Genomic DNA, 60,948 nt, shown 5'->3' on the forward strand with positions numbered 1-60,948 from the left:
GGTAGTGACACAACACTTCCACAATGTTTGGTCCCGAGGGCTCTCCTGGCCCTGGGAAGTTTCCGGGAGTTCCAGGAAGGTGCTGGGACATTTTGTCTTTCCTTCTTTTTCTTTTTGTATTTGCGTTGGTGATGGGTTCTCGGTACACAAGCTCGTCCTTTGTGTCTGAACATTTCTCTTCCTTTCCCAGAAGGAAAGAGATTTGGTTTCTGTTGAAAACTGATGGCAGACAACACAGTATTAGTGGGAATACTGGTCAGTATGCTCTTGATGGCGCAGCTGTAGATCCTCAAAAGGTTCTACAGCTCCACTATCGAGAGCATCCTGACCGGTTGCATCACCGACTGGTATGGCAACTACTCGTTATCTGACCGTAAGGCACTTCAGAGGGTAGGGCGAACGGCCCAGTACATCACTGGGGCCAAACTTCCTGCCATCCAGGACCTATATAATAGGCGGTGTCAGAGGAAAGCCCATAAAATTGTCAGAGACTCCAGTCATCCAAGTTATAGACTTTTCTTTCTACTCCTGCACGGCAAGCAGTACCGGAGCGCGAAGTCTAGGACCAAAATGCTCCTCAACAGCTTCTACCACCAAGCCATTAGACTGCTGAACAATTCATAAAAATCACCACCGTTCAATTTACATTGACCCCCCCTCCCCTTGTACACTGTTGCTACTCACTGTTAGTTTGTTACCTATACATAGTCACTTCTCCCCCACCTACATGTAGAGATTACCTCAACTAGCCTGTACATGCACACTGACTCGGTACCAGTGCCCCCTGTATATAGCCTCATTATTGTTATTCTTATTGTGTTACTTTTTATGACTACTTTTTATTTTAGTCTACTTGGTAAATATGTTCTTCTTCTTGAACTGCACTGTTGGTTAAGGGCTTGTAAGTAAAGCATTTCACTGTAAAGTCTACACTTGTTGTATTCGGCGAATGTGGCAAATAAAGTTTGATTTGATTTGAATACTGGTTTGAACTATTTCTGTGTTCATATCCTATAAACAAAGAGCATGCAGGAAGTGCCTGTCAGCTCTGTTATGCAACAGTGCATATCATGGAAAGTCAGCGTGTCGTGTGTGTGTGTGTGTGTGTGTGTGAGAATGAGAGGAAGTGTGGTCAGGGGAAAGATAAGGTGTCCAGAAAACATCCCCAGTGCCCAGTCCTGCCTCTGCTAAAACACTTACAGCAGCCTTTACAGTGGAAAGACCTCTTTCCTCACGTAATCACTGCAATTGTGCGTAGCCTACTTCTTGCTAACCTCTTTCCATTGTCTCTGTTTTGTATTCCTCTTAGGTTATGGAGACTAAAGATATGCTGTATATTGTGACAGAATATGCCAAAAATGGAGAGATGTTCGGTGAGGATTAAATTCATTATCCCCTTTGTTGTAAACTGTGTTGGGCTGTTTCATTTGACATAATAAAGGGCTCAAATAGATATCAAGGTCCTCTCTTACCCAGTATTTACAGTCCTTATTTAGTTCTCTGAATCTAAACTCTCTTCTTCTCTCCCTCTTTTCCTCTAGACTACTTGACCTCAAACGGGCGCATGAGCGAGGATGAGGCACGGAAGAAGTTCTGGCAGATCCTGATGGCGGTGGACTACTGCCACAGGCACCACATCGTTCACCGTGACCTCAAGACTGAGAACCTGCTGCTGGACACCAATATGAACGTCAAACTGGCCGGTGAGTCTGTGTGGGAGATAACAGATAGCAGACTACCCTCTGTCCTTGATGGTTCCCTACTGATATTCAGACTGCTAAATGTCTCTACTAAAGAGAAGCCATGCATCACTGGGTTGGTGCTAATGAAGTGTCAACTGCCAATAATTAGATGGTTCTTCATGGTAAAATAGTAGAATAAGAGCAGGGCTGATCTGATGCCACAAAGAACCAGTGTGACAGTCTGTCGTCAAAAAACACACACACACACACACACGCACACACACAGCAACACAAATAATCATTAGTCGATCTCTCTCTCCTTCCCATTCAGACTTTGGATTTGGAAACTTCTACAACTCAGGCGAGCCCCTGTCTACGTGGTGCGGCAGCCCCCCCTATGCAGCACCCGAGGTGTTTGAGGGGAAGGAGTACGAAGGGCCACAGTTGGATATCTGGGTAAAGGCTCACAGGGAAACCGCACACAACATGGCTACCCATGTTTTGAACGCAGGTTGGCATTTATTGTCATGAATCTTGCCTTGGAGACAGCTCTGCAGAGTGGTCACTAGCTGGCACAGCCACAGAGTCATAAGATCTGATTTTAAACCTCACTTCAGAGTACGTTTTCATATTTCAACCTGCGTGTCCTGATTGCATCTGGTGTGGATGGACAAAATCAACATGCGTGTGATGGTGGACTCACCCGCGTGCCCGGTCTAGTCAGCATGTAACCCTACCCTTAACCTTAACCACACTGCTAATCCTAATGCCTAACCCTAATCATAAATAAAGACCAAAAAGCTCTTTTTAGTTTTCATACATGTTTTATGGTTTTGCCAATTTTGACTTTGCAGCTGGCCTATCTAGCTGAAATCACTCAGTTCTGCCACCAGGGCAAAATTCATGACAATAAACAAAGCGTTTTGAAACCAAGTTCTACTCTTTTCATGTAAAATGAATGAAAACAGAAGTAATGGGAGAGACCATTTGTTGACGTTCTCCTGGTCTATCTCTCTACAGAGTTTGGGTGTGGTTCTGTACGTTCTCGTGTGCGGATCCCTTCCGTTCGACGGGCCCAGCCTTCCCGCCCTCAGACAGAGAGTCACAGAGGGGCGCTTCAGAATCCCCTTCTACATGTCTCAAGGTATGCATCACCATGGCAACAACACAGTGACATATGTCATAGTGTAATTGGGATTGATACATTTACTGATGAAATGGCTGGTTTATATTACATTAAATCACATGCTCTAGCATCGGAGAATGACCTTGCTTTCCCTTCTACCTCCCTCCTTCCATCCTCCCTCTCTCTCCCTCCCTACCACTCTTTTCCCCCCAGACTGTGAGAACCTGATCCGTAGGATGCTGGTGGTAGACCCAGCCAAGAGGATCAGCGTGGCCCAGATCAAGCAGCACCGCTGGTTGCTGGCTGACCCCACAGCTCTTCACCAGACCCTCAGTATGGCACTGCCCCTCACAGACTACAACTCCAACCTGGGGGACTACAGCGAGCCCGTCCTGGGCATCATGCAAAGCCTGGGCATCGACCGCCAGAGGACCATCGAGGTGAGTGGTAGATTGGTTGATGTGTTAATTGGCTGATTGGTTGATTGGTGTTATCGTCATGGAAGGAGGATTAGAGGAGGGTAAGGAGTGAGGGGAGCTGTGTTGTTATATAGATTACAGGTTATAGGTTATATCGTCGTTTATACAGAGTATCACTAGTGTCCTAGAAATACAGTATTTGAAGTACACTGTAGAGAAAGCTAATGGGGTTCGGTACTGGGTTGAAAGTGGTGGGGCTGTGAGACAGTTAGTAATGTCTGGCAGTAGAGTAGGTGGTATGTTATGCTGCCTCCCAGGCAGGCACCACAGTCAAACCCACCCTGGATCTCTGTACGCCTGGTGGGCTTACTACTCGTTTTGTAGGGAGAATTAGGGGGATAACTGACATCGGCTTTTAGAGGCTGACACTGAGCTGAGGAGACGAGCTCCAAAAGCAGTCTCTCAGTAGATCAGACTGAGTGAGTGCAGAGTGATGGGCGCAGAGCGTGTGTGTCCGTGTGCGTTTCCTGTCTGACAGAAATAGAGAGCGAGAGAAACAGTCCTTTATTATGACACCCTTTGAACCAAAATGGCTGACTAACATGTCCTTAGCTGTGTTGGAATACTCATACTAGCCACACTACTACTAGCCACACGTAGTATTTGTGATGTAAATTAAGTATATATTATGCATATTGGTCATAGTATGGATATAGTTAGTATTCCAAAAGTTCTCGGATGTCGTACTACATTCGCCAAAATACGAAGTATACGAGCAGTGGACACTATTTCCGTGCTTTTAGGGCCCATAATGCAATTCTTCAGAAATTGGTTTTCAGATTTGAAGAAAATGTCGGATAATATGCAGCCGGAGTCCAACGAGAGCGGATACAAATTCATTGCTTTAACTAATTATGACAAATGTTAAGATACCTTACATGTTATGTTGGCTGACAATTTCTTAGCTACGCTATCCTTATGAACTGCATAGCATATCATTACAGCAGTATGTACCGGTATGTTAGCTAGCTAGCTAACGTTTTTTTGGCTACTAATACATTGAACTTGCCAGTATATTAACTATATGCTATTTAACTAACTACCCAACGTTTATTAACTTGATTATTTCCGTTGTTCTTAGTGGTATAGTCGCTGTGCGTTCTTAATAGACATTCAGGTGCATTCGTAAATTCTCTCTGGCTATCTACTCTGATTTCAGAGCACTCTCCTCTGAGTGTACCTGTGCCAGAGCGCAGAATAACTGATGAATTTATGAACACTCAACACCTGTTGAATATGGCCGGTGTCAGTAAACATCGGTAAATAATCATAATTATATTGTTGCCAGCAGCACAGTTACAGTCACCAACACTCTGGATAACATGAAAACAGCCCAACCAGCTCTGCTAGGGAGAGTAAAATGGTCAGAGTGAGGAGTTCTCTCATTTGTGTCTGGAAGTAGCTAGCAAGTTAGTATCAACCCTACTCCTCGGCCAGAGCGTTCAGTGAAACTGCCTGGCATTTACAAATGAACAATCAGACAACGCTCTGAGTGCACTCTGGTACTCCAAATTGAATTTAATAACACACCCGAAGTCGTAAAATGTCTAGCTAGTAATTTGTTATGCTCACAAGCTAGCAAGAGGTTGCATAGCAACAGCATCAACTTCTGATAGACAGACAAAGCGCTAGTAAGCTCAGAAAGAATAGCGTTAGTTTACAGTATACTAAAATGAACTAATAGTACATAGTATGTAGTATATACTCATTAAGTATGTAGTATACAGTATGTTAGTATGAGTATTCAAACACAGCTCTTGTCTTTTCCCCCAGTCTCTGCTGAGCAGCAGCTACAACCACTTCTCAGCCATCTACTATCTGTTGTTGGAGAGGGACAGGGAGCACCGGGCCTTGCAGCTCAGTCGCCAGTGTGGACCCTGGACCCAGAAACCCAGGGACACCTCTGACTCCGGTACCCCAGAGGTCATCATGGAGGACAGCTTCAGAACTTCGGCCTACCCCATTCAGTGCAAGACCACCCCTCCCATGCAACCGGAGATGGAATATGACCACGGTGCATTGTTCCAACGTGTGGCGTTCCCGGTGGAAGCCAGTCTGAACCGACTGCTGTGTAACCGCTCCATCTCCCCCAACAGCCTGCTGGAGACCAGCATCAGTGAGGAGGTCACACACACCTGCTCACCCCTCGTCCTGCCCACCACCACCTCCCGGCGACACACCCTGGCCGAGGTCTCCCCTCACTTCTACCAGTGCAACCCCCCCTGCATCGTGGTCAGCCTCTCCGATGGTGCATCGTCTGACAGCTGTTTGAAGTCCTTGTCCACTCCCATCCCTGCCCTGCACCCTCCTGTGGGGGGGCTGTCAGCCATGCCAGCCTCTGGGACTGGCCCCAGGGCACTGGTCTCTGCCGGTACCCAGCTGGCCCTCTCCTCTCATCTCCTCCCCCAGGCCCAAGCTTCCAGCTTCCAGGAGGGCCGCAGAGCCTCTGACACCTCCCTAACACAAGGTATGGGGGATGTTAGTTTATAACCATTACATACAGTATGTATCATTCACATCATCATCACTACAAGGAAATGTATCAGGCCCAACAGAATTTAACCCATCCCCTCTCTGTGCGCCTCCCCAGGTCTGAAAGCCTTCCGTCAACAGCTGAGGAAGAACACTCGCACTAAGGGTCTTCTGGGTCTGAATAAGATCAATGGTCTGGCAAGGCAGATCTGCCCTCTGACCTCCGACCACAGTAGCCGTGGCAGCCGGGGATCAATAGGTCCCACCATCAATGAGCACCGCAGCATGCTAGAGGAAGTTCTGCAACAGCAAAGGTAAGATGGAGACACACACAGAGACACACACACCTGCACATAAATATAATCACAACCACATAGTCACAGTAAGTGAAATTCTAACCCCTCCTCTCCGTCTCTATTTACAGAATGCTCCAGATCCAGCACCAGCCCCAGGCTCCTCAGTCAGCATCTACCCAGAACCCTCTGCTCTTCCTGTCCCAGCAGCAGCCCCCCTCCCCCACATCCGTTTATGCCACCTCAACCCTGTTTGACACCTCCGCCTCCTCCCTCCCCCAGGGGGAACATCAACACCCCCTTTCCCCACACCAGAGTCTCCTGGCTCTCCAGCACGCCTTCTGGCAGCAGCCTTTGGAGTCATCTTCCTCCTCCTATGGCTCCTCTTCCTCCTGCTCCTCATCATCATCCTCCTACTGCGCCTCCTCTACCTTCCTCTCCCCTGTGGCCTCCGCTGCTTACCTCCTCGAGGCTCGCCTTCACATCAGCCAGCAACCCAGCCTCCATCCCCAGACCAACCTACACTACCAACCCCAGGCCCAGGCCCAGAACCAGGCCTTCACCCAGGGCCCCTTACCCCTTGTGGCCAGGCAGGGGATGTGGAGCCTGGATTCAGCCTCCGGAAAAGAGTCAGAGATGCAGGAGCTGAGCCTGGGTGGGCAGCTGAGCAGCTGTGTGATGGTGAAGTAATGGAAAGAAAGAAAGGAGAAACAGGAAACAACAAATTCCTACTAGACCAGAGTACTTGTTCCGTATGGCAACCAGAGTAAAAATGTCATGGTGATGTCATCAATGATGGACAGGAAGGGTGAGCACTTTTTGACAGTGGGAACAGAACTTTGAGCTGTGGAGTTGCTCACAGATCATCAGATGATGAGAAGATGATAGGACGACAGAACAAAATGTCCTAAGTGTGAAAAGAGAACTATTGGGGAGAGCTAAATGAAAAACTGAGCATAGAATGGACAGATAAAAAAAGAAATGATGAAAGTGACAAATCTAGATTCTGTTGAACAACATACAAACACTCACATCTAGGTGTGTGTATCTGTGTGTGATCACATAAGCTGACAATTAAGCAATAACAAAACTCTGGAGAGGTGAGTCTTGAGTTCTTGTCGGATCCCCAGAGAAGCAATAAAGGTCTGGGACCACCTCAACGCAACACTGTACCTGTCCTTTCTCCCCAACTCACCCATCTCCTTTTCTGGAGGGGTGTGTGAAGGACTCATCTTGAAAAGACAATGAGGAGTGGTATCAATGAACCAGACGAGGTAATGTAAGAACTATTTCAACAGTTTTTTCCGTTTTTTTGTTTGTTTGAAAACAGGAGGATCTAGTCTTCCTGGTTTTGTTTTTTGATGCTTTTTCAGTTTTGCTCAGAGACTTTTATTACATGTCATTGTTTTTTACTTTATTTTAGTTTTTACTTCATTTGCCTTTTGGATAAGTTATTACTTTGTGGCAATCCTACAAGCATGCAGCATCAGAACAATTTTCATCTTCAAACTTTCTTTGAACACAATGCTACAGTGATTTGACAAACTGTGATTTGTTTGTGCAAGATTCTAGCTGAGCTAATGCTGCTTTTACCTCAGAAGAAGATAAAACCTGGTAATTCTTGATCAGCCAAAACTGAATAAAAAATATACTTGCTGAGTGTCTAAAGCACAATAGGTATTGCTATTAGCAAGCAGTGTGTGTGTGTGTGTGTGTGTGTGTTTGTGTGTGTGTGTGTGTGTGTGTGTGTGTGTGTGTGTGTGTGTGTGTGTGTGTGTGTGTGTGTGTGTGTGCCTTACAAAAAGGTTGATTTCAATTTATAATTTATATTTATATATGGTTACTTTCTAATCATATTGTCTCTGTTGTTACGTCCTTTTGGTGAGGAATCCTCAATCATGCTATTCTGCTGTTTTATCACTACCTTCTCAGGTAACCAAGTCCCAAAAATGTGGAAACGTTGTCTAAGCTTAAGATCCTGAAGACCTACAGTTTAAGCATGATGTCATTCCCTATCAGAGGAAGTGGCTTTAACCACTTTACTTTCCACTTGATGTATAGGCTGTGTGTAGGCTATATGCTGTACTGCTTTCACATAGCCAGAACAAAGACTTTGGGACTATAATGCAATATTTCACATTGAAATGCAGAGGAAATGAGAAATGAAGATCAGACAGGATTGTACATTACCTGCCTGCTGGCATTTATTCGATTTCCTTGTTTTTATTAGTACATTTTTTCATTTGTGTATGATTGTAAGAGGTTTTAAAACCTTTGGAGGGCGCTAGCTGAGTAGATCAGGAACCTGAACGCTTCTGTTTTTTTGAACATGAACATTGATATGAATAGATGTAAAAGAAAGGACCCAAACCATTTCATAGTGCTTTTCCTCTTGACGTCACAGTTGCCTCTGCCATTGTACAATGGCAGAACTAGAGATAAGCCAAAGAGAGAGCAGAGTAAGAGAAAGAAGCCCTACTTACTTTCCAGCAACTCAAAATGCTAGCTAGCTAGTGCTTTCATGGTGTACTCTGTGTGGCTCCTGCTATGAGCAAGCTGCTTCTGCCACAAGATGCGAATGTGTTGAAAATTCCCCGAGCAGTTGGGTTCCAGGACCATGACTGTATTTGTTTTTGTATTTTCTAAGAAAATAAGAAAATAAATGGAAAACAATTTGTAGCACTACAATTATTTTTGCTGCAATGTGCGTTTTTCAATGGATTGGCCGTAGGTGGTAGAGGTCGCTAGCTAGAGGTTAATACAACGCACTTGGGTGTATGTGTTAGGCCTATTTATTTTTAGAGAATGTGTTTGAAACAACACCATTTACTTCAGCTGTTTACACCATGATAGCAATGCACCTTTGTTATTTTGGTTAGTTTGACCATATCTGTGAAGGGATCTTCTTTTGAACATGTTGAAGGGGAAAAGTGTTGGAAGCCTGAAGCTTAAAAGTGGTTTGATTGATTTCTCTCTGAAATAAGCAGTGTTAATATTTCTAAATTACATTATATTTTGCTTGATTACACTCACCAACAGTGCTTGTGCCTTCTTCAGAACAAACCCCCTATGATCAGAGTAACCCTTTTTTTTGTCCAATCAGCACAAAGAGAAAACAGGTGGGCCCATAAGACCCAGATTTGCTACTTTTTCTGTATTGAAGAAAAAAATACTGCATTTCACTTTACAATGAATATATCTCATTTCTGAAATATGTTTAGTTTCTCCTGTTGGTTCAGAAAACTCTTCACAAACTTAGTTTGACCAAACTATTGAAAAACAAAATAACCTTTTCGACACATCTATCTGTAAGATGTCCTTTTTGGTAAAATGTTGGATATGAAGAAATATGTTTTATGATTTTCCTGATTTTGTACTTGACTGTGTGTGTGTGTTTGTATGAATGTTATATGAAAACAAAGATTGTTTATTTGTGTGGCTAATTTATTTGATTAAAACATGAATAAACATGAATTCCAGTTGTTGGTCGTAATTCTGTGTAAATGTCTTAAGCCCTGTGTATACCTGTTTCTAACGTGCATGCTTTGCCCTAATCTTGTCCAACAATCTGATTTTGCCCACATTTTTAGACAGTGTAGAAGATTAAAGGAAGCATTGTGATTTGACTGTGATCAGATCTTCCTGACAACCTCCTGAGGTAGTCAGACACTTAGACGGACTCTTCACAGTGAAACCATTTAAATCATTATTATCCCGCCGTCTAAAACCATTGACGTGTGATATATAACCTTAACCCAATTCGCCATTGACTAATGGCATCAATATATGTCTTAAAATAAAATATTATTATTTTGAAAACATATCTGTCAAATAATTTGCATACAGGAAGGGACCAGGACATCTGGTCACAATGCGGATAAAGTGGACAGATAAGAAAGGCATTTTACTACCATGTGTGGATGCAACAGCTACAATGTGGGCACAATCAGAATGTGGATAAGATCAGGATGTATGTAAACAAGGCTTTAGTCACACGATAATACATGCTAATATGTATTAATCAAAAGTAGGTTGACTAACAACCACTATAGTTGATGTTAAATCAAAATGGATGACATGGAAAGCTGAAGCTGAAATTATTCCCTTGAAAACTACTTCAACGTTGTTAACGCCATATTTAGAAGGCCAGACAAGGAATCACATTGTCCCCTTCCCCCTGGTGATGAAGCACATTGATGATGCTCTAGTTCGCTGTGATGACGCGATGACTGGGAAAAATCGACTGGGAAAAATTGATTTGAACGGTCATCCAACTTGGAATTCCAACTCGGGAACTCAGGCCTCTTTCTAGAGCTCCGACTTTCCATCCTGAAGATCACTGACGTCATTTCTTTTTCAGAGTTCCCGGTTGTTTTGAACGTGACATATTACTCATAAGGCAGCAGGCAGTGACAGACGGCTGATGGCTGACATGGACCCATGTGTGAGAGGGATGGAGGCAACACGACAGTGGGCTAACCAACCATGATTCCATCTTATTAGATCAAACTTTTAAAATTGTTTAGCTTCAATAAAGCTTACAGAACTATATGAGTTCCCTAAGCCTATGTAAATTCCATTGTTGGGATACATTATCTTTTTTATTTAACTAGCCAAGTCAGTTAAGAACAAATTCTAATTTTCAATGACAGCCTAGGAACAGTGGGTTAACTACCTTGTTCAGGGGCAGAACGACAGATTTGTACCTTGTCAGTTCAGGGATTTGTTCTTGCAACCTTCCAGTTACTAGTCCAACATTCTAACCACTAGGCTACCTGCCACCCCACATTAAGGTGGCATACCTTATTATGCCTTATTATATATATATAGCGTGTAATAAATACCCTAATATTATAGAAGAATGTGTCAAATGCAAAAATCATTAAGGAACATTTTAATTTGAAGTATGTAAACTTAACTCTCACAGGTGGCCAATAAGATTTAGCTGAAAGCCTTGCTCCTAATAAGCCAAGCCTCCTGAAAATAGCCTAAGGATTACATTCATAAAGACCCAGCTGCAAGGTCAACCCAACCAATTAACCCATGTTTGGGTAATCCCAACAACCTAACTTGTTGGGTTAGTCACGCAACCCAGACAGACAACCAGAAGATTCTGCGGGAGGCCAGTGTAGGATGAAAGCATCCCGCCAAATCACACTGGTTAGAGAGTTGGGAGGAGAGCTATCAATGCTATGTTCCTCACTGAGCTCCCCTACAACCCAATGGGACATATTGAGCATGTTCCCAATGTGTCTGGGTGTGTGCGTGCGTGTCTGTGTGTGTGTGATAGTAATGCTGTTTAATAGCGATCAGGCCACCCTACAAACACATCCATCACCATCCAGCCGCCTGCTGTGGACATGACCTTGTACTGACTAATGAGCTCGCAGTTGCACAGTGTCACAACACTGCACATTGATGTGCTGATTTATTGTGGCGGTCTGTGTGTGTGTGCGTGTGTGCGTGTGTGCGTGCGTGCACAGTATGTGTTTTTAGTGCTCACTGCAGGGAGGGACACTGCAGGGAGGGACACTGCAGGGAGGGACACTGCAAGGAGGGACATGACTACTACAGAAACAGCTCTTCTGGTCCATCAACCACAGGACACAGTACTGACAGGCAGATAGACAGGGTGCCAGTTGCCATTTCCCTAATCCCCCCCCCCCCCCCCCCCCTCAAGTAGAAAGAGGATAAAACAATATTTTGAGAAGAGATGGCTGAGAATATGTGTGTCTGAGCCGCCTTGCCTCAGAGCCATATACGAAACATGCTATATCTATTTCGGCGCACCTCCAAGACGTACAGTATGTGCTAACAGTCTAGTAGACAGAAACAAAAGCAGGGAAGTTGGTTAAGGAGGATGGGTGAATACCGCCACCATCTAGCAATCCCTAGGTTGTGTGTCAAGTCTTGTCTGTGACAAATGTAGCATTTTAGCTAACCCTTATTCTAACCTTAACCCAATTCACTTAACCTGCTATGGGATGGAGAGAGACAGAAAGAGAGAGAGAGAGAGAAATGGCCCAGTGGTTGCCTCAGAGGAAATTCCCAGCATGATAGTTTGGACTCAGATGAACCTTGCAAAGCATTCTGGGATCTGGGACCTCAGGTCTACACTCTTAAGTGTAAAGAGCTCTTAGACAGACTTGTCTCTCCTTACCACCTTATCTCCTTACACACCACACAACACACACCACACACACACAGAATAAGTGAGATTTCTTGAGGTTCCAGACACAACGTGCCATAGAAGTTTCCCAGTACTCTCAATAAGTAACTATGTTATCACCATGAAAGCACACAGAGGAATGTTATTTTCCAGTTTCCTTGTGTGAAAGCAGAAGAGAGGGGAGGAGGTGAAGACAGAGGAGGAGATTAAGAGGTTAGCCGCTTCTCTGGTCAAATGACTCAAATGTTACAAAACACAATCTAAAGAGAGATACATGAATGATTCATACCAAGAACAAGAGACAAGAGACAAGAGCCTGCATGCAGGCCAATATCTGTACATAGCCTCAGCCTGGTGCCGAGCTTGCCGCAGGACACACAATGGGAGTTCAACAAGGATAGTTTACACGTACCCCGCAGTCAGATAAGCAGCCTTTAATGATTGAGTGTGTATGAGTTCACGCGCACATTCGCGTCATTGCTCAGAATCAAATTATCCGGCTGGGGTAGTGTGAATACCAGAGGATTTGTGGACGTTTTGGGTTAAGTGGAGGAAACAGGCTGAAAGAACATTCTGTTCAATTCACAAAACTGCAAACTACCAAAGGGACAAACACATAGAACAAACACCACACAATACAATGCAGCAATACAATACAGTACAACACAACAACATAATACAATACACCATCCCCGAGCCTAAGAGAGAGCTATTGAAACATTGTATATTCTCCAGAAGTGTGCATTATGCTAGGGCTTCACCAACGCAAATATGTGCAAACTGAAACTCAGCACAAGAGTTATGAGTTCAGTTTTGGAGACGTTTACATAACACCTTGGCCTGTTCTTTGTTCAGCATGGGGGAGTGACAAAGATAAGTAACTGCACTATGCAACCCTTTTTCACACATTCTCGTGGTACACACCTACTGTAGGACAAGTGCATGCTGCATAGTTATCTACGTTACATTTGCACCAAAATAACCAGGCGACTCTTTACACTTTCAGACGCATTGTTGTGTCCATCGTTATATATATAGAACTGATACTCTGAGGTGATATGGTGCTGTATCCATGGTCATGCCAACCAGATCTTTGGCTTTGAACTGAGCTTTGAACTGAACTGTCAGAGTACACTTGAGCGAAAGAGAGACTGAGCGGTAGAGAAAAGGGGACTCTGAGAGAGCGAGTGCCACACACACACCCCCCTGGGTCAGCTGTGAGATGGATGACGCACATTGGGCTCTGTTAATATTGTAAAGGAGGCTCTGGCGTCTGTATGAGCATTCCATTACAGACCTCTCACACTGAGTTCACTAAGCAGCTGTGTGCTGAATTAGCACTCTCTCTATATACCATTATTTCCCTCTACCACTCTCTCTCTCTCATCTCTCTCATCTCTACCATCTCTTTTTTCCTCTCCCTGTTTTTTCTCTCTGTTCTCTCCCTCCCCCTTTCTTTCTGTATCGCTCCACTTCTCTCTTTAATACATTTTTGCCCCCCCCTTTTATTATCCCTTTTTTCAACCCTTATCGCAGAAGTTCAGCGTTACATTGTGAGTGAAATATAAAGGCAATGTTTCTGTGTTGGCGGAGTCTGCATTCACAGTAAATGCTGCATGTCAGCTCAATCAGCCTTTAAATTTCTATCACACAATCTGTAACGCTTCAGCGATACAGATTGAATAGAACCCTAATAATTACATTTCCTCTCTCTCGTTTTTTAATGTTCTGTCATTTTCCTTTTCCATCTGTGAGTCAAACACAATAACACCTGCAGAAGAACATTATTTATTTCAAATTGGATTATTTTAATCAAACAAGTTTAACAACTTTAATCTAATAGTGTAATTGTAGGATGTGCCTGACTGTTTTGAAAATGAATCACACATGCAGCATGCCTCTGAGCAACATGGACTCAGAGCATTTCGTATTATTCTTTATAAAAAAAAAATGTTTTACCCCTTTTTCATGGTATCCAATTGTTTTAGTTGCTACTATCTTGTCTCATCGCTACAACTCCCGTACGGGCTCGGGAGAGACGAAGGTTGAAAGTCATTTTGGCATTAATGTCTCAGCAGTGCCACAAGATGTTTTTTTGTTACCAAAAATATACAGTGCATTCAGAAAATATTCATACCCCTCGACATTTTCCACTTTGTTACGTTACAGCCTTATTCTGAAGTTGATTAAATAGTCCCCCCCCCCCTTATCAATCTACACACAATACCCCATAATGACAAAGCAGAAACAGGTTTTTAGAAATGTAGTAAAAAAAACGGAAATATCACATTTACATAAGTATTCAGACCCTTTACTCAGTACTTTGTTAAAGCACCTTTGGCAGCGATTACAGGCTAAAATCTTATTGGATATGATGCTACAAGCTTGGCACAGCTGTATTTGGGGAGTTTCTCCTATTCTTTTCTGCAGATCCTCTCAAACTCTGTCAGGCTGGATGGGGAGCGTCGTTGCACAGCTATTTTCAGGTCTCTCCAGAGATGTTCGATCGGGTTCAAGTCCGGGCTCTGGCTGGCCCACTCAAGGACATTCAGAGACGTGTCCCAAAGCCACTCCTGTGTTGTCTTGGATGTGTGCTTAGGGTCGTTGTCCTGTTGGAAGGTTAACCTTCGCCCCCAGTCTGAGGTCCTGAGCACTCTAGAGCAGGTTTTCATCAAGAATCTCTTTGTACTTTGCTCCATTCATCTTTCCCTCGATCCTAACTAGTCTCCCAGTCCCTGCCGCTGAAAACAATCCCCACAGCATAATGCTGTCACCACCATGCTTCATCATAGGGATGGTGCCACGTTTCCTCATGACGTGACACTTGGCATTCAGGCCAGAGTTCAATCTTGGTTTCATCAGACCAGAGAATCTTGTTTCTCATGGTCTGAGAGTCGCTTAATGTGCCTTTTGGCAAACTCCAAGAGGCTGTCATGTGCCTTTTACTGAGGAATGGCTTCAGGTATGGTATGTGCCTTTCCAAATCATGCCCAATCAATTGAATTTACCACAGGTGGGCTCCAATCATGTTGTAGTGTCACATGTGCTCCCTCTCATTAGACTCACCTGGACTCCATCCCTTCCCTGATTTCCTTATCATCATTGTTTCTGTTTCTTGTATGTGAGTTGTTCGTGGTTCTTGTTTTGTATTATGTTTTCATTTATTTATTAAATGATTCACTCCCTGAACTTGCTTCCCGACTCCCAGCGCACACGTTACATGTAGAAACGTCTCAAGGATGATCAATGGAAACAGGATGCTCCTGAGCTCAATTTCAAGTCTCATAGCAAAGGGTCTGAAGGGTCTATGTAGGGGGTCTATGTAAATAAAGTGTTTACATTTGGTTTATTTTTTTTATACATGTTTTCACTTTGTCAGTTTGGAGTATTGTGCGTAGATTTATGAGGGGGAAAACTATTTAATCCATTTAGAATAAGGCTGTAACGTAACAAAATGTGGAAAAAATCGAGGGGTCTGAATAGTTTACGAATGCACTGTTTACCCACACACTCTCAAATATATGTATGGTTATGGTACAGTGTTGTTCCCTGGTGTATGTAAAGGTCAAAAGGTACACATAAGGTACCTTCAGAGAAACCCATAGGAACTCACATGGTACTGGCCAGTACCTTTTAGGGTACATGTGCGGATCATCTATATAGTATAATGGTAAATTGTTCTACCCAATATATTCAATATAATGCTGTGTTTGTAACCATGTGAGAGAATTGACCCGTTCTAACGTTGTAAATACCAGTAAGATGCTTTGAACTCGTTGAGAAACGCCAATTGGCTAATAGCAACAAGCTGCGTCAACCATAAACTAAATGTACAGCTATCAAGTTCAAAATTATTAACCATATTAATATATTTATTTTTATGAATAATATTTTGTTGTGACATTAAATATGTTCTATTTGTGCTAACTGTCAGTTGAAATGTTGGACCAGTTTAAGTGGTTTTATTGTTATGTTGATGAAGGTTGAGTATCTCTTTGGACACTGTCAGTTCTGCAATCTTTGCATGAACGTGTGACAATCAACAGCTGTACTGTAAGAGGTTACTGTGCTTCTCCCCAAAGCTTGATGGCAGATAGTTCACAGGAAGTTCATGTTTCATTTTCAATAACTTACTATCAACTTATTGCAAGTAGGTTATTGTAAAATTCACAGTATCTTACCACAGCTGGCTTATAACTGACTATTACAATGACATGGTGACTATCAACACATTTAATGATGTATAACTCTTCAGCATCACATGCACTTATGTCAACATATAACAAGGCCGCAGAACTGACCAAATACAAGCTCAATGTTAGAATACAACAGAACAGATTAACTGGGATGACATTCCCTTTCATGGGAGACCAAAAACACCTCGCTGAAAGCCACGTCTCGAATAAGTCACTCCTGCAGTCTTCTGATAGGCTGCTGCTGCTACAGTATGCTGCCAATCAGTAAGTGATGTGCATGCTGTCAACAGAAACGTCCGGGAGGCACAGTAGGTTATTGGCAAGGAATGCTAGCGGCAGAAAATGTCCTGTAGATTAGAAGCCACATTTTGCCTGTAAATAATTGTGACTTTTACACGGAAAGACAAGAGTCAACCGGCAGCCGCGCCAGACCATGCGGGGAACGTGGGCGCCTCTCGCCGAAGCGAGAAGGGAAAGGAAGAGCGCACGGGGGACAGGAGCTATCCTTTCCGTGTCCGGGCCGGGTGAGGAGGCCCTGGCGCAATCCACCGTGCGCCCAGCGGGAGTTAAGAAATTACAAATTCATAGCAACTTCTGGCAATAATGAACATGCACAATAAACTCTTTACAGTGTAGCTTTTCCTGACATTATTTTCGCAAATGAGCAAAACAGTGTGAAAGGCATAACCATTAAACACTTAAACCACTCCAACATTTCGACTGACAGTTGGCACAAATGCACATCAATATTTAGCCACTCCCCCACATATGTTAATGAGCACCGACCAGTACACTGCACTCACTTATGTTAAAGCTCAGTAATGATAGTACCTTATATACAAAATTATTACAAAATATACTTTTTTTTGTACACCAGGGAACAACACTCTACCATAACCATACCCTTCTTTTTTAAGTGTGTTAATCATTGGAGGCTCCCTAGAGGAGAAAGGAGAGGACCATCCTGTTCTGTGAATTTAATAAAAATAAAAACTGTGAAACATTAAAAAACGTGTCCTTTTTAGGTAAAACTATACAAAATATGTTCACGTCACCAAATAATTGATCAAAAGGCTGGGTTTCTGTATAGCACTTTGTGACATCTGCTGATGTAAAAAGGGTTTATAAATACATTTGATTGATTGATTGATTAAAACACACTGTTTTGAAATTAAGGTCTACTGTAGCTTCCACAGCACTCTGTAGGGTAGTGCCATGGTGTAATCGGAAGACAGCTAGTTTCTGTCCTCCTCTGGGTACATTGACTTCAATACAAAACCTAGGAGGATCATGGTTTTCACCCCCTTCCATAGACTTACACAGTAATCTAGTTCGGAAAGCATACACTATACAGCTGTAGTGCATAAAACGTGGTGAGTAGTTGACTCGAAGAGAGAGAAAACATTTTTTTGAACTGTTTTCAACAAATGTATTTCTTTAACAAATGAAGGAGAAGCAAGAGAGAGCGAGCTAGCTATGTTTTGTTGTATTTTTTGTCACTATCACTTTCACTTAGCTAGCGAATGCAGCTAGCTAGTTTAGCCTACTCAAACACCTCAAATACCCGTCTCAAACAGAGAGGGATGCTATGTTAGCTAGCTGGCTATGCCTATCTAACACTGGAACTCTTCCAAGTCAAGGTAAGCTTTTTATAAATGTATTGCCATCGGGGCCCGCCGGTGTAACTGCTACACTGCTTGATGACTGTACACTACTGCATGATTGTAGTGGATTTACTAACATGTTTGCTCTAGTAGCTATGTTGACTTTAACATTAGCTAATATGGTGACAATGATGTAGGCTGTGAAGCGGTTAGGGGTTATGATATAAAGGTTTGGCTTGGAAAGTTTTTTTCGCCTGGTCTCAGACAGCTGATGTGTTGTGCACTGAAGTCCACAAGCAAGGGAAAGGTGAGAGGTGGAGAGTGTGTAGATGCGAGAAGGAATTATAGCTACAACGAATCAAAGTGAGGATGCTGTTTGTATGTGGCTGGTATGAAAGTGAACTGTGTTTGCATGTGATCAAGGGTGTATTGATTCCACCGATTCTGTTCTAAAACTTCTTAAACAGAAGCAAACAGAACGAAACGGGATAAACATAGAAACTCTCGTTTGCAACTGTTGGGCAAATGATTACACTTTAGATCAGCTAGATTCAGGCAAGAGTGTGCAAGGCAGTATTTAATGTTTCAGTTTGTCACCCTGATTACTCAAATTTCTCTCAACCTACGTTGTAAAATTTAATTCATAGGCTAGGTTGCAGCAACCTCATGGTGGATATAGGGAAGATTTGAGTATCATGTAGTAGTCTAAACCTATCAATGTTACATTGAACTAGGTGAATGGAATATGAATGACAGTCATCCAATATGCTGTAATAGAAATAAGGACAGGCTCATTAAAAAAAATTGTCCTCCCTCATCTTAAACAGCACCAACCGCCACTGGTGTTAATATACAATATATGTTCCAAGCAATAAGTATGAACCTGGTGGAACTGTGAAAACATTGATGCACTTCCAACCAAGAAGTTGCAAGTGCTGCTCTCCAAAGAATTTGTCTAGACTGAGTGCACAAAACATTAAGAACACCTGCTCTTTCCATGTTATAGACTGACCAGGTGAATCCAGGTGAAAGCTATGATCCCTTATTGGTGTCACCTGTTAAATCCACCTCAATCAGTGTAGATGAACGGGAGGAGACAGCTTAATGAAGGATTGACAATTGAAACGTGTATGTGTGCCGTTCAGAGGGGGAATGGGCAAGACAAAAGATTTAAATGCCTTTGAACAGGGTAATATAGTAGGTGCCAGGCGTACCGGCTTGCTTGTGTGTCAAAAACTGCAATGCTGCTAAGTTTCTCAGGCTCAACAGTTTCCCGAGTGTATCAAAACTGTTCCACCATCCAAAGGACATCCAGCCAGCTTGACACAGTTAACATGGGCCAGCATCCCTGTGGAACGCTTTCGGCGCCTTGTAGAGTCCATGCCCAACCATTTGCGGCAGTTCCGAGGGCAAAAGGGGTTGCAACTCAAAATGAGGAGGGTGTTCTTAATGTTTTGTACACTTAATGTATATAGTGTTGGACCACCCCAAAAAATATAGTTGTCTAAAAAAATATCCCAATTCCCCAGGGCAGTGATTGGGGACATTGTCCTGTGTAAGGTGTTGTCTTTCGGATGGGATGTTAAACGGGTGACCTGACTTTATGGTCACTAAAGTCACCTGGTAAAATAAGAGTAAATAATAATAATAATTAAATTGTTACGCAATATCATCTCATATTGTACTTTTAACCATTACACAAAGAGGTCTCTATCTCTTGATAAGGTCACTCAGTGTTGGATTAAGGGCATTTCATTAATATTTACCAGACTTTATTGCCACATGCTCTTATGTAAGCGTTATAAAGACTTCAGAACTGGCAGCAGGCATGCTTAAACTTGAATCTTCTTCTTCTTCTTTGAGATTGGGTTGGCGGAGCGCATCCAACTTTTAGGTGCATACACCGCCACCTACTGTCCTGGAGTGTGAGGCCAGTCATGGCCTAACTACATTAAATTCCGGTAATACAAAATTGGGGAACAGGTAAATTACTCTGCCAACTATTATCCTTCAAAAAGAAAACACCACCCCATTCCACTATTTAACCCTATCTAATCCTACTCCAGGCCCACAGTCTGGGAGGACAGAACACTACCACTCAACACCTCCTGCTATTCTTCTGCAGTAAAACCTTGCAATCCCAAGTACTTCTCTGCAGCTGCCAGCACATCCTCTATTTTCTGTGACTAACGTCCCATTTCTGCAGTACAGTTGACAACCATAGCTATGAAAGCTAAGGCTAAGAAACCCACTTTCCTCAGGGACATATTATTCTCAACCTCTTCATTCGTCTCTGCCTACTCACACGAATACTCTCAATATCCCTCACCCTGTACCCATCCTCCTCTACCACTCTTTTCCCTGCTTCAGCATAAAACACTTTCTGTACTACTCTGACTATGGAAACCTCAACATGCTTTTCATTTACCAGACACCTCTGTGCTCCAGCCCCATGGTCACCCCCACAGCTTACACACACATTACTTTCTACACATTCTTTCTAATACCCAGGTTTTGCACCTTAGTATTAGAGTACTCTAAATATACTTAACATAACCATAGACCACTTAAACTGGTACAACACTTCCATATATGGGTGGCCAAAAAATAACTGATTTACAAGCCCCTGCAAAGCCACACCTCCAATATAATTTCCCAGTGTGACTTGCCTTTTTTAGTCAATTGTATATTTACCACCAATGACTGTATTTGTTAGTGACAGACACATTGTTGTTAAATTAATTCATTTTCAGTCCTGTGGTCTTCACCAATTGAGTGTAACAGTATAGCGTCTGTCCCTCTCCTCACCCCTACCTGGGCTCGAACCAAGGACCCTCTACACACATCTACAACTGCCTCCCACGAAGCATCGTTACCCATCGCTCCACAAAAGCCGCTGCCCTTGCAGAGTAAGGGGAACAACTACTTCAAGGTCTCAGAGCGAGTGACGTCACCAATTGAACCGCTATTAGCGCTAACTAGCTAGCCATTTCACATGGGTTACACTCACCCCCCTTTTGACCTCCTCCTTTTCCGCAGCAACCAGTGATCCAGGTCAACGTAACAGTATACCTTCCATCCCTCTCCTCACCCCTACCTGGGATCGAACCAAGGGCCCTCTGCACACATCAACAACTGCCTCCCACAAAGCATCATTACCCATCGCTCCATAAAAGCGGGGAACAACTACTTCAATGTCTCAGAGCGAGTGACATCACCGATTGAAACACTACTAGCGCGCACCCCGCTAACTAGTTGGCCATTTCACATCAGTTACATGAGGTCCTTCTGTAGGTAAATGATATCAAAATTAAACTTTTTATAACAATACATTACATATCATGCCTTACTTTAATGGCCATGTATTACCCCAATGCAGTGGTGTTAGGAACCTGCTGGTTTACAGGCCACATCAGGCCTGCAAATCACATTATATTGGCTTGCAAAGCAATATGTAATTCCTATTGGAATCTAGACAGAGTTAGGACATCCAATAGTTTGACTTTTTATTCACCACAACTTACATTCAGAGTAATTGTCAAACGGGACTACCTAAACCATTTAAAATGGAACAACCATTTTAGTAACAGGTGCAATATATCTAAGTAACTGATTGGATTAGTTTAGAAAAATGTAGGATATTAATATTTGTGTAGCATGAGATTAATCAATCAATCCATGTACATGCAAAAACACAGATATTAAAAATGATCCCAAAAAATTGAACTGCAGTAAAACATACTGGGAAATAAAATAATGATGGGCGTGGTTTTGATGGGAACGTTTTTGTCACCACAGAGTAAAACTGACACAATCAGGGTCTCACACAATACTGGTGACTTTAGGATCAACGTTGTGAATGTACCAGCCAGGGCCGGCTCCAGGCATAACCGGCATAAGCGGTCGCATAGAACCCTCGGCCAATAGAGTACCCACGAGCCCAAAAGAATGAGCTCAGTCAGGGTCTCAACTTAGGATAGTAGAAAACACCAAGTGCAATTTCAAAATATGATTGTGCATCAGAAGTTTTTATCTTGTTATGTCAGTCACTCAATTAGCTGACAATTAGCCATTTACATTTTTAGATTGGTAGTCAAGACAGCTATCAAAACTTGTAATAATCATGGCTGAATACTGACTTGCAGGGCAAGTTTAAGGCCACCAAAAGGCTATAAATACATTTACTATAAATGTATTTCTGAAATGTTTTAGGTTAAGATAAAACAAATAATGTGTGTGTATCTATGTTTTCACAACTGGACAGAGAGGAAGGGGGCATTGGATGATCTGATTGGAGAAGAGAAAGATGTGGCTCTGTTGAAAGATGTGGCTCTCTCTCTCTCTCTCTCTCTCTCTCTCTCTCTCTCTCTCTCTCTCTCTCTCTCTCTCTCTCTCTCTCTCTCTCTCTCTCTCTCTCATCTCAGTTTGCTTTTTTCTATTACAAACTTTTGCACTCTTAATATAGAAGATCAACATATTTGAAAATAGCTTGTTTCTATGTTTTATAGTAAAAAAATAGAAGATAAGTGTTTCCAATAACATCATCAACCAATTAGTAGACAATTAGTAGGCAATGCCAATTCATAATTGGTTAAAATCACATTATGCACACAGATGACATCATTGGCAACACTTATCTGCATGTTGAACTTTAATGTGCCTTACTAACAAACTTGAATGCCATCTGTAAATACGAATAAAATTGTTAAATTATGAGCCTAGTTGGTTTAGCCACAGAAAAGGTCAGCAACCTTCCCGCTAGCCATGATTGGCTGAGATAATGACTAGACTGGATATGCCGAGAGATGTGCTTGGATTGTTCTGCCATATAGCATGCCTCTCTCTAATTTAGCTGGTCAGTATGTGTAGGTAATCCTGTGTATCGCGTAGTAAAACTGCATAGGTGTTGCTCTCTACTTTCTGGAGGACCGACTTTTGAAATCAGTGGAATTCAAGTATGAGAGCTAAGGAGATGGAGAAAACACCTGTCTCCAGATTACATCTCCAAACTAAGGGCAACCATGGCATCCGTGACAGGACACACGTTCATCTATGATAGTCTAGTCTAGCGAGCTACATTTTCAGATATTACACGTTTCTAATTTTGACAGAAAGGGGTTTCATTTCATGTTAAAGTGTACTGTTAGCTAGCTAACATTAGCTGGCTGGCTTGCTAGCTAAAGTTACGTGTATGAGCTTATTATTCGTATCTCAGAGTGATTTGCTTGACTAGTTACGGCCTAATCTTAGCTAGCTGACATTGAACCTGGTTGGTTAGCTACCTGCAGATTCATGCAGGGTAGTAATGTCATGAGTTGGGATTATGGTTTATTGTTTAGCTAGCTAGTTAGCTACATGTCGTAACAAAAGACTCCACTATGTAAGTAACCATTTCAGGTATGTTCGTAAATTCAGTCTGGTCATCTACTCCGATTTCAGAGCACTCTCGTCTGAGTGTGCCAGAGTGCAGAATAACTGATGATTTACATACGTTCAACACACATTGTCAGTAAAGGTTGGCAAAAACACATAATTAAAATGTTGCCAGTGTAACAGTATAACTTTAGACCGTCCCCTCGCCCATACCCGGGACCCTCTGCACACATCAACAACAGTCACCCACGAAGCATCGTTACCCATCGCTCCACAAAAGCCGCGGCCCTTGCAGAGCAAGGGGAACCACTACTTCAAGGTCTCAGAGCAAGTGACGTCACCGATTGAAACGCTATTTAGCGAGCACCACCGCTAACTAGCTAGCAGTTTCACATCCGTTACACCAGCAGCACAGTTACAGTCATCAATATTCTGGATGACATGTAAACAGCCCAACCAACGTTACCACGTTCATCTGTACATACAATAGGACGCAAGTATAGACACCATGGGACCACGCAGCCATCATACCGCTCAGGAAGGAGACGTGTTCTGTCTCTTAGACATGAACGTACTTTGGTTCGAAAAGTGCAAATCAATCCCAGAACAACAGCAAAGGACCTTGTGAACATGCTGGAGGAAACAGGTACAAAAGTATCTATATCCACAGTAAAATGAGTCCTATATCGACATAACCTGAAAGGCCGCTCAGCAAGGAAGAAGCCACTGCTCCAAAACCTCCATAAAAAAGCCAGACTACGGTTTGCCACTGGACATGGGGACAAAGATCGTACTTTTTGGAGACATGTCCTCTGGTCTGATGAAACAAAATATAACTGTTTGGCCATAAAGACCATCGTTATGTTTGGAGGAAAAAGGGGGAGGCTTGCAAGCCGAAGAACACCATCCCAACCGTGAAGCATGGGGGTGGCAGCATCATGTTGTGGGGGTGCTGTGCTGCAGGAGGGACTGGTGCACTTCACAAAATAGATGGCATCATGAGAAAGGATTTTGTGGATATATTGAAGCAACATCTCTAGACATCAGTTAAAGCTTGGTCACAAATGGGTCTTCCAAATGGACAAATTTTTTAATTTCATTTTACTAGGCAAGTCAGTTAAGAACAAATTCTTATTTTCAATGACGGCCTAGGAACAGTGGGAGAACGACAGATTTTGTACCTTGTCAGCTCGGGGATTTGAACTTGCAACCTTTCGGTTACTAGTCCAATGCTCTAACCACTTGGCTACCCTGCCGCCCCAAGCATATTTCCAAAGTTGTGGCAAAATGGCTTAAGGACAACAAAGTCAAGGTATTGGAGTGGCCATCACAAAGCTCTGACCTCATCCTATAAAAAATGTATGGGCAGAACTGAAAAAGCGTGTGCGAGCAAGGAGGCCTACAAACCTGACTCAGTTAGACCAGCTCTGTCAGGAGGAATGGGCCAAAACCCAACTTATTGTGGGAAGCTTGTGGAAGGCTACCCAAAATGTTTGACCCAAGTTAAACAATTTAAAGGCAATGCTACCAAATACTAATTGAATGTATGTAAACATCTGACCCACTGAGAATGTGATGAAAGAAATAAAAGCTGAAATAAATCATTCTCTCTACTATTATTCTGACATTTCACATTCTTAAAATAAAGTGGTGACCCTAACTGACCTAAAACAGGGAATTTTTACTAGGATTAAATGTCAGGAAATGTGATACACACTGAGTTTAAATGTATTTGGCTAAGGTGTATGTTAACTTCTGACTTCAACTGTACATCAGTTACATTATGTCCATGTGTTTGTGACAGACATTGAGTGACAGTGACAGCCACAATAACAGACGTTGGGTCATTGACGTAACGTAACTGTATCTTTCTAGGCATGGGTCCTGGTTTGTGACCCTGCTGGTACGATCATGTGACTATTCTGGCATTAGCTAATGGCAGAGCTGAGGCGGTGATCCGGTGTATCGGAGGGGTTGTCACTGACACCGGCGCTCAGGGACAAGTGGCCCATGTCTAACCGGGTGACATAAGCAGGGCCATGGGCCCAGTGACAAGCATTCTCCGTCATCGCTTATGGCCGTTTGCCCGTGCTGAAACTGATAGGGCTCAAGTGCCACCAAGAGACACACACCACAGGGACATGTTATCCACACCATGTGTGTGTGTTTCTGGTGTACATTTTCTGTTATGAATACAGTGGCTTGACTCTCTTCCTGTGACAGGTGTCACAATCTCTCTCTCACCCTGTTTTGTCTTAATACTGAGGGTGTGAATGAGCTACAGGCCTATAGTGTGTGTCAATGAGACAGTCTGTATGTACACTACATGATCGTCAAACATCTCATTCCAAAATCATGCCCATTAATATGGAGTTGGTCCCACCACTTTGGTAATATAACAGCCTCCACTCTTCTGGGAAGGTTTTCCACTAGATGTTGGAACATTGCTGCGGAGACTTGCTTCCATTCAGCCACAAGAGCATTAGTGAGGTCGGGCACTGATGTTGGGCGATTAGGCCTGGCTCACAGTCGGCGTTTCAATTCATCCCAAAGGTGTTTGATAGGATTGAGGTTAGGGCTATGTGCAGGCAAGTCAAGTTCTTCCACACCAATCTCAACAACCCGTTTCTGTATGGACCTCGCTTTGTGCATGGGGGCATTGTCATGCTGAAACAGGAAAGGGCCTTCTCCAAACTGTTACCACAAAGTTGGAAGCACAGAATTGCCATTGTATGCTGTAGAGTTAAGATTTCCCTTCAATGGAACTGAGGGACCTAGCCCGAACCATTAAAAACAGCCTCAGACCATTATTCCTCCTCCACCTAAATTTACCGTTGGCACTATGCGTTCAGGCAGGTAGCATTTTCCTGGCATCCAACAAACCCAGATTCATCCATCGGACTGCCAGATGGTGAAGTGTGATTCATCACTCCAGAGAACGCGTTTCCACTGCTCCAGAGTCCAATGGCAGCGAGCTTTACACCCCTCCAGCCGACGCTTGGCATTGCGCTTGGTGATCTTAGGATTGTGTGTGGCTACGCGGAAATGGAAACCCATTTCATGAAGCTCCCAACTAGCAGTTGTTGCTTCTATATTCAGTTTGGAACTCGGTAGTGAGTGCGTTTTTACGCCCAATGTGCTTCAGTACTCACTAGTTCCGTTCTATGAGCTTGTGTGGCCTACCACTTCCCGGCTGAGCCGTTGTTGCATCTAGACGTTTCCACTTCACAATAACAGCACCTACAGTTGACTGGGGCTGCTCTAGCAGGGCAGAAATTTGACAAACTGATATGTTGGAAAGGTGGTATCCTATAACGGTGCCACATTGAAAGTCACTGAGCTCTTCAGTACAGGCCATTCTACTGACAATGTTTGTCCATGGAGATTGCATGGCGGTGTGCTCAATTTTATATACTTGTCAGCAACAGGCTGAAATAGCCAAATCCACAAATTTGAAGGCATGTCCACATACTTTTGGCCATGTAGTGTATACTGTCACTACATGTCATAGTGGCAACTTAACTACATGTCATAGGGGAAACCTAACTACATGTCATAGGGGAAACCTAACTACATGTCATAGTGGCAACTTAACTACATGTCATAGGGGAAGCCTAACTACATGTCATAGTGGCAACTTAACTACATGTCATAGTGGCAACTTAACTACATGTCATAGTGGCAACTTAACTACATGTCATAGGGGAAACCTAACTACATGTCATAGTGGCAACCTAACTACATGTCATAGTGGCAACCTAACTACATGTCATAGTGGAAACCTAACTACATGTCATAGTGGAAACCTAACTACATGTCATAGTGGCAACCTAACTACATGTCATAGGGGAAACCTAACTACATGTCATAGTGGAAACCTAACTACATGTCATAGGGGAAACCTAACTACATGTCATAGTGGCAACCTAACTACATGTCATAGGGGAAATTTAACTACATGTCATAGTGGCAACTTACAGTGCCTTGCGAAAGTATTCGGCCCCCTTGAACTTTGCGACCTTTTGCCACATTTCAGGCTTCAAACATAAAGATATAAAACCGTATTTCTTTGTGAAGAATCAACAACAAGTGGGACACAATCATGAAGTGGAACGACATTTATTGGATATTTCAAACTTCTTTAACAAATCAAAAACTGAAAAATTGGGTGTGCAAAATTATTCAGCCCCCTTAAGTTAATACTTTGTAGCGCCACCTATTGCTGTGATTACAGCTGTAAGTCGCTTGGGGTATGTCTCTATCAGTTTTGCACATCGAGAGACTGACATTTTTTCCCATTCCTCCTTGCAAAACAGCTCGAGCTCAGTGAGGTTGGATGGAGAGCATTTGTGAACAGCAGTTTTCAGTTCTTTCCACAGATTCTCGATTGGATTCAGGTCTGGACTTTGACTTGGCCATTCTAACACCTGGATATGTTTATTTTTGAACCATTCCATTGTAGATTTTGCTTTATGTTTTGGATCATTGTCTTGTTGGAAGACAGTCTCAGGTCTTTTGCAGACTCCATCAGGTTTTCTTCCAGAATGGTCCTGTATTTGGCTCCATCCATCTTCCCATCAATTTTAACCATCTTCCCTGTCCCTGCTGAAGAAAAGCAGGCCCAAACCATGATGCTGCCACCACCATGTTTGACAGTGGGGATGGTGTGTTCAGCTGTGTTGCTTTTACGCCAAACATAACGTTTTGCATTGTTGCCAAAAAGTTCAATTTTGGTTTCATCTGACCAGAGCACCTTCTTCCACATGTTTGGTGTGTCTCCCAGGTGGCTTGTGGCAAACTTTAAACTACACTTTTTATGGATATCTTTAAGAAATGGCTTTCTTCTTGCCACTCTTCCATAAAGGCCAGATTTGTGCAATATACGACTGATTGTTGTCCTATGGACAGAGTCTCCCACCTCAGCTGTAGATCTCTGCAGTTCATCCAGAGTGATCATGGGCCTCTTGGCTGCATCTCTGATCAGTCTTCTCCTTGTATGAGCTGAAAGTTTAGAGGGACGGCCAGGTCTTGGTAGATTTGCAGTGGTCTGATACTCCTTCCATTTCAATATTATCGCTTGCACAGTGCTCCTTGGGATGTTTAAAGCTTGGGAAATCTTGTTGTATCCAAATCCGGCTTTAAACTTCTTCACAACAGTATCTCGGACCTGCCTGGTGTGTTCCTTGTTCTTTATGATGCTCTCTGCGCTTTTAACGGACCTCTGAGACTATCACAGTGCAGGTGCATTTATACAGAGACTTGATTACACACAGGTGGATTGTATTTTATAGGTGTGCCAAGCTTGTAGTGTCATACCCAAGAATACTCAAGGCTGTAATCGCTGCCAAAGGTGCTTCAACAAAGTACTGAGTAAAGGGTCTGAATATTTTCTAAAATCACTGTATAAAACTGCAATTTTTCTTCTCTGCCCCTTGGTAAATTGTGTCATAATTTGCAGGAAATTAGCTTTAAAATAGCAACATTTTCTCTCAGCCTCATGGCAAATTGTGTAAAATAGCAGTACGTTTGATTAAATGCTAATATCGGTCCCATGACTTGAATGGGATTTGTGAAACAAATGTTAAAACATTAGCATTTGGAAACAGTGCCAGGGAAACTAAACCAAAGAATGTGTTGCTGTCATACCTTGTCCATAAGCATGGGTAAGCAACCCTGTTTCTGGAGTGCTGCAGGTACTGCAGGATTTTGTTCTAACTAGGCACCATAGGCTAGCACTGCCCCCTTATGGGGAAAATGTGTACTGAATGTGCACAATCTTGCACTGTAATTGTCTTTAATTGAAGCATTGAGCATTAAGACCATAACATATGCATCCACACCTCTTAACCACATGTAAAAATGTGATAAACAGGAAAACATGTACACCCACGTGCACACATACACCACCCCCTGGTTGATGCTTATTTATAAAACCCTCTTAGGCCTCACTCCCCCCTATCTGAGATATCTACTGTAGCACTCATCCTCCACATACAACACCCGTTCTGCCAGTCACATTCTGTTAAAAGTCCCCAAAGCACACGTCCCTGGGTCGCTCCTCTTTTCAGTTCGCTGCAGCTAGCGACTGGAACCTGGAACGAGCTGCAACAAACACTCAAACTGGACAGTTTTATCTCAATCTATTCATTCAACGACTCAATCATGGACACTCTTAGTGACAGTTGTGGCTGCTTTGTGTGATGTATTGTTGTCTCTACCTTCTTGCCCTTTATGCTGTTGTCTGCCCAATAATGTTTGTACCATGTTTTGTGCTGCTACCATGTTGTGTTGCTACCATGGTGTCTTATCATGTGTTGCTGCCTTGCTATGTTGTTGTGTTGTTGTCTCTTGTTGTGATGTGTGTTTTGTCCTATATTTATAATGTATTTTTGTTTTGTTTTTTTCAGGCCCTCGTCCACGCAGGAGGCCTTTTGGTTGGTCGTCATTGTAAACAAGAATTTGTTTTTAACTGACTTGCCTAGTTAAATGATACTTAAATGGTTCTTAACTGACTAGTTAAATGATACTTAAATGGTTCTTAACTGACTAGTTAAATGATACTTAAATGGTTCTTAACTGACTAGTTAAATGATACTTAAATGGTTCTTAACTGACTAGTTAAATTTAACTTAACTAGTTAAATGAAGGTTAAATAAAAATAAAAATGTTCAAGAGAAAAAGAACAAGCCTTTATTGGAAGCAAGTAATAATATACAGTGGGGAGAACAAGTATTTGATACACTGCTGATTTTGCAGGTTTTCCTACTTACAAAGCATGTAATTTTTTGTAATTTTATCATAGGTACACTTCAACTGTGAGAGACGGAATCTAAAACAAAAATCCAGAAAATCACATTGTATGATTTTTAAGTAATTTGCATTTTTTTTTTTTGCATGGGGCTGTCGCTGGGCAATACGGACATTCAGCTCCCTCCAAAGATTTTCTATTGGGTTCAGGTCTGGAGACTGGCTAGGCCACTCCAGGACCTTGAGATGCTTCTTACGGAGCCACTCCTTAGTTGCCCTGGCTGTGTTTCGGGTCGTTGTCATGCTGGAAGACCCAGCCACGACCCATCTTCAATGCTCTTACTGAGGGAAGGAGGTTGTTAGCCAAGATCTTGCGATACATGGCCCCATCCATCCCTCCCCTCAATACGGTGCAGTCGTCCTGTCCCTTTGCAGAAAAGCATCCCCAAAGAATGATGTTTCCACCTCCATGCTTCACGGTTGGGATGGTGTTCTTGGGGTTGTACTCATCCTTCTTCTTCCTCCAAACACGGCGAGTGGAGTGTAGACCAAAAAGCTCTATTTTTGTCTCATCAGACCACATGACCTTCTCCCATTCCTCCTCTGGATCATCCAGATGGTCATTGGTAAACTTCAGACGGGCCTGGACATGTGCTGGCTTGAGCAGGGGGACCTTGCGTGCGCTGCAGGATTTTAATCCATGACGGCGTAGTGTGTTACTAATGGTTTTCTTTGAGACTGTGGTCCCAGCTCTCTTCAGGTCATTGACCAGGTCCTGCCGTGTAGTTCTGGGCTGATCCCTCACCCTCCTCATGATCATTGATGCCCCACGAGGTGAGATCTTGCATGAAGCCCCAGACCGAGGGTGATTGGCCGTCATCTTGAACTTCTTCCATTTTCTAATAATTGTGCCAACAGTTGTTTCCTTCTCACCAAGCTGCTTGCCTATTGTCCTGTAGCCCATCCCAATCTTGTGCAGGTCTACCATTTTATCCCTTATGTCCTTACACAGCTCTCTGGTCTTGGCCATTGTGGAGAGGTTGGAGTCTGTTTGATTGAGTGTGTGGACAGGTGTCTTTTATACAGGAAACGAGTTCAAACAGGTGCAGTTAATACAGGTAATGAATGGAGAACAGGAGGGCTTCTTAAAGAAAAACTAACAGGTCTGTGAGAGCCGGAATTCTTACTGATTGGTAGGTGATCAAATACTTATGTCATGCAATAAAATGCAAATCAATTACTTAAAAAATCATACAATGTGATTTTCTGGATTTTTGTTTTAGATTCCGTCTCTCACAGTTGAAGTGTACCTATGATAAAAATTACAGACCTCTACATGCTTTGTAAGTAGGAAAACCTGCAAAATCGGCAGTGTATCAAATACTTGTTCTCCCCACTGTACTTACACCACAAAAACAACTGAATAAAAAAAAGAGAAATAAAGAGAAATATGAAATGAACAACTGAAACCAGAGCCAGGGTGGAAATAATGAGACAGGAATGTAGTTCAAATATCACCTCCATAACTGCATCACCACACGCAAATACTGCAGCATCTGTCTTAAGAACACGAAAGACATATATACATACAAATACATCCCTGCTAAAGTAAATAGATCATAACAGCTCTGGGTCCATGGTCATACATAACATTACACATGAATGATTGTACATGAAGTCAACAAGTACAGAAAAATGGTACAGAGTTCAAACAACCCAAGCCTTGGCGTAAACAACCTACCCCAGACAGACAGGCCTGTATAAAAGAGCTGCACTGTGCACGCTCAGCCAACAAACTATTCAATACAGACTTATTCAATACATCTTGTTTCAATACAAGAACAAAATGACCCAACACAAGTCATACTGTTTGGGTTGCAGTTTGGTTGTGTGCCAAACTCTCCTATCCTTAACCTGACGTACCCTGCGACCTTGGTTACTTTACCAAAGCCTTCAAACAAAAAGACAGGTACTCTTCACCGACATCCTCTCTCTTTGAATGTTGTCAACGTAACGCTTCTTCTTGGTAACCATTTCACACTGAGCAACCTAAATAGCCATTTTTTGGCCCATGCCCTGTCTTTAGCTGCCACTAGATGGCGATGTAACTTCATTGGTATCAAAGAAGCAACACAAATCTATAATGTGCTTTTAAGTCTTAAGATGAAGCTCACATTCGCATATCAGTTATATACAAATCTCAATGCAATACAAATGGTGATGACTATTTAACCGAAAGATTGAAATGTACTGAGTTGTTAGTCTAGCAAGGATATTGTAATGTTTCAGTATCCTCTGCAATAAAATGACAAGTCAGAGGAACACTATTATTTTTAAGTAGTTTTAAAAAAGTAAAAGACTTTCGATAATGAAGAGGCAAGGCAGTCTAGTTGCACACTGTTTGTTACATGCAATTTCCATACCTTAAAGTTAGAGGAAAACCATGTATCTGAAACCAGCTAAGCTGCTTCAATAATCTACAGTGAATAATTATTATCATCACAGACAAATAACAAAATCAATGTAGTCAAAAGGGGAGGAAATTAATATTGACTTATTTTAAGACTAAACCACAACCCCCACCACTTCTAAATTTCTACATCATCTTCATCATCTTCTTCATTGTCATTGTCGTTCCTTAGAGGGTGTCAGGTGGGCGGTCACTTCCTCCTCTCCACAGGAAACAGGAAGTGGTCACAGCTAGTCGGTCAGCGAGCACTCTGATGTTATTGAGCACTCTGACAGCGTGCGCTCGCGTGTGCTTCCCTGCCGCTCGCGCGTGGTGATGTAATTAAGCATGTCAATGGCGGTCACCACCCCGAATACCATCTGTCTAAGACAGGGCGAGCCATCCTCCATGTCTTAACAGAGAGAGAAAGAGAGAGGGAAGAGAGATTGTTATTACTACTGAGATAACAGACTGTGACGAAGGTTTGTGACGAAAGGTGAATTAAGAGCAGTAGAACCACATCAATTATGTTAAATTACTTCTCCAAGTTCAAGATTTGGTAGATGGGAATGTTTTCCACAAAGGAAGTTAGAAACTAACTTCCCAAGCTCTTTATCCAAGGATGCAATAGTTGACAATTACGCCAAATCAAACCAATCGGTTTACAAGAAGTTATGTAACTAGCTTCCTGTTTTCGAGAGACAGGGTTCGAGTTAGGCCCCAACGAGAGTTTCCAGTATAACATTTCTAGTGTTGATTCAGGAGTTAAATGAATAACCAGTGTTGAGTGTGTCCGTTTTACTCTGTTGAGAGTAAAACATTGCCATCAAACCATACCCAACATTTCCCAGCATGCTCTACTGCAGCTAGATTTTTTTAAGGATGTTTTTTAAATCTGTGCTTTTGCTATGTACAGTACATTGACTGAATGATTGATTAATCTTATGCTACACAAAGATAAATAAAATACATTTTTCTAAACTAATCCAATCAGTTAGATTTATTGCACCCGTTAGTTACTTAAATGGTTGTTCCAGTTTCAAATGGTTGAGGTAGTTTCCTTTATCAATGTTCCTAACTCTGACAGTCATTATAAATACAAGGCTGCAGGTGAATACAAATTCTAACTGTTAGATGTCTGAACTCTGGCTGGATTCCAATGAGAATTACATATCATTTTTGCAAGCCAGCATAATGTGACTAAATCAAGGCCATCAAAGTAAGGCCTTATGATATATGTAACATATTGTCATAAAGAGTTTCATTTTAATGATAACATTAGCCTACAGTAGGAGCTCACTTGGTGAAGTCCACAGGACTGAAAAATAAATAAATTCGACAACCATGTATCTGTAATTAACAAATTCAGTCATGGGTGGTAACTCTACGATTCACTCGAAAAGGCAAAGCACACTGGGAAATTATGTTGGGTGTGTGGCTTAGTGGGGCCGTGGCTTTCAATTACAGTTTTTCTCAATTGCTAAAACACTAAAACCCATTGGCTGAACAAAGTTCTCAGTTGCCTGGACTCATTTAGCTAATTATGCAGTCTGTTGTCAATACCTTAAACCATTTCACATGGTAAAACACAATTTGCAGATCTCACTTAGACATTTCAGCAAAACTCTAAACACATTCTCATTCTCAAAACACATTATGCACTATAATGCACATGTCATCCATAATGGTGAACACAAGTGGCAACAATGAAATACAAATAGATGTCATTGATTGAACACAACCACTCAAAATTGATTTAACCTGTTTCAAATGATGCAACACAACCAATATAAGCCAGTTCAGAGAGCAAACAGGTTGTTGAAGGTGGGAAGGATAAAGTTTGAGAATGGATAGAAGAAACAATGTGAGGACGAGTGCGTATGCGAGGAGGAGGGAAAGAAAGAGGAAGACAAAGAGTGGAAATATCTGATGAAATTCGAGCAACAGACCATGTTCTTGTCCATGGACTGACAATGAGGGAAGCAGGACTCAGAGTGCAACCCAATTTGAGCCGATGTTCTGTGTCCACCATAGTAAGGACATTCAGAGAAGAGAACAGGTACAGTATACTACTGTATTTTTGTAATTGCAAATTTACTGTACTACACTATATGCAGCTGTTTCAATAGACATTTGTAAAGTGAATCACTGTATGTATTGTACTGCATGAATATGTTTTGTAACTGCACAACTACTTTTTGTAGAATTAAAAGGCTGCCACATGCAGGTGGAAGGACAGCTATATTCACTCGGGAGCAAGAGGCCGTTATAGTTGGCATGGTCCTTCAAGATAATGCAATACGACTCGAAATCCATATACGAAATCCAGGGACGAGTGATACAAGACAACACACACTTCCAGGGAATCGACAGTGTGAGCATTTCCACAATTGACTGTGTCCTCCATCGTAACAGGATGCAAATGAAACAAGTATACAGAGTACCTTTTGAGCGCAACTCACCAAGGGTGAAAGAACTGCGAGCTCAGTATGTGCAAGTAAGTGTACATTCAGAAATATTTACTGTAATCCAGATTGTCTACAGTACTAACACATACTATGTGAATGACATTACTCTTCAGTACATACAATGTATGTGAATCAGAAGCCTAATTGTACTCTACAGTATAGCACTGTCTCTGTACGACTTACAAAATCCTGCATACAGTATATTGTATTTCTACACAGACAATATTTGACTTGGAATCCTTGGACAGACCCCATGAGTTCATCTTTGTCGATGAAGCAGGCTTCAATCTAACAAAGAGGAGAACGAGAGGCCGAAACATGATTGGACAGCGGGCCATTGTTGAAGTCGCTGGTCAACGAGGTGGCAAAGTCACAATCTATGCTGCTATCAGCAACCATGGTGTTCTATGGTGATCACCATGTTACACTCTGGCCATATAACACCAAGCACCTTCTAAGATTTATTGCCAATCTAAGAGATTTGAGCAGCAGGTTCAAGAGCAGCAGGGTCAAGAGCTAAATGAGAATCACATTCCCACCTATGTGATAGTGTGGCACAATGTCAGTTTCCACCGAGTTGCTCAGGTAAGGGAATGGTTTAACATCAATGGTCAGTTTATGAACTTGTACCTCCCTCCATACTTGCCTTTCCTGAGGAGTTTTTCTCCTCTTGGAGATGGAAAGTGTATTATAGACAACCCTACACCAGAGTAAATCTGCTGCAAGCCATGGATTTAGCCTGTGGTGATATAGGTGAGGAATCATGGCAGGTCTGGATACGGCACACAAGAGGCTTATTCCACCATTGCCTCAGGAGGGACAATATAGCTTGTGATGTCGACAAAGTGCTCTGGCATGACCCAGCCCAAAGACAAGAAGAAGCACATTGATCACATGTTTACTTTGATTTTTGTCTCTTTTAGTATTGTATACTGTAGTACAGTGCATTGTAGGCTGTATACTGTACAAATTGTGTGGCCCTGAACATTGTGCTTTCCATTTATTAACAGTACTGACTGCTCAATAGATTTTGACTGGTTGCAGGTTCATATCAACAAAGAACAAGAATTACAGTATCACAGAGACAAATGACAAGTTTGTGAGATGCAGGGTACAGTACTGTAAAAATAGGGGTACAAGGAGGAGGAAGAACAAAAAACAAAATTACAAAGAGCAAAGCAGAGTAGTAATTTCTGATCAGTTTTGAGCTACTATGATAGAACATGTTTTCATTCATCAAAAGATAATGACGGAAAAATATGAATATTTTTTTAGATTAAAAATGTACTTCTTCCTGAGAATTGTATGCTTTGAACAATGTGTTTTCTATTTTTCGGGGTATTGTTTACTGACTGATTGAGAGTGTATATCATTTTGATCACTTTGTTTATGATTTGAGAGCAGTGTTTGATTTTGAACACAGGTAAAACTGTTTTGAGGCGAATGTTTCATTTTGCAAGAGGGGTCAGAGGTTATGTAAATAGTGCTTGAAGATGAGGTTTTGTGTTAAATGTTTTCGGGAAATGGAGCAAGGTTTCAGAAATTGTGTTTTAGCAATTGAGAAAAACGAATCATTTTTGGCCACCCAAGAGTGGAAGAGGTCTACGGTTATGTTGATTCAAGTTTGAGCACATCTGCTGCCAGTTCTGATGTATGTACTGTAAATGCTTACATAAGAGCATGTCGCAATAATGACTTGTAAATATTTAGACACACAGGCCTCTTGGTGTAATGGTAAAAAATACAATATGAGGTGTTATTGCATAACACTGAAAGTGTTAATTCCCTAACACTGAATAAGTGTAACAGTGTCAGCACTAAGCACAGTGTTCATTTAACGCTCAAAAGTGTGGACCCATATAGACACTGGCCAGGTGATATATTGAATACTGCTGATTTAACACTGGAGAAGTGGCGGTCTACCAATGAGTATAAACTAAATCAATGTTGAAAGTTCTTTGTCTTCTGATGAAGGTGTGGTGGTGGGTTGACAAAATTAGTATGACCTATTAAGCAAAGTCCCCTCGTCTGTCCTTACACAACAGTCTGAGTATTGCATCACCATCTACTGGTGGCCAGGCACCTCCAGGCACACAGTCACCAAAACCCCACCGGTGGACTTTGACAACCAACACACACCTTGTTGACCTAGTAGACCACAACACTGCCAGGAAACAAAGCTGATGCAACAGGGCCTTAGAGCAAGCTAATCAGATTCATAGAGAAACATGGGAAAAACACCAGCGAGGGAAAACAACCGCCATGTTGCCTCTGGCTGGGAGAGGGGCTGGTCACCTTCAACAGAAGAGAGCAGGGCTGCATTCAGTGCGTTTTTACGTTCTGGAACGTTCAATTGAACAGACAACGGTGCTGTACTTAACAACCAATTGAAAAACGGGGAGGGTTGTGGGTTGGAGAACGCTGGCCACTGCCCTTTAAATACGTCACTCATTGCTTCAAGCCTCACCTCGCCAAACCCACCAAACGGGCGCAAACGTTCCTCAATGTCTGTTCAGGAACGTAAAAGAACGTTTTAGGGAAATGTGTCGTTCAGTACAAACCGTTCCGCAACGTAGCAAATGTTCAGGCGAATTTAACGCACCTCAGGTGTTTCTAAGACGGTTCGTCTCTACTGTCTGACAGAGGTAACTAGCGGTGGTAGAAAAGGACAGAAGGAGCAAAGTGGGGGCTATAAAAGGAGGGAAGAAAAAGATGGCATTGGTGAGAAAGATTTATTTTAAAGGAGCGAGAGGAAAAATAGGATGAAGCAATACAAGAAGAGTAGGAGTGTGATAAGAGGAAGTGAGAGTGAGAAACAGGAAGACAGAAAGATGGGAAGATGAAGGTTGATAAAAGAGAGGAAGGAGGGGTAAACTTACATTGGATCTGCTCATGCACCACCAGGGCAAAGTGATCTGTCTCCAGGATACGGGACAGCTTACCCAGGTTATCTGTCAGTCGCACCTGAGGACGACACATGACAATTAGGAAACCCTACTCAATGATGACCTTTTTGTTTGAAAGCTATTTGTTTAGGAGGTTACGGTTGAGTCGAAGTATAAGAGCATATAGGTGAGGTGACCAACCTGTTTGAATTGTTTGTAAAGCACCTTGGCGACAGGGTCAGAGGCCTTGACCTTCCCAGCCAGTACTGAAGACAACATATTGCCCAGGGTAACCATCCCTAGGATCACGCTACACAGACAAAGATAGAGAGGATATGGTCATTATTATTATTATGACAACTGACTACAGGCAATGTTTTTTCAATACTTATCAATGTTTTGTCAATAACAATACTAATCAATGTTTTGTCAATAACAATACTAATGTTTTGTCAACATTTGGCACATGGCCTCTATGGCAACCAGGTAACTAGGGTAACCAGGTAAAATCGTACCCGGACTCGTCAACGACGGGTGCCTGGTCGAAGGCCTTCTCCTTGAGGATCTTGATGGTCTTCTTGATGTTGACTGAAGGCAGCACAGTGAGGGGGGAAAATAGGTTTAGACCCTGCAGACTCAGGTTCCACCACCAGGGTTTGGACACCATCAGGTCTTCTGGGGTTAGGAAGCCCTTATCACACATCCAGTTATCACTCAGGAACTTAGACCTGGGGGGGTAGGGGTTACAACTGGGTTAGAACTGGGTTAGAACTGGGTTAGAATTGGTCCTACTAAAGTTAAATCCCTGGTACCCCATAAAAAACCTTAGCAATTCTCCTTCTCCCCAAACTTAACTCCCCCACATTATCCTTTTCCCCTCAACCTCCCTCCTCTTCCACTCATCCCCTCTTCTCTCCCTCTCTAGTTGCTTACATGTAGTTGCGGATGGAGTCAGGCAGGATGACGACACAGCGCTGGCCCTCCTTCAGCTCTGTGGCCATTCTAACTGCTGCAGCCATGGCCGTACCTGAACTACCTCCTACACTTACAGACAGAGAGAAAGAGAGAGAGAGAGAGAGAGAGAGAGAGAGACACCGAGAGAGAGAGAGAGAAAGAGAGAGAGACACCGAGAGAGAGAGAGAGAGAGAGAGCGAGAGAGAGAGAGAGAGACAGAGAGAGAGACAGAGAGAGAGACAGAGAGAGAGACAGAGAGAGAGACAGAGAGAGAGACAGAGAGAGAGACAGAGAGAGAGACAGAGAGAGAGAGCTAGACCATACAGTACTACACAAAGACACACACTATTAGAGAATTATGATTTTTGGGAGCACCAGTCATTGTGTGTGACGTCAACCTACCGCAGAGAAGCCCCTCCTCCCTGATCAGCATGCGTGACATGGCAAAAGACTCATCGTCATTGGACTTATACCACCTGTCAACTACCTGCAAAAGAGAGAAACATTCATATGCATTCTACCATAGCACTCAGATACAACATACAGTATGTATAGATGATGAGTCATTTACCTTCCACAATTTGAACACACTTGAGTTTGAGCTGTCATACTGTATATTATTGTAGATCTTACTGTATCCAGAATAGAAAACCCAGCACTACCACAGTCTCACACACAGCTCATCTCAGGAGGTCACTGTCACACACTCACAGATCTGTCTAGTACAGTAGGGATGAAGTCGTATCCGATGCCCTCCACCTCGTACTGGGTCTTATCTGTTTTGTTCAGCTCCTCTGGCTCAGCCAGTATAGAACCCTCAGGGTCCACACCCACGATCTACACAACACAGAACAACAATGTTAACTAACCATTACATCAATGGGCCAAAATAACACGATAATAAATACATCACACACAAAGGTAACGCAAAGGCAAGTGAGGCAACTGTTTGATCTTTACTTTATCAATTTGAGATACATGTTATGGCTTTATTTATCAGTGGCTGGATTAATATTCTTTTAGGATCCAACTTCATGGCTTAGCTCAATACGTTACACTACATGGCCAAAAGTATGTGGACACCTGCTTGTCGAACATCTCATTCCAAAATGATGCCCATTAATATGGAGTTGGTTCCCCCTTTGCTGCTATAACAGCCTCCACTCTTCTGGGAAGCCTTTCCACTAGATGTTGGGACAATGTTGCAGGGACTTGCTTCCATTCAGCCAGAATAATATTAGTGAGGTCAGGCACTGATGTTGGGCGATTAGTTCCAAGTTCCAATTAATGCCAAAGGTGATTGTTGGGGTTGAGGTCAGGGCTCTGTGCAGGCCAGTCAAGTTCTTCCACACTGATCTCAACATAACATTTCTGTATGGGCCTCGCTTTGTGCGTTTCACCTGTGTGTATTTTGGTTTAATTAGCTTCCCTATATGTAGTAGGTTGACCCGCCCTTGTTTTGTGCGGGATTGTCTTTTGTTAAGTGTGTACATATTAGGTCGTGGTGTATGTTATTTTCTATACTGTGGTACCACCCTGTGGTTTTGGGTTGTCTGGTATAGTGTCCTGCGCCCTGTATTGTATTGGGCTTATCAGTTTGGTGTGCAATAGTAAACACTTTACTCCGTTACTCTCTCTCTCTGCGTCTGATTCCTGCACACACACCTTGTCCTGCGTGACAGAGACGTTGATGCTCCTAGATGTTTTGCCTTCACAATAACAGTACTTACAGTTGACCGGGGCAGCTCTAGCAGGCCAGAAATTTGACGAACTGACTTGTTGGAAAAGTGGCGTCCTATGACGGTGCCACGTTGAAAGTCACTGAGCTCTTCACTAAGGCCATTCTACTGCCAATGTTTATCTATGGAGATTGCATGGCTGTGTGCTCGATTTTATACATCTGTCAGCAACGGGTGTGGCTGAAATACCCTGTGGGTCTTAAATTGACGTTGTTGCCTTAAACGTTCAGCTAAATGAATTTGGAATTGTCTCTCCAAGACAAAGAACACAAGGCAGGGCAATAACATGCAAGTCAGATTGCCTTCTTACAGATGTTGGGCATTGTGTTTGTGACTCAGTGCACTACCTTGATGTTGGGGCATCTCTCCTTCAGCTTGCGGGCGATGCCAGTGATGGTGCCACCGGTGCCAGCTCCTGCCACCAACATGTCCACCTTACCTGCAAGAGCAGAGTGGCGCAGAAAAATTTGTCTATCAGCACAGTAGTACGAAAAGGGTATTCTTCACTCAATTTCTCTATCGCACACACACATACCATCACACTGCTCCAGGATCTCCTCGGCAGTGGTGTCGTAGTGGGCCAGGGGGTTGCTAGGGTTACGGTACTGGTCCAGGATATGAGAGTTGGGAATCTCATTCTTCAGACGCCAGGCCACGCCCACGTGGGATTCCGGCGAATCAAAGCGGGCGGCGGTTGGGGTACGCACGATCTCCGCCCCCAAGGCTCTAAGCACATCCACCTGAGGAACACAAGACCAGATTACAGTTAATTACATAACAAATGCCTACGCATGGACACACAGACACACACACAGACACAGCAGCCTCACCTTCTCCATGCTCATCTTCTCAGGCATGACGATGATGCAGCGATAGCCTTTAACTGCAGAGGCCAGGGCCAGACCAATACCTGCAGAGAGAGAGAGAGAGAGAGAGAGGACAGGTATAAATACAGGTGTGAATACCTGCAGGTCATGTCAGCAGTACAGACCATACTGCACAACACAGGGCTGCAGTAGATCCTAATGTCAAAGGTAGGCTGGGAGGTCTCAGTGATCACACCAGGCAAAACTCATTTTAAACGCACACACACGTGTACACACTTGTATAGGCATACTCACACAAAAAAAAAAACACAAACAAAAATCCTTTAACTGGGGTGTAATCTGTCTGTTGTGAGTCATATAGCCAGTTCCACAGAGAGGGCCTTGTCGGTCTGTCTCTCTCTCTCATGCGTACCTGTGTTGCCAGAGGTGGGCTCGATGATGGTGTCTCCTGGTTTGAGGATCCCATTTCTCTCTGCATCCTCCACCATCCTTAGACTGATACGGTCCTTCACACTGCCCCCTGCGTTAAAGAACTCACACTTGGCCACTACACACACACACACACACACACACACGTGTGAGGAAATGTTGAATTATGAATATGTACTGCGCTGGCTCATATTATCGTTTACAATTTAGAAAACACTTAAGATCAATTTAGAAAACACTTAAGATCTTTTAATACCACAGAAAAGACTCAAACTAAAATCCCACTATGTACAAGTTAACTATAAAGCCCCTCAACAACACAAGGGATTACAGTAGAAGTTGCCCCAGGCATGGGAGGGGGGGGGATCATGGGAAGAGACTGAGCCCCCATGAGCCGATTTGGAAAATTAGGGGGGGGGGGTCGTCCAAAGGTCCGCACACATACCACACCCACTCTCCCTTTCACACGTACACAAGTACAATAGCCGATTGGCACAGATTCCAAACTGCCCCACATCCACTATAGACAGCCAAAAAGTACATCTGAATCACGTGAAAATCCATGGAAGTACCATGGAAACAGGCCTCTTTGTCCCACTAAGCCATGTGAATCAACCAGAGATGGACTCTAAACAATCAGGCCCATAAAAAACACTCACTGGCGAGAGGGGAAAGATTTAGACCGAGGACCGTGACATGGTTCACATGCGGTGAACTCAAAACCGCCCCGACATGGAGGGTGGTACCAAACGGCACTATTATTAAGTCTAGTATTATCGTACTTTACCGGTCATTGGTCAACTGTACCAGTCAATCAGAGAAAAAACAAGGGTCTGTCTGAGCTAGTCGCCGGGCAGAATAACTGGTCTTTAACAAGAACAACAGATGCTACTATGTAATGACGGGAACATTTCCCTCAGAATCGACCTCCTGACTTCCCAAGACTTCCCAAGCCTTGTGACTGTCACAATCCTGCCTAGTGGCACCTGATACAAGACCTTGCCCCTCTCCTGCCACCCCTCCCACCCCACCTTGCTACAGTGGCCCTAAGGTCACCTATTCCCACACAGCAGAGGGTCTTTCAGGTGACCATACCCCCCTCCACCCAGAGTGGACTAACCTACTTCAGACATGACCTCTACCATCATACAGTGAAGCCTAGTGGACTGTAATGTCAGGAAAGGTGATGTGATACCCTTACGTTTACTTTGAAGTAATGACAGTATAACAAAGGGTAACCCTTCACAGCTAAACTGTACTACAGGAGGAGTCTAGAGAGCCTCCTCTACCTCCTCTTGCACTCTTCTTTGGTCAATGATTTAATTCTCCCTCACTTCTATTTTATCCCTGTGTCTTTATTTCTTTCTCATCTCCATTCCTCCTAACCCTCTCTCCATTCCTCCTAACCCTCGCTCCATTCCTCCTAACCCTCGCTCCATTCCTCCTAACCCTCGCTCCATTCCTCCTAACCCTCGCTCCATTCCTCCTAACCCTCGCTCCATTCCGCCTAACCCTCGCTCCATTCCGCCTAACCCTCTCTCCATTCCTCCTAACCCTCGCTCCATTCCTCCTAACCCTCGCTCCATTCCTCCTAACCCTCGCTCCATTCCACCTAACCCTCGCTCCATTCCGCCTAACCCTCGCTCCATTCCGCCTAACCCTCGCTCCTTCCTCTCTCTCGATCCCTCCCTCTTTGTCATGTCCTCTACTACTGGATTTATGGATTTATGCTTTAAAACATATAACTGCTCTGGGGAAGACAGCTGATCGCCCACAATGTGTAAATCAAACACACTCGCACAGTTTTTTTTGGGGGGGGGACAGAAAATGTGAGTTAAAAATGACACAGCCAGATAAGTTACTGTATTTCCATCACGTTGACACAAACAAGGAAGTGCAAATACAGACATTGCCTTTATCTGGTTGTCTTCTGGCTATTGTCAATATGCTTAGTGGGTGCCGTGCTGTGTGTGTTGACTGTGTGTCATGCCTTCAAGGTTGACTGTGTGTGTCATAACATGACTGTGTGTGTATGTGTAAATACTCACAGAGTTCACACTTAAGGCCGAAGGCTTTGGGGATCTTGTTCATGCGGACCAGAGGTGTGTCTCCGATCTTCCCGAGGATGTTGGGTAGAATGCTGGGAGCTTCAGTCCTGAGAGGCGTGTATGGGATGGAGACTCAGTTAATATACACAGAGAAAACATGGATCATTCCCAAATAGACAAGGAAACAAGGCAACAAAAACAAATCAAATTGTATTTGTCAAATGCTGTAAGTGCTGTTATTTCGAAGACGAAACGTCTGGGAGCAACAACGGCTCAGCCGCAAAGTGGTAAGCAACACAAGCTCACAGAACAGGACCACTAACGTCAGCACAAGAACTGCTCGTCAGGAGCTTCATGAAATGGTTTTCCATGGCCGAGCAGCCGCACACAAGCCAAAGATCACCATGAGCAATGCCAAGCGTCGGTTGGAGTGGTATAAAGATTGCCGCCATTGGACTCTAGAGCAGTGGAAACGCGTTCTCTGGAGAGATGAATCACGCTTCACCATCTGGCAGTCTGACAGATGAATCTGGGTTTGTTGGATGTCAGGAGAAACGCTACCTGCATGAATGCATAGTGCCAACTGTAAAGTTTGGTGGAGGAGGAATAATAGTCTGGGGCTGTTTTTCATTGTCCGGGCCCCTTAGTTCTAGTGAAAGGAAATCTTAACGCTACGTCATACAATGATATTCTTGACGATTCTGTGCTTCTAACTTAGTGGCAACAGTTGGGGAAGGCCCTTTCCTGTTTCAGCATGACAATGCCCCCGTGCACAAAGCGAGGTTCATACAGAAATGTTTTGTCGAGATCGGTGTGGAAGAACTTGACTGGCCTGCACAGAGCCCTGACCTCAACACCATCGAACACCTTTGGGATGAATTGGAACGCCGACTGCGAGCCAGGACTAATCGCCCTACATCAGTACCCAACCTCACTAATGCTCTTGTGGCTGAATGGAAGCAAGTCCCTGCAGCAATGTTCCAACATCTAGTGGAACACCTTCCCAGAAGAGTGGAGGCTGTTATAGCACCAAAGGGGGGACCAACTCCATATTAATGGGCATGATTTTGGAATGAGATGTTCGACCAGCAGGTGTCCACATACTTTTGGTCATGTAGTGTATCTTCTTGAATGTTGTTACAGTTTTGTAATTTGGAAACTTATGTAATTTGGCTACTTTTGTAACAGGGTAACCTCTGTATCATGAAATCTTTGGGACAGAGAGTTTTGTAACATGGTACTGTATAGCCTATGGATTCTGTTTGTCAGTGAGACAAACAGGCCTGTGCATGTGGCAGGCAGCGCTGAGTTGTTGATGCCTCATATAACAACATATAACAACTTACATTTATTGAGTGGAGAGACTACAGTGTCAAACAGCCAGACTGTGCCAGAGAAATGCACACGCACATACCCTTTTCCCTAGGCCAAAATGCCAGCTCACTTCAGTGTTGCTGGAAACAATCCTAAAACTGCCATGTCATGGTGAAACACCAAGCCTCTTTTACCCTTCCTCATTCCTGGGTCCTCTCTGTGGCTCTGGCCCTTTCAGGTGTGTCATTATGCAGGAAATGGAGCCAGGCTATATATCAAATTCTTGCAAGTCAAAACAACATCCTGTTTTTAATGTCGTTGCTCAACAAAACGAGAGACATAAAAGCACATGGGGCTGGGTTATCTTGGTTCTTTTTTCCCCCTTTCAGGTGAAGCAAGCTGGTGACTATATCTTATCTTCACAAGGGAAATTAGTGGAGTCAGTGAACTATGTGAACTATACAGTGCATTCAGAAAGTACTCAGGCCGCTTGACTTTTTCCATATTTTGTTACGTTACAGCCTTATTCTAAAATTGATTAATTCAAATAAAAATCCTCAATCTACACACAATACCCCATAATGACAAAGCAAAAACAGGTTTATAGACATTCTTTGCAAATGTATTAAAAATATAAAACACATACCTTATTTACATAAATATTCAGACCCTTTGCTATGAGACTCAAAATTGAGCTCAAGTGCATCCTGTTTCCACTGATCATCCTTGAGAAGTTTCTACAACTTGATTGGAGTCCACCTGTGGTAAATTCAATTTAATGGACATGATTTAGAAAGGCACACCTGTATATAAGGTCCCATAGCTGACAGTGCATGTCAGAGCAAAAACCAAGCCATGAGGTCGAAGGAATTGTCCGTAGTGCTCCGATATCTGGGGAACGGTACCAAAGCAATTCTGCAGCATTGAAGGTCCCCAAGAACACAGTGGCCTCCATCATTCATAAATGAAGAAGTTTGGAACCACCAAGACTCTTCCTAGAGCTGGGCGCCCGGTCAAACTGAGCAATTGAGGGAGAAGGGCCTTGGTCAGGGAGGTGACCAAGAACCCAATTGTCACATTTTGACAAAGCTCCAGAGTTCCTCTGTGGAGGTGGGATAACTTTCCAGAAGGACAACCATCTCTGCAGCACTCCACCAATCAGGCCTTTATGGTAAAGTGGCCAGACGTGAGCATCTCCTCAGTAAAAGGCACGACAGCCAGCTTGGAGTTTGTCAAAAGGCACCTAAAGGACTCAGACCATGACAAACAAGATTCTCTGGTCTGATGAAACCAAGGTTGAACTCTTTGGCCTGAATGCCAAGCATCACGTCATGAGGAAACCTGGCACCATCCCTATGGTGAAGAATACTGGTGGCAGTATCATGCTGAGGGGATTGTTTTCAGTGGCAGGGACTGGGAGACTAGTCAGGATCGAGAGAAAGATGAACGGAGCAAAGTACAGAGAGATCGTTGATGAAAACCTGCTCCAGAGTGCTCAGGACCTCAGATTGGGGTGAAGGTTCACCTTTCAACAGGACAATGACCCTAAGCACGCAGCCAAGACAACACAGGAGTGGCTTTGGCACAAGTCTCTGAATGTCCTTGAGTGGCTCAGCCAGAGCCTGGACTTAAACCTGATCGAACATCTCTAGAGAGACCTGAAAATAGCTGTGCAACGACGCTCCCCATCCAACCTGACAGAGTTTGAGAGGATCTGCAGAGAAGAATAGGAGCAACTCCCCAAATACAGGTGTGCCAAGCTTGTAGCATCATACCCATGAAGACTTTAGCCTGTAATCACTGCCAAAGGTGCTTTAACAAAGTACTGAGTAAATGGTCTGAATCCTTATGTAAATGTGATATTTCAGTTTCTTATTTTGAATACAATTTCTAAAAAACAGTTTTTGCTTTGTCATTATGGGGTATTGTGTGTAGATTGAAGAGGAAAACATTTGTTTTTATCCATTCTAGAATAGGGCTGTAACGTAACTAAATGTGGAAAAAGTCAACTGGTCTGAATAGTTTCCGAATGGACTGTAGGTGTTCAAAGAGGACGGAGGATCAGCAGAATATGTGTAAATACTCTGGTTCTGCTATGGAGATGTGACTCACAGTTCAGAGTGGCAGTGAGGGGACTCTACGGAAGACCCGCCCAGTTTCCAAGTGCATTTGCTGGGCAAGTCAGGACGGATCCACTGCCTCTCCTCCACGCCTGCGACTGCCTTCTCTAGATTGTTCTCCCCCTCGTTCCCGTTCACGCGTCCATTCTGGGCCTTATGGCCAGCACTGTCCTCGTTCACTTGAGCAGATCCATTCATGGAGAGCTTGTGGCTGTTCAACATGGCTTCTCCGTTGACCTTGGACCCCCCTTTCAAAATGGCAGCCACTTCGTTGGCTTGTGCGTTGCTGAGCTTGGCTGCGTTGGGGCAGACGGAGGGCTCGGCGCCCACAGAGTCCGTGCTGGAGAAAACCGACGACATGACTCACCTGAGAGAGAGAGAGGACAGAGAGAGAGAGGAGACAAATAGTAACTGAAAGATTATCAAATGATTGTAGTAAAATGTACTACCCTTCTCAGCTAATATGCAGATCTATGAAAAATAACACACACCCAATGTGGTTACATTCCGTATATTTATACATTATTACCATTCCTGTCCTTACATAACAAGGACAAGCCAGGATATGTCCAGGTGAATACTGCCAGGGAGAATAGAATGCTCCCCCAACAGGCCTACACACCGCAACCCAGACTTTCACACAGGAACCTATATATGCTACACACTGCAGAGACTAGAGTATAAAGCACGAAACCTCGGTCTCTGCCGTTGGGTCTCTTTTAAAAAGGGCCGATTAGCCTAGCTCTGCATACACAGCAAACTGGATGCAGTTTATCACAGTACCATCCGTTTTGTTACTAAAGCACCTTATACCACCCACCACTGCGACCTATATGCTCTAGTCGGCTGGCCCTCGCTACATATTCGTCGCCAGACCCACTGGCTCAAGGTCATCTACAAGTCCATGCTAGGTAAAGCTCCGCCTTATCTCAGTTCACTGGTCACCATGGCAACACCCACCCGTAGCACACTTTCCAGCAGGTGTATCTCACTGATCATCCCTAAAGCCAACACCTCATTTGGCCGCCTTTCGTTCCAGTTCTCTGCTGCCTGTGACTGGAACGAATTGCAAAAATCGCTGAAGTTGGAGACTTTTATCTCCCTCACCAACTTCAAACATCTGCTATCTGAGCAGCTAACCGATCGCTGCAGCTGTACATAGTCTATCGGTAAATAGCCCACCCAATTTTACCTACCTCATCCCCATACTGTTTATATTTATTTACTTTTCTGCTCTTTTGCACACCAATATCTCTACCTGTACATGACCATCTGATCATTTATCACTCTAGTGTTAATCTGCTAAATTGTAATTATTCGCCTACCTCCTCATGCCTTTTGCACACAATGTATATAGACTCTTTTTTTTCTACTGTGTTATTGACTTGTTAGTTGTTTACTCCATGTGTAACTGTGTTGTCTGTTCACGCTGCTATGCTTTATCTTGGCCAGGTCACAGTTGTAAATGAGAACTTGTTCAACTAGCCTGCCTGGTTAAATAAAGGTGAAATAAATAAATAAAAACCAGATACACACGACTTATCCTGATTACTCTGTTGGATAACAATGACAACTCTCCCTTTCTGTACGGCTTGAACAGACAAGTGTTAAGGTTCTCTTCTTCCTCTTCCTCTGAAGAGGAGGTGTAGCAGGGATCGGACCAAAATGCAGCGTGGTTATCTTCATACATCTTTAATAAAGATAATGACAATACAAACCAATAAACGTAACGTGAAAAACCTAACCAGCCTTATTTTTTTTTTATAAAAAATAATTTATTATCATCAATACCATTCATTCTTTACAACTCAAACTTTCCATACAAACTCAAATAGTGGTATTTTAATTTAAACAAAACAAAAACCCCAAACAAAACCTCAGGGGAGCATCTTCCCTCCCCGTCATCCTACAAACTACCTTTCCCTATCTCCCCGTCCCTAATCTATCCCCTTACAAATCTAAATGACACCCAGCCCTAAACCCCCCTTCCACCTCTCCCGGGCAGCATGCTGCCCCCACTTCCTCCCCTCCCTCTTCATCCTCCCCCTCAAATCTCCTTCCACCCTCCTCACTATCCCTTCCACCCCCCAATCTCTCCCTGTCTTCACCATGTTCTGCCTGGCTTCCCACAGCCCCCGTTTAAAGAGACTCATGAGAAGCCAGAGCAGAAACCTGTCCCTATCCGTCCCTCTCGCTCTCCCTACACCTCTCTCTAACCTGGCCCACGTCAATACAAAATCCCCCCTTACCAAACCTAACAACACCCGTGCCCTAGCTCATACTACTCCGGCAAAGGCACAGTCCCAAAAGACATGGCGCACAGTCTCCTCCCTGCCACAAGAAGATCTTGGACAGGTGGGGGATTGCACCAAACTATACCGGTACATGATGGAACGTACCGGCAAGCACTTATGGAGGCTCAACCAATTCAGGTCCTTGAGCCTGTTGTCCAGACCCCGCGCCTGCACTCCCTCCCAGACCACTTCCGAGATGCCCACTACAGGCGCCGGACTCCCTGCCTTTCTGACCTCCTCGTACAGGTGCCTGTGATCTAAACCTACTCGGGCAACTTCAACCTCAGGGTGCTCACGCAGCCACTTGGCCGCATGACCAAAGTGCCACGGCAGCTGTTCCGCCCGAGGACCCGTGTTAGACCACACCATTACGCTTCTCGCCTGATACGAGAAGAACACCCGCAGGAGGTAACCGGACGGGTGTATCACTGGATGAGCAAGCTCCGTTAACAAGAAAGAAACAAAAATTGCGTCCAGCTTGAGGGGGAAATGTGGTACCCCCCTACCTCCCTCCCCGATGGGACAAAGCATGCGTGCCCTGGCGACCCACTCGCACCTGCCACTCCACATGAACTGAAACACAAGCCTCACTAGAGGCCTCCTCAGACTAGCCGGCAATGGGTAGATGTACGCCAAATACAAAAGAGACGGCAACACATCCACCTTTAGAACCAGGACTTTGCCCATAAAAGACAAATACCTAGCCTTCCACATTGCTAGCTTCCTCTGTACCACTGCGATACGCATGTTCCAGTTTAGCGTCGCTGAGCCAGAGGTCTCAAAATGGACCCCGAGAATCCTCAGGGCCCCCTCACAGAGAGATAACCCCCGGGCACATCCGTTCTACCGCGCCATCTTCCGAAAAACTTGACGGAAGACTTTGCATGGTTCAGAACTGCTCCCGACGCTCGGGTGAAATCCCCAAAGATGGCAAGGGACCTTGTCAGGCACGAGTCCTTGCACAGCAGCAAGGAAGTGTCGTCGGCGTACTGCGTCATCTTAACACGCAGCCCACCACTTCCAGGGATCAACAAGCCTTCCACCCCTGTGTCTGCCCTAATGGCAGCCCCCAGAGGCTCCATGTACAGAACGAAGAGGAGAGCCGAGAGTGGGCACCCCTGCCTGACCCCAGACGAGAGGTCAAAAACGTCACCCAAGTGACTATTTACACTAACTCGGCACCCCGCTCCGACATATAATGTACGAATCCATTCTATGAACTTCTCCCCAAATCCTAATCGACCTAACACTCTGAATAAAAATGATCTATTCACGCGATCAAAGGCTTTCGCCTGATCTAGCGCTGCTACCATTAAAGGCAGTCCTCTATCTTCAACCCAAGCGATGGAGTCCCTGATTAACTGTAGGTTCCATCTAATAGAGCGGCCCTCTACCCCGCACGTCTGATCCTCATGGACGACGTAGGGAAGGGCTGTGCGCAACCGGTCTGCTAAAACCTTTGCAAGTAGCTTGTAATCTACACACAGCATGGTCAACGGCCGCCAGTTGCCAAGGTCTGTTACTTCCCCCTTCTTATATAAAAGTGACAGCACACCAACAGCCATTGATCCCCCCGGGACCCCCGTCTCAAGGATGGCCTTCAAGACTTCGAGGACCACTGGTCCAAGTATACCCCAAAACTTGAGATAAAACTCAGCCGGCAGCCCATCTATCCCAGGCACCTTCCCTTTTCCCATCCTCCTAAGAGCGCTCTCAACCTCTTCTAGTGAGATCTGGGCCTCCATCACTTCTCTAATGTCCTCCGGCAACCGCCTGGACAAGTGTTCTAAAAACACATTTCCCTGCTCTACATCTATTTCCCTTTCCTTAAATAAGCCTTGGAAATGATCAGTTGTCACCCTGACCATATCCTCTGGTTCTCTAACTATACTACCATTTTCTTCCCTAACGCCATGCATTACCTTCCTACTCTGTCTGGCCCTAACCGACTTAAAGAACATAGCAGAACAAGTCTCATTGTGTTCTAGAAAGCCACTATGCGCACGCTCCAGGAAAGCTCGAGCCTTCCGCTCCTGCAACTCCCTGAGCTGCGCCTTTAGGGTTGCGGATCTCTCCCAGTCAAACGACCCGCCGAGGTTGCCTGCCTCGTACTCGAGTTCAATTAACCTTTGGATACGATCCACCTCCCTCCTCTCCTCCCTTTTTTTCCTCTTGCAATACCCTATTATAAAAGCCCTAATCCTCACCTTAACTAATTCCCACCACTCTAACACCCCCTCACACATGGACCGGAGACCCTCAAGCCTCCAAAAGAAACCATAAAACCCGTCAACAAAAGCCTGCTCCTCCAGCACATCCCGATCTAGCTTCCAGTACCCCCTACCAAAGAGGCAGACTGGCGACCCCACCTGCAGGAGCACCCCGTCGTGATCCGAAAAGAAAACAGGCAACAGCCGCCCAGACAACTTACCCAAAGACCTGGGTACAAAAATATAGTCGAGCCTCCGCTCAACCCCCCTGGAGTTGCGCCATGTAGGACCGTCCATTTTCGGAGTAGTGTGCAGACCACCATCTACCAGACCATGGCAAGCCATTAGCCTGGCAATGGCGCCTGCACTGCTATCCCCCCCTCTTCCTAAATCTGTATTAAAATCCCCCCCTATCACTAATTTCCTATTTGTGACACACAGGGGCGTCAGACAGTCCACCATCTCCCTCCTGTCTGCCACCACCTGTGGTCCATACACCACCACTAATCTAAAATTACAATCCCTTATCGTGACATCCACCCCTATAACCCTCCCCTGCATTACCACAAAAGAATCCTCCACTTTAACCTCCCTGTGCCCACACAAAATCCCTACCCCCGATGAGTGCACCCCCCCAACACCCCAAACCGACTCCCCCTTGTCCCACTCCCTCTTAAACCTATTAACATCCCCTCCATCCCTCAGGTGAACCTCCTGTAAAAAACAAAAATCAAACCCCACACCCTCCAAATAACTAAAAACCGCCCTCCTCTTAACACAATCCCTTAAACCCCTTACATTTAAACTAACAAAAGTAAAATCAGACCCCATGAAAGAATAAAATAAAAACATGTAATACACTCAAATTCTAAACCCAGACAGAAAAAAACAAAAACAGGAGACTCACCCGATGCTCCCCTGCTCCATATCTACCGGTGATAACACCATCTGTACTCCCAACATCCCCCCCTCTTCCTCCATCTCACCAACCCAGGATGCAGGAATAGTGTTTGGCTCCGGGGTGCCCTGCACCCTGGGTCTACCCCCACAATCCTCCCCCTCCCCAGTGCTGCAGCTGGATTGGAAAAAATTCGGGGAGGCTGAGTCCCCAAACAAAAAACTCCCCACCTCCTCCTGTACCCAGTCCTGAGTCCTGTTAGGTGTGTCCCCACCCAACAGATATTGAGAGCCTGTGGAAACCAGCAGCAACCCAGAGGTTTCTCCCACCCCCATCACTCTCTTGGCCATCCCCTCCCTCTCACTGTCGGCCAATCGCTCCCTCCTCTTCATTCTCTTCTTTGGTGATGACGGCAGTGGAGAGATACCACCCCCCCCCCCCCCCCGCCAGCTCCTCCACCATACCCCTCATCTCTTCCACCAGGGCACATTCCCCCCAGTCCACTTGCTCTTCCACTGTCTCCTTCTCCACCACTCCTCCATCGCTTTCTTCTCTCTCATGCTCCTCCACTCGGTTGCCTTCTTCCGCCGCTTTTCCTGGTTCTCCTACTCCCGTGCCTTCCGTTTCCTTCTCTCTTCCTTCCGCCGCTTCTTGCTCCTCCTCCTTCCTTGTGGCCTTCCCCTCTGGACCTGTACTCTGATCATGAGGCGTGCTTCCTTCCCCTCCTCTTCTTCCCCCATCCCCCGCCCCTGCTCCCCCCCCAGCCGCAGACGTATATGACCGCTGACGGGCCGGGCACCCCCGCCACAGGTGTGCTGACGAGCCACACCCATGGCACGTCTTAGGCTTGTCACAATCCCTCGCCTCATGATCCTCAGATGCACAAAATCTGCATTTTCTTGTACTGCATGAGGCGAATATGTGACCGTAGGCCATACAGCGTCTGCAAAATGGGGGCTGACGTGCATAAAACAACGTCCCCCTGTCAGCCCCTAGGGAGAACATAGCAGGAGGATGGAGGTAGCCACCGTGTCCCTTTGGGTCCTCTCTGAGGAGGGCCTGGAAACCTCTCCTCCCATTCCAAAACCCAAGGGAGTCTTTGAGGTGCCTTGCTGAGGAGACGTTATCCATATATCTCCCCAGAAAAGCCCTCACCTCTTCGTCCTTAACGTAAGGGTTGTAAATGTTGACAGTTACAACCCTAAAATTATTCTTCGCCAGGCTTGTTATTTCGTAGTGGCACATCGGCCTCTCACCTCCCACTGCTCTTGCCCTTCTCAGGATATCATCGTGTTTTACCTCTGTATATAGTGCCACGTCGTATGCTCCCTCCAACGAGTTGCCTTGGAAACAAAACACGTCCTTCACCGTCAGCTTTAGAATCCCCATCAATATTATCCTTCCAAAAGATTCCCGTCCTAAAGGCTCCATCTCCTTTTCCTTCCAAGCAAACCTAATCGTGTTAGCCAGCCCAATCCCAGGGACCGACCGTGTTGATGTATTTAGCACCATCTCCGAAAGGAGAATGGCGCTCGTTCTCTTCTCTTCCAAAACAAGTGAAAAGAAAAAAACAAATGACTGAGCCCTATCTGGTGCAACAAACACAGAGACAGGAACAATCACCCACAAAACACTCAAAGAATATGGCTGCCTAAATATGGTTCCCAATCAGAGACAACGATAAACACCTGCCTCTGATTGAGAACCACTCCAGGCAACCATAGACTTTTCTAGACAACCCCACTAACCACAATCCCATAACCTACAACAAACCCCTAGACAAAACACACCACATAATAAACCCATATCACACCCTGGCCTGACCAAAATAATTAAGAAAACACAAAATACTTAGACCAGGGCGTGACAACAAGCAAAGTACTTCTGAAATTGCAGTCTTCTCAGGGATTGCAGGTGGGAACAATCGTGTAGAAAGCCTAACAGGTCAAAATGGACGAAATGTACAGCAACTTTGACCAAACAAAGGTCCAATGTGGGAAACAATGCTCTGTCCAGGGTTCATTAGTAAATTATGTTCATGCTCAGCTGGATTGGCCATCTGTATTCAACAGCACTAACATTCAAGAGCAATAAAACAAGCAAAACTCAATTGTATCATTTTAAGGCTCTTGCATTTCTCTGAATGTTTTAAAAGCCTTCACATCCCTACTCTCGTGACTGACAGACCATGACATGTGATAATCTGTAATCACATATAAAACAAAAGGGTCCAGGAAAGTAAGACATTCTTACTAAGTTGATGGAGTTCAAACTCAGAAATCGAGATCATCTCATACAGATCCCAATGCACTTAACATTTTCTTAGCTGGCAAACACCCAATCGCCTACTAATCTCATTACAACCCCCCTCGAGGTCTCTGATCACTACTTTTTCCCCTTTTCTGTCTCCCTCTCCTCCAACCCCAGCCTCTCAGCCTCTACCCTGATGGTCATGTGTCGTCGCAATCTTCGCTCTACTGATTCTGCCGCGTCGAACCTACTATCCTCCCTTTCCACATCCTATGACTCGCATTGTACCTTTTCCTCCCGGCCGGCTCGGCCCTCCCATCTGGTTCCGTGGCTGAGTGACTCATTGCGGACTTACAGAATAGGGCTGCGGGCAGCTGAGTAAATATTTAGAAAAACTCAACTCTAATCATCTTTTCTGTGGAGGACTTTGTCAACCACTTCGAAAAGAAGGTTGATGACACCCGCTCCACAGTCACTCCAATTGAATTCACTGATCCCACTCACACAGAACTACCCTGCGCCTTGACCTCTTTTCGCCGCACTCTCCCATTCTTCACTTCCCTCATACACTCATCACTGACCACTGGCTGCGTCTCCTCTGACTTCGAAATGGTCCGATGTCGCTTCCCTACTCAAGAAACCAACACTCAACCCATCTGATGTCAAAAACTACAGAACGGTACCCCGTCTTTCTTTTCTTTCCAAAACACTTGAGCGTGCTGTCTCTGACCAACTCTGTCACCATCTCTCTCATTACGAACGTCTTGAACCTAACCAGTCAGGCTTCAAGATGGGTCACTCAACTGAGACTTCTCTTCTCTGTGTCACGAAGGCTCCCCCGCACTGCCAAAGCTGACCCTCTCTCCTCTGTTCCCATCCTTCTAGATCTATCCGCTGCCTTCGACACAGTGAACCATCAGATCCTTCACCACTCTCTCAGGGCTGGATGCCTCAGGCTCTGGATTGCATCCTACCTGGTAGGGCGCTCCTACCACGACGTGACGTGACGTGGAGAGGACCTGTGTCTGCAACACATATTCTCACTACTGGTATTCCCCAGGGCTTGGTTCTATGTGGTGACACACATCTCTGCATGACTGGCAGATATCTCAGCTTGGATGTCGACCCACCACCTCAAGCTCAATCTCAACAAAATGGAGCTGCTCTTCCCTCCTGGGAAAGGCCTGCCCGCTCCAAGACCTCTCCATCAAAGTTGACAACCCCACAGTGTCCACCTCCCAGAGTGCAAGAACCTTGGTGTGACCCTGGACAACACCCGGTCGTTCTTTGCAAACATCAAAGCAGTGACTCGTTCCTGCAGGTTCATTCTCTACAACATCCGTATAGTATGACCCAACCTCACACCGGAAGTAGCACAGGTCCTAATCCAGCCACTTGTCATCGCCCGTCTGGACTACTGCAACTCGCTGTTGGCTGGGCTCCCTGCTTGTGCCATCAAACCCCTGCAACTTATCCAGAACGCTGCTGCCCTCCTGGTGTTCAACCTTCCCAAATTCTCCCATTTCACCTCGCTCTTCCGCACAATCCACTGGCTTCCAGTCGAAGCTCGCATCCACTAAAAGACCATGGTACTTGCCTACGGAGCAGCAAGAGGAACTGCATCTCCCTACATACAGGTTCTTCTCAAACCCTACACCCAACCCAAGTACTCCGTTCTGCCACCTCTAGTCTCTTGGCCTTTCGTGAACTACAGTACCACTAGCACTTGACTCCTTTCCCTCTTATTATCTCTGACCTTCCTGATAGCTACTTTATTGAGGGAAAATGTACTTACTATGACTGTGATATGTGGTTGTCCCACCTAGCAATCTTAAGATGGATGCACTAAGTGTAAGTCGCTCTGGATAAGAGCGTCTGCTAAATAACTCAAATGTAAATGTAATGTAGCAACATCGGAAAACAACCATAGAGATGGTCCACAGCTAACTCCAGCTCTGGGTGATGATGCAAGAGGAGCAAGGTCACCTTCACAGTGCAGATTATCCTGTCCTTTAGCTTACGACTACCCAGCAGGTAACAAATGGTTGAGTCAGCATTGTTTCCTTGTTATTTCAGGATACCCTTTCAACATTGCATCAACACTGCTATTAGGATGAATTTATAACCCGAGTCTATATGTGTTTTTGTTTAACACAGGTTAACAGAAAAAAGTCAAATGTTTCTACTTTGTTTCTAAAGGTCCAATGGAGCCATCTATCTCAACATCATATCGTTCCTCTGTAACAATTAAGTACCTTACTGTGATTGTTTTGAATTAAAATTGTAAAAAATAAATAAAAAAAAGCTTCTTAGCAAAGGGCAATTTTTCAAGCAAGGACTGTCCGTGAGTGGTCTGAGTGGAGAGGGAAAAACTGAAAAAATAACAAATATTCTTGGCAGAGAGGTTTGGAACGTGTTCTTATTGGTCTATTAACTAAACTACCGCATGGTGATGTCACCATGGAAGGCCAAATCTCCATCCCACCAAAACAAATTCCAACTTCATAGTGTGGAAATAGATATAAAACACAGAGAAATGTGTTTTTGACTGCACTGGGCCTTTAAAATGTCAGATTGTGTGGGTTAACAACTCAATCAAATATCTATTATCACTGGACAGTGGTCCGACATCTTTTCCTGTGAGTACAACGGCACTGAAAGGGTTTGGTTTAAACAGAAGTAGCCTACCAAAGCTGCTGGTTAAGTTGTTAACAAACAGAACACAGCAGCTTCTCCTCTGCCTGGCTGAACATAACCTATTCTATGGTGATCTTTTTGTGTCTGTAAAATCTATTATGCGATAAATAGCGGAGGAAATGCCTTTATGGGCAAATGGATATAATAACCATCATATCGAAGTAAACTTGAAGTCACGCGATGACATGGTGTGTGGTCCTCCCACTACCACTCAGAAAAACATGCAACTTAAATTAGGCTACAGATTAAATAAATGATGATGAACTTCACATGGTGGTGTAAGTGAACGGTATGAGCTTGATGCTCCTTTCCAATAAATGTTGAGAGTCTTGTTCTGGTGACATGATGATCAATGATCAACTGCAGTTTTGACAAATAAAAACATTCTTGCTCTTATCCATAATATTTTCATGTAGACTGGCCTATCTGCACAGCCTACACACACTGTATCTGTGAGCTGTTGGCTAGAGCACATGTACCAAGACCAGAGTAGCACATTTATTATTTAATGCAACAGTTTTTTGCAAAACTATTGGTAGAGTTGAAAATGAAATGGAAACACATTGAACATTAGATTCTTATTCGGTTCATGAAAAAGTACATTTTGTGTGCACTACATCATCACATACTGTTTTGTATCTGCAACAAGTCAGTTTGGTAGAAACAACACTGGCAGGAAAATGTGCAGATTTTGTTTGTGCAGATTTTATAATATTTGCAAGAAAATCTGTTGCCAATTGGATGGAAACCAAGCCAGTGACTACAAATGTTCTCTTTAAAATGTATGCCAAACAAATACATTGATTTCAAAGTTTACTTATGCCTAATATAACAACTCTACGCACAAGGACTACTTCGAACAATTTACACACAAAATTTCACAAAACACTGGAAGAACTGTGTAGATGCAAAGTGTGGTAACAGAATTACAGTAAAATCTCCCTCAGTTCTTTGTGTCCACATTTTCCAAAAAGCTTTGGGGGGTGGTCAATGCAAATAGTTTGGGTAGCAATTTAATTAGTTGTTCAGGAGTCTTATGGCTTGTGGATAGAAGCTGTTAAAAAAGCCTTTTGGGCCTAGACTTGGCGATCCGGTACTGCTTGCTGTGCGGTAGCAGAGTGAACAGTCTATGACTAGGGTGGCTGGAGTATTTGGTCATTTTTAGGGCTTTCCTCTGACACCGCCTGGTATAGAGGTCCTGGATGGCAGGAAGCTTGGTCCCAGTGATGTACTGGGACATATGCACTACCCCCTGTAGTGCCTTGCTGTCAGAGGCCAAGCAGTTGCCATACCATTTATGATTCTAGTTATTGATTATAGGTTTAGTGTCAATCTGTTCAAGTGTCAGTCATCTATTCAGCATTAGATAAAGTGGACAGACAAACCTGTAATAAAGTGCACAGACAAACCTGTGGAGACTAATCTATTAAAAAACAGTTAAGTAACATTAGACCTAAAGTGTAAATTCTGACATCAAATTGATAGCTGCTATTATGTATCCTTTCTATTGTAGGCCACACTTTTCCCCCTTCCGTCGTAGGCTACTAAATTCTACACATCTTCCATTCACCAGCATGTCAAATTATACTTTTTGTTAGGCTCCAAAATGTCGTAAGAGATAGATGATGCAATCGCCGCATTTTACAATGAGGAGGTTCGTTTATCTGGCCCGAGTTACCCTAGTGAGAGGAGTTTATCCCGGGTTAAAAGTGATTGCATTCGTTTTGGAAGGTCGTGAACCAGGTGTTCCGCTCTGGCGGATAGCGAAGACGCCTAAAAACAAAAGTGACGAAACTAATTGTTATACAAGCAAAAGTGATTGCTTTTGAAAAATACGCTTTTATCTGCCTTCCCAATGAAAACTAGTTTGAAGAGACAACATTTATTTCGTGGAAAAGAGATGTTTGTTTCTGGACGATGCACCATCTGCCTTGTTGACACCATGACCAATCGGCGCAGATTACCGTTTGATATGAGATAGGCGCTCCTCCCTATCTTGACGGGACATTGCCCGGTTGATCCCAAACCAGTGTAATAGGACTCCACCATTGTCCCCGTTGGCGCAACCTTGGCGCGACTGATGATGCTACTGTAAATGGTATTTCATCATGTTTGTTCATGTCACTCAGTTGTTTCAGATGGTCAAGTCACTCTAAATGACACCACACAATCAATGAGCCATATAACATAACACTGTAATAGATTAGAAAAAGTAGGAAAGAGACAGAGCGCTATGATGTTCAAGCGCCACACGTGAGGAATGATGGAGTGTTCTGAATCAGTCAAAAACAATACTCAAAAATAAAAATTCTAGGGTTATTAATATCGTTCTTTGGTAGTAACATTGATGTTCACTCACCTTTGAGTTAATTAGGGAAGCTAGTGGTGATGTACCGATATGTGATCCAATTTCAAAGGTCTTTCGTAGAATGCGACTATTTTAGCATTGCCAGCAGCCCAAGAGTGACAACGGTCCAATCTGATTCGAGTGTATTTGTTTGGTGTGTGCGTTGATTGGCTACCGTGGGGGCTTTTGTCGGTCTTGCTCTTCCAATCAGAGTTTACACATTTGTCGGGCCTTTGCGCACATAAGACGCAAGATAGATCTACCAGAGATTTTAGAAAAGGAGGAGATAAGAATCCATTGGTAAATAGATGACGAAACGTCTCATGCTCCGCCCAGCAGACTGTAGACCAATCGTGTTACCGTTGTCATTCTGCGTCACACAGTTGCTAAGGGAATCGTCACGTAATGTTTCTTTGTTGTTGCATTATTCAGGGGAGATATGGCCTATTTCAGTCATGGATCAAATAATTCTGCTGGTGTTTTGACACTTATTCACAAGTTTAAAGGTGACGTTCTAGATTCCACATCTTCACAAGACAGGAGATGGGTCATAGTAACTGTTAAACTTGACAATGCTATTTTCATCATCTGTAATGTATATGGACATAACGCACATGCTCATAATAAGACCCTTTTTACCCAATTTACCAGGAAAGTACAGGATTTAAGCAACAAATACTCAAAGGCTTTTCTTATTATTTCAGAGGATTTTAATGAAACACCTGATGCATCTGCTGATCGTTTTCCTCCTAGAATGAGTCAAAACCCTCAAAATAGTAACATTATCATTACATTATGCAAGGATCTCTGTGTTGAGGATGCCTGGCGTTATTTGCTAAGGGTTATACCTGGACCAACCAAACTATGTCACGTACATC

At 43.9% G+C, this 60,948-nt stretch overlaps 2 protein-coding genes across 4 annotated transcripts in view; one reads left to right on the forward strand and one right to left on the reverse strand.

Annotated features, from left to right (window-relative positions):
* The window catches only part of LOC139380665 (serine/threonine-protein kinase SIK2-like), a 13,553-nt gene extending 4,027 nt beyond the window's left edge, over positions 1-9,526 (forward strand). For all 3 annotated transcript variants that reach the window (XM_071123576.1, XM_071123578.1, XM_071123577.1), the window contains exons 4-11: positions 1,310-1,373; positions 1,542-1,703; positions 2,014-2,138; positions 2,703-2,826; positions 3,022-3,248; positions 5,061-5,754; positions 5,878-6,073; positions 6,184-9,526. In XM_071123576.1, the coding sequence (XP_070979677.1) occupies positions 1,310-1,373; positions 1,542-1,703; positions 2,014-2,138; positions 2,703-2,826; positions 3,022-3,248; positions 5,061-5,754; positions 5,878-6,073; positions 6,184-6,742 (2,151 nt within the window). In that variant the 3' untranslated portion in view covers positions 6,743-9,526. The remainder of the gene's footprint in view (positions 1-1,309; positions 1,374-1,541; positions 1,704-2,013; positions 2,139-2,702; positions 2,827-3,021; positions 3,249-5,060; positions 5,755-5,877; positions 6,074-6,183) is intronic.
* A 23,108-nt stretch (positions 9,527-32,634) lies between these two features.
* Positions 32,635-60,364, reverse strand: LOC139380670 (cystathionine beta-synthase-like). The gene is made up of 14 exons (XM_071123587.1): positions 60,083-60,364; positions 47,367-47,741; positions 43,941-44,047; positions 41,876-42,010; positions 41,467-41,546; positions 41,172-41,376; positions 40,984-41,075; positions 39,609-39,734; positions 39,300-39,384; positions 38,877-38,982; positions 38,459-38,671; positions 38,145-38,253; positions 37,938-38,022; positions 32,635-33,002 (listed from the first exon to the last, which is right to left on the reverse strand). Exons 2-14 carry the CDS (start codon positions 47,732-47,734, stop codon positions 32,842-32,844), a joined length of 1,872 nt encoding a protein of 623 aa, XP_070979688.1. The 5' UTR covers positions 47,735-47,741; positions 60,083-60,364; the 3' UTR covers positions 32,635-32,841.
* Positions 60,365-60,948: the final 584 nt, after the last annotated feature.

The sequence above is a fragment of the Oncorhynchus clarkii genome, chromosome 22 (assembly GCF_045791955.1).
Source record: "Oncorhynchus clarkii lewisi isolate Uvic-CL-2024 chromosome 22, UVic_Ocla_1.0, whole genome shotgun sequence".
Classification (NCBI taxonomy): Eukaryota; Metazoa; Chordata; class Actinopteri; order Salmoniformes; family Salmonidae; genus Oncorhynchus; species Oncorhynchus clarkii.

Excerpts from the sequence above, each read along its gene's own strand:
- LOC139380670 (XM_071123587.1), bottom strand. The coding sequence starts at position 47,734 with ATGTCGTCGGTTTTCTCCAGCACGGACTCTGTGGGCGCCGAGCCCTCC. Across the intron at positions 41,377-41,466 it reads AGAAGATGAGCATGGAGAAG|GTGGATGTGCTTAGAGCCTT; the intron begins GTGAGGCTGCTG and ends TGTGTTCCTCAG. Across the intron at positions 38,023-38,144 it reads TTTACAAACAATTCAAACAG|GTGCGACTGACAGATAACCT; the intron begins GTTGGTCACCTC and ends TGTCGTCCTCAG.